Raw genomic sequence first — 66,705 nt, 5'->3', positions numbered from 1 at the left:
TACTGTTTTTCTGCCCAGAAATTAACGAAACAATTTTAAAAAATTTCAATTTAAAAAAAAAGTATTCAATGAAACTTTTTACTAAATTATGAAATTTTCCATTTCGCCAAAACTTCCATTTCATCCATAATTTTTCAATAACAACAAAAAGCATTCCTGATTTATTTTTGAAATAACAAAATAAACTTTAACAGTACATTTTAATGAATAGTACCTATATGTGAAAGTTTTTACGCTGTATGGGTACTATTTAATCTTGTTTTAAAATAACAACTAATAGTATCTAAAACATAATTTTCACAATGAATGAATATTGGTGAAATTATTACAATATAGTCTTAAACTGATTTATACTTAAGATTTGTACATATTTCAATTAAAAATTTGAATTATAATAATTTTTCTAAAAAGATTAATTTATTAAAAGTTAAAATAATATTATTTTCTTTAAACAATTTTATAAAACGCAAAAATTTAATCCTATTCTACGACCACGCGGCATCTACATATAAAAATATCTAAAGTTGCATTTATTGCCCCACTCTTTCATATTTTAGAAGCAAACCGCTCCTTAGTGGTACCACGTGCAACACGTGCGTTCCACTCGTCCCACTTTTCTTTATCTATGTCACATCTTTTGCTATGCTCAAAAATAACAGTGAAAAATTCTTCTATAAGCGTCTATATTCTTTGCTATGGTGCTAATAGCCCACTGAATAGATACTTATCTTTGTTAAACAACCTAAATGTAAATGTATTTATTATGTCCCTCAATAAATATATAAATATTAGTAGAAGAGTTACTGGTACCATAGAGTTTGGAAACTTAACTGTGTAAAATACTTCATGTTTTTATTGTAACTAGGTAATACTTTACATATTTTTTTATTTTTGTTATGTTATTTTTCCATCTTTATTGTTTGTGCTGGATTTTAGAATCATAGAACTAACTGTTGGGTTTATAGGTTTTAAAATGTCATTACATCTTTAATTATATATATATATATATATATATATATATATATATATATATATATATATATATATATATATATATATATATATATATATATATATATATATATATATATATGTGTACATGCATGTGTTTGTGTACATAATATATTTTTATTTCACATTATTTAATTTTATTATCTTAAAATACTGTGTACTTAACCACTAAGTTGTAACACTTAATCGGCTTGTCCCGTATATTAGCCTGCATCCACATAGACAGCGGTAAGGTGTTCAGAGTTATGAATAAATAAATTTGAATGTGTTGACAGGGATCTTTCCTATTCTGTTGATGACAGGGATGGGATGTCTGATCTTAAGATGACATACTGGTGAAAAAATCTGTTGATTGTAATTGTGTTTGTCATTTCAGGCATAAAAACATTATTATCCTCTGTTGTTTGGAGTTTATACTGAGCAAATAAAGTTACTATATCAGGTTTTAGCAAAGCTTACATTCTGGGTGAAAACTTTAAGCATACCTTAGAAATAAATTATTTACCTTATCCATTGTTCTTTTTTTTTGTTCGTTTTTTCTATTTGCTATCATTCGGTTATTCCTCATTCTTGGGTTTTCTTTTTGCAAGAAGCAATATTTTGCTAATCTAATCAAAATCATAATTTTGTTGATAACCAGAATATTTTTCTGGAACTCATATTATGATTCTGATTATAAGAATAAAAGTATTATCATATAAATATATAACATATAGTATGAGTATAAATGTATATAAACTTCTTTCTAGAACTAAATCATTTAATTGTTCTGTTTCCAACTTAGCAGGGTCCTTGAGTTCTCTCTTTCTGTGAGTAGAACGCCAGACTGTAAGAGTTTTCACTGACCACTGATAGTGTGTGTTATTGCATTAGGATGAAAGTACTACAAAAAACTCAGAATGTCTGATGGCTGTCTGTTACTTATTAGGCTTTAATTTGACATTAGAATTACAAAAAAAATATTTAAATACTGACAAGTTCCTGTCACAACATTTAGAACACTAAATTATACTACATTCACCCGTCCCTATTTTTGAACAAAATATTGCAACTATTTTGGTTTATTTTTAGCTCCAGCTGATTTACAGCTAGAATGAAAATCTGAATTTTCCAATCTTGGTTCATCATTATCATCAGGTTTTTGAACAGGTAAATTTTCTGTCTCATCTGGTATTTATTTAGTAGTGGAATTCTCTAGTGTGTTATTTGGACCTTCATCATTATCTTGATTCAATAATATAACAATTCAACAGTAAACTTCTTATATAGTGCAGAGCACATGGTAAAGCAGTTTTCCATTAAGTGAATTCTAAATTTTTGGTTTTCTATGCTAGATTCACCAATTTCCATATAACTCATTGTATTTTTCGACTTAACCATTTTCTTCATGATTATATGGTGTTGTTCTACTTGAATATATTCCTTTAGAGTGTAGATAATTAATAAATTCTTGTGAAGTAAAGCTAGTTCTCCTTGTTAGATTTGATATATACCGTCATTCTATATAAACCAAATAGTGATTTAATCTGTAATTGGTTAGAATTGCTTTTCTACCAGATAATGTCTGCATTTTTTTAAATACTTCAACTCATTTGCTTTTTTTTCAATTGCATAATGTTTTTATTCAGAATCTGTGAGGGTATGTGTGAAAAAAGCAATTGGTTTTCCAGATTGATTGCTTCGCTTATGTAATCGTAGATTAATTTTTTAAAAGCATGTACTTATCTTTACCTTCTAGGGATTTATCTTTAGATTCATTGCTTTCTAAAAATTCTTGAATGTTATATACTTACTAATGTTTGAATTCTTTGGTGGAAGTTTGACAGTTTGGACCAGCCTCTAGTTTATCTGGTCTAAAGTACTTCCCCATTGTAAATTTATGCGAATAAAATTGTAGTAAAATGTCTTTTGCAGAATTAGGCTTTTATTCACATAAAACTTGATAAGAATGCCAAAACAATTTAAATACTGACCCGTTCTTGTCACAACATTAAGAAAACTAAATTATACTACACATGGCTTGTATTATTAATATTTCTTGTAACACATATAACATTTCTTGTAACATTTTTATAAATAAAGATTTTATTCTATATTTTATTCTGTAATTTTTTTAACCACTTTGGCATTTTAATGTAATGGAAAATAAATATAGTCCCAACATAACAAGAAAACCCAAAAAGTATACGAAAAATATTTATTATCGTATAGGATAAGGATTTTTCTTGTTATTTTAGGATTATATCGATTTTCCTTTACTTTAAAATGAGTTCACAATCCTAGGTAATATTACTAAACTTTTGAATTTAGCGCCATGTATATATAGTTATGCGCCCGATCACTAGGTGATGCGCCAATCATTGTTTTATTCCTTAACACGGAAGTTTCAATGCTAGGTGGTAGTGTGCTATGGTCTAGAGTGTCTGGACAAAACACTCATTATTTTTAGGGAGAATTATTATTATTAAAAGTTAAAAGGTAAGTATTAATATCCAATAGAAGTTTTAAAATTATAAACCAATTTTAAAATACATGAAATATTTTTTTTTTAGGCGAGGCTGTTATGACTTTTTGAGAGGCCACCAGATTTGGAGAGTTTTAAGCCGCATTTGACTGTCCATATTTTATTTCGAAAAGAGATAATTGTTTTGGGCTAAGATCAGCCCAGGAGGAGGGTACTTTGAACTGGGAACGAAACTCTAAACATTCTGAAAACTAAATACAGCAAGATCACTATTATCTTCCATTGTAAACATTGTATGTCCAACACTTATTTCATCTTCCAAAATAAATTCTATAGTCAAATAAATGGTGTTCAATGAGCTCTTCATTATCTCCAGTAATTGCCAATATCTTTATTGGAGACTTCGAGATCCGAGCACTATCCACATCAATGCTCAAACCCAGATGCTGGCTACGATATGTTGATGATACATTCGTCATTTGGCCTCATGGCAAGTATCCTTTGGTGTATTTTTAAACCCATCTGAATGGTATACATCCTAGTATCCAGTTCACGATGGAGGTGAAAACTGATTCATCCCTACCGTTTTTAGACGTTGTCATAAGGAAAAAACAATCTAAACATTTTCATTACTCCTGTTTATCAAAAACCCAACCATACCAATCTTTACTTGCATGCAAACTCTCATCATTCACCTTTACAAATTAATTCATAATCATTAATGATTCGGGTGCTCAAACCGATGAGCACGCTAGTTTAAAACAAGTCCTCATCCAAAACGATTACTGCGACAATCACATTAATGGGAAAATTCACAGACATCAATTTCCCACTCACACTCAATCTCAACACAAAGACTCAGACCCTCATCGAAATCTTTTCTTTCCTTACATCAAGGGTGTCACTGATAAAATCGACAAAATTCTTAAATCAAGAAACCAACAGAAATGAAGACAATATTTACCCCTCCCCCACCTCACATACACACACAACAACTTTCATCTCTTGTCTCCGATCAATCAAAAACAACATTTCAAATGAACAACACGGGGTTTACGAAATTCCTTGTACAGACTGCCCTTACAACGACCTTAGACCGAACAAATCGTAGAAATCAAAATGAGATTTATGAACATTCCATTTCTGTTTGCAATTCCATTCCAGCTCTAGGTCAACACCATCTTCATACAGGTCACAAAATTGATTTTGCTCCAGAACCATAGCCCCATCCGCGTATATAAATCAAGAATTATCCGAGAAGCCATAGAAATTGAAAAAAGCCCAAATTGTCTAAATAAAAGAGAAGCCGTCATACGGTCACCTTCGACTTGGAGGCCTCTCATAAAGAAAATATCGTCCGCTCCACCCATCGATCAAAATCCTACTGCCAGAAATGTTCGAGCCAACCCGCGAGCCAATTCCCATGGTAACCCCCACGCCAACCTCCACCTAAACCACGTCACCATCGGCGGTATAAACGAACCGACCGATGTTCCCAGTAGCAGTATTGCATTGGTTAGTAGTTAGTGATCAGTGTAGTAGTGTCTGGAGGCTCGGGAGACTACGACCATAGAATCCCTGAAGAAGACATCAAAGAGGATATCGAAAACTCGGCGCAATGATAATCGACGGGGTTCAACCCAAGAGACTGTTGAGTTTAATATTAATTCTTGTAATGGTATTAATCTTAGCTCTAGGTTTAATTGTATTAACCGTGGAAATTGGAAAAAGTAAAGTGCCACAATTAGCAAATAAATTTTTTAATCCATTGTTGATATGATACCTGTACGAAAAGAAACAACGAAGCGGTGTTGTTATGGAATATGTAAAAGTAATACACGCTCTACATCATTTAAAGACAATACATATCTTCTTCTTCTCTTCTACGGCACTACAGCCCAAAATGAGCCTTGGCCTCCTTTATTTTTTGCCTTCACCCTTGTCTGTCTGTGGCTGCTCTTCTCCATACACGGACTCCTAAAAGTGCTTGTGCGTCGCTGCTTACTGTGTCTTCCCAGCGCTTTCTTGGCTTTCCAACTGGTCTCTTTCCCTGCATTCTGGCGTTCAGTGCTCGTTTTGGTAGCCTATCCTCTCCCATTCGTATCACATGTCCGGCCCATTGCAATCTTTGTATTCTAATGAAGTCTGACAGGGGTGTTTCCTTATACAGTTGATAGAGCTCGTTGTTATATCGAAAAAGACAATACATATATTATTTTATAAATTTTCTAAAGCCTTTATTTCTTTATAAGCAATGTTATTTCTTTATTAAATAAGAAATATTTATTTAATAAATATTTCAATATAAATTTATAAACGTATATACATACGTATATACATATATATAAACGTTATATACATACATATTATACATCATTGTCAAATCTGTCTGTCTGTTGTCTGTAACGAAAAACATGGCGGCTGATGAAAAGTCCTATTTTTGATTTTGAAAAACAATCATTCGTTTTTGAAACACTGATGTCAATTCCATTGATTAGAAATTACTTGAAATAAAAAATGTTTAAATATTTTACTTATTAGGCAATCCAGACCACGTGACCTCTGGTTGGCAAACAAAGGTTATTTTTGTGATTTTCCTAATAACTATACGTTATTTATCCTGTATGAATATTATTCGCTTCATTTTTGGAATTTTTATTGTATGTAGTTCAATAATATGCTTAAACCAAATGCTAAGGAAATTATTATTAGAAGCACCAGATGTTGGACAAAAACAAGTAAAATAATATTTGTTTATTGTTGCTTTTCAAACAATGAATAAAACATATCTAAAACTAAACTAAAAAACTAACACTAAAATCTAAATCTAAAACTAACACTAAAAAACATTAACAAAAACAAGTAGATAAAGTTACGGACAGTTTTGTTGGTTTTGTGTGCCAACCAAATACAATGTTTAACAGGTCAATGGATTGCCTAATTTCCTAAATTTATTTTATATGTCAAAAGCAAAACGATTACTGCGACTGCAAAATATAGGTTGACGGCAGCCTAATAGAAGAAATCGATTATTTATAACTATCTTCATTCTATTTCAGTTTTCATCATGGACGATGACATGTACGATATGGAGTTTTGAAGTCCATTGAATTAAATTGTTTTATTTGTATTACCTCCGACTATTGCGTGTAATTGATTGTTAATAATAATGGATTTTGGTCAGCTACTACATACAGCACAGAAAAATGAAAAATCAAAAGATCAGAGGGTAATGGAGACATTCTTAAAATCTAATTATTATTCTAGAATTTTTACCATATTTACTAGATTTTAAGTTTTATTTTAATGTTATGTTATTAGGTCAGGTACTATAGCACCAAATTTGAACCTCCCAAAAAAGAAAAGAAATCCGAGAGACAACTTTCTGATAATATAAAAAAATTTTTGGCCAAGAAGGAGGCTGAAGAAAAACAAAAAGCTGAGGAAGCCAGAAAAAAGCGAGATGAATTGCTTGCTCTTCGATCTCAGGTTAGTAACATAAATTATTAATTGTTTTAAATATCCTCGTTTCTATAAGATCTTAGTACTTGAATACTTTACAGACTTAAAAGTGTATTTACTATGACTTTCTATATTTTTTATATTATAAATGTAAGTTCCACAGCGTGATTAAGTACTTTTAGAGTGGGTATGCCCTTATTGGAAAGTGTAAAAAGAGTTATATTCAGAGAAAAGGTCATCCGTTAACTATTCAGTAGATGTCCTAGAAGTTATTTTCAAATGTAGTCTAATGTAGTTTTAGATTCAACAGTAGGTGAAAGTACTTCGTCTACATGATTTTTGTCTTTTATGATATTTTGAACTTTGATTTGGAAAAATATTCACCCAACTTGTTTTTATTCTTCTTATTTAGTTCTTATATAGTATTCTTATGTACTTTAAACTTATTATTAAATTATTGTTTCTTCATGGCATGTGAAATACCAGAGGAGCTTGTATTAGCCTCTAAAAGTTTGCATTTTGGTGTGGCTTCTTTTGATTACAGCATCATCTAATGTGATGCTGTGATGATCAATCCAACACCTTTGAAAGAATAATAAGCTATTAACAAGATAAACAGTATCTGAACTGTAAATATAGAACAGATCACTACAGTAGATATAATAGGTCTATAACCTGAATATTCTCGGCAGAAATTTATCCTAAAATGTAGTTGTGTTAAATCAGAAGAGGTGTAGAAAGAAGCAGGACTAATAATAACAATAGAAAAATAATTTTGGAAAAGTAGAAAGTCTCAGATACCTAAGAAATGTATCACTGTTAAAAACAATCTAGGCCAAGAGATACTGTCCAAGATTATGCAAAAAACCACTGTGACAAGGACTCACGGACAAGGACTGTGACTGTTATATCATCTCTAAAAAGGATTTAAGCTGGGAGATACTGTCTAGGATTAATACAGGAGAACACTGTCACATTAGAGTACACTTCTGGTTATATAAATTTGGTACAATTCTTCTAATGGAAAATTATGTTTCTTAAGCTCTGTAAATTTATCTTTTAAAATATGTTAATGTTAAACTCCTTTACAGGTTATAATTTCTAGGCCATACTTATGATTGCAAAGAAAATATTACGTATTAAATAAAACTCAATGGAGAAATTAAAAACTTATTGCAGCTTTAATGGAAAAAGAGTAATTTAAATTTACAAGGAATTAAGTAGTACAAAATTTAAAAATATATGATGATTCAGATACCATTACGATTTAAAAAAAATCAGCTATTAACATAGAAAGATCAATGGAATCTTTACTGATTCATAAATCACACAAGATATACCACTTTATTTTACCAGTTATTCCACAAACTATTTGGTTTAAGAGTTTTAAAGCTCCACATAAATATATAACCACCATAAATTGACTACGCTTTGGACATGCATGCCACCTAAGTCATTTATTCAAAATAAATGAGATTGAAGACAATAACTGCAAACATTGCGTAAACTAGGTGATCTTGACCACATCTCAGAGCTGAAAGTATCTTTAGTAAAAAGATAAAAAAAGTATCTAAGATACTAAAAGTATCTTAGATACTTTTATTTAAGATACTTTTTGGTTCATTTAAAAGTTACTTTTACTTTAGATACTTCTTAAAAGTATCTAGTATCTTTTATCTTTAAAAGTATCTTTAGATACTAAAAGTATCTTAGATACAAAAAAGTATCTTAGATACAAAAAAGTATCTTAGATACTTACTCAGGACCTGAGAAATAGATACTTTTCATGATCCGACAAGCTTCGACCTGTCGCGCCGGCCGTAGCGGGAGAGACGATGTGTATTGTTCTTTGCATCCGGCCCGCAGCATTATCCGTTTATCTCGTTGGGTGTGACTCGTTGGAATTCCATGTTCGATGCTCTGAACCAGATTCTTAAGTCTAAAGAAAAACTGGAATCTCTATACGAAAAATTAAATTTTCCAAAACAAGATCGGCTCAGAGATACTGATCTAAATTATTTAGCAGAATTATGCCACATACTAAAACCGTTTGCTTTGGCACTTGACATTCTTCAAGGCGAACAAAATATGTACTACGGTTTCCTTCTACCATCAATCGTAAGCTTGTTTGTTAAAATTGAAAAGCTTAAAACCAATAAGTTTAAATATGTGGAACCTATTTTGAACGCTCTGCAGTATCTTTAAACTCCAGATTTGAAAAACTTCTTAAGTTGACTAACCAATCTGCAATAATTGCTGCAGTTACTAATCCTTTATTTAAAACACGTTGGCTTACTGCATTTCGAGGAATCAGGAATATCGAAAATGACATTAGTGAAATTAAGGATTTGGTAATTACAGAAGCTATAAAAATTATGAAGGAAAATGAGGAACAATTAAAACAATTTGATGTAAGTACAAATATCATTACTACTGTAATGAAAAGTAACAAAATGCAAAACGACTTCTTTGAATTTGATATTAACTCCGAACACTCCGATCTTCAAACGCAAAACGAAAACACTGGCTATACTGATTTAGATTATAAACGACAAGCTGAGCTGCAACTATTACAATATTTGGCCGATTCTGAAACCAACATACAAATGTTAAAAAAATATAATATTATAGAACAATTATTTAAAAAGTTCAATATGCCATTACCTTCTTCTGCAGCTGTTGAAAGAATGTTTTCTTTTGCAACTTTTATTAATTCACCCCTACGTCATGCCTTGTCTGATCATACTTTTGAAAATTTAGTTTTACTAAAAGCTAGTGGTTATACTAACCAGTTATTAGCTACCAAAATGTTACTATTTTTTTTATCCTATCCTATTGTGTTTAAAAATTTAATTATGTTGAATGTTCTGTTTTTAATGCATAATGCATCTTATGCTGTTTTTAACACACGAATTTATGTTTATTTTATATTGTTTTGAAAATTTAATGTTGGATTTTTGTTTTCACTACATAGTTATTAGTTTGTAATAACTTAACGTCATTTATTTCTTATCTACCCCAAAGCCCAAAGTATACCATTTCAAAGTACCTGCTGGCTTAAACTAAAATTGTATGATAATTTAAAGGGTTAAAATGATGTTTTTAAAACAAAAGTATCGACAATCTACTGTAGAGTAGTAGAGTACCGAGTACCTTTATATTATACCCTAAAAGTATCTTAGTTACTACAAAAGTATCTAAGTATCTTAGATACTCAAAAGTATCTTAGATACTTGAATGTATCTAAGATATTTTTACTCTAAATACTTTTCCGGTATTTTGTATCTTTAGATACTTTCACAAAAAAGTATCTTAGATACTTAGTATCTTAAGATACTTTTTGCCTCAAGTATCTTAAAAGTATCTAGATACTTTTAAAAAGTATCTTTTACAGCTCTGCCACATCTTAAGTTTCCTAACAGCTTTTGAACTCTACAAAAATTTCATTAAATTTAATATGTATGCACCATTCAATATTCAGTCTCTGCTGGCTACAGGCTCACAACATATATACAATATCATTATAGATTTCTTGTCACATACATGCATGGTTCTATAAGATTTGTAAGCGAGAATGAAACTTTTTATGATTGTGTGGATTTCAAGTTTAGATTTGAATCCATTGTCCAGTTTTGTTTGTCTGCTAAAAATGTCTTGATATGCCCCTAGACGAGAAGTAAGTGACTCCGTATGTTTCCTTATAATATTTTATTCTATTAATTATCTGTTAATTTTGTATTAGGGATAGGATTGTGTATATGTCTGATTAGAGAATCTATTGCAACTGACTGAATGACTAATGTCTATGCCATTAAAAAATCTTTTTTCTCTGTTTCCCAGTACTTAACTCTTTTTCATCAAAGGTCCATAATTGTTTATGTGTTTTTGGAGAGTTACATTTCATTTTCATAACTTTTTATTATAAGTCTTCAAAATTCTATATTCAATTAATATTTGGACTTCTAGGTCCTATGGCAGCATTTTAATATTATTTTTAACAAGATAATTGCTTATGCTTACACAATGAGCAGTGTGTATTGAGCAATTATGCCGAAAAACAAAACTTTTATTAGAGAAGATTTCCCTAACTGATGACAACATTAAGTTGTCTAAAATGTTTAAATAGTTTCATTGAATCTATCTTTGAGTCTACAATACATTTTCAAATCACCTGTATAGATACTTAATTATCTAGACTTATCATTGGAACAAATATAATGTTTAATATCCCTATTTTGAGGCCAGCTAGAAGTACAACCATCTATCTCTGTGGTCCTTCGAGCCCTGATCATGGAGTGGTTGTAGTGAAGTATTTTGAGAATTTTATGTAACCTTATATTAATAAAAACTATAAAACAAAAATAGATTAACTTAAAATTTAAATAAAATGTTTATTCAATTGAAAATTGAAGCAGTTTTTGTAGTCTCAGTAGATATTCTGCCTACCATTGTTCATCTTATCGTCTCGCATCAGCATTCGGGCGCAGTCGCACAAAAGTCGTAAATTTCGTTGAGTGTGAGCAGATCCGCCTTAACAATATGATCCATTTTTGGGTAAGAAAAAATTACCCGGCTTGAAAAGTTATATTGTATCATTTAAAACATAATTTAAAGCAAATATTAATCTGCATTATTTATACTCAATACTGTTTACTTATTCATGTTAAAAATATAAAATTTACACACATCAAATATGTACAAAGCCTTAATTAAAATTAAAATTATGTTCTAAATATACCTGAATTATATAAAAGGAATTTTTTATCAATATATTTTTTTTTCAAATTTCTTTTCAGCAAGTTTCTGATAATTTGACGAAAAACATTAAAACATTTTATTGCCCAATACTGACCATATTGACACCTTTTCAAATGATTATGTTCTTCTCTAAGTTTATTTCAACTTTTGTTGGCCTGCATTATTGGACTGATATGCTCTTAAATAATCTGTTAATGTCTCATAATGTGCTGTTGTTATAACTGGCCTCCCAGTCCCCCTGTTTCTCTCTTATAAATGTGCCTATCTTCTAGAGTAGTGTTGCCCAAATGCAAGAACAAGACGAGACTTAGACAGTCTTGGTCTTGGTCTTGCGCCAATACACTTGGTCTTGGTCTTGGTCTTGGTATTGCCCTCCCGGTCTTGGTCTTGGTCTTGGTCTTGCAGCAAGAGTCTTGCAAGTCTTGCATTTAACCATTAAATAGCATATTGCTATGTATTAAACGTTACTTTAGATCTTAGAGCAACGTAACAGAGTAAGTACATTTTAAGTTTGAATTAACATAGCCATGATAAAGACTAACCAAATTAATAAATGTCTGTCTAAACAACTGACACCGGGTGGGGTTTGAAGCGACGATCTAAGCGATCCGTGCCTATGCTCTAACTAACTCAAATCTCTAACTATCTACCATGCCCCACGGAAGTCAATCTGTTTCTTAATAAATGTTTGCATTTACTAAGCTTACATGTGCTAAAACATGGTTAAAACAAAAAAAAAACAAATTAATGACATAAGCATGCCTGTGTTTGAGAGAACATTATCTGCCTAGAAAGGGATTGATGGACATGATGGGCAAAAAATCCACATACATGTATCAAGGGCACAGATTTTTTGGGTGGTAAGATAACAAACTATAATCCACTTATTAAAGCAAAATAAATGTTTTTACCAATCTTATCTCTACTTTTATGTAAAAAACTAACTTGAAAAAATAAAGAATATTTAAAAAAGCAATGGCAATGGAAGTTATTTTAAATTAAGGAGATCCTACTTAATAAATACATTAATTTACCAAAATAAAGTAGTAGGTACATGATATATGTAATTGGTAATAAGGTAATAACCATATTTTTTTATATGTCCACCTTTTCTAGAGGTTATTAAAAAGCTTGTGATATCTCCACCGAATTTTGGTTTTTCGGGAAGAAATATTTGTAATTCCTTTTTTTGAAAAGGTATTAGATGCTTCCTTAAATCTGACGTGTTTCTGTTGTACATTTTCATTTCATCGTTTCTATGTATGTACAATTTACACAAAGCAATTTGGGATGCATAAATTATGTTGAAAAACTCATCAAATTTGCTTTTAGGTCTTTTAGATCTATAACTCCAACGCTCACTACTCCGACTAGAACTATTTGAATCTTTGTCCTTCATTTATGTCAAATTGTAAACTTGTCACTCCGGGAACAACAAGGATTAGATGAAAAACAATTATTACATTAGACTCAATGGAAAGCTCAATGGAAAGCTCAATTGGGAATAAAGTTAAGTGATGGTGAAAAAGTAACTACTATACGACTAGTTACTTTGTATTCGTTACTATCCAATACCCTAAGTATCTAATAACGAACCGAGAATTATATATCGTTACTTCGTTATTCTAAATACTTCATTACTAATATTATCTGTTATTAATTTGTCTCGTTATTCTAAATACTTCATTACTAACATTATCTGTTATTAATTTGTCTCGGTACTTTTGAATATTAGCCACGCTTTTTCAGCAAAGTTTGTTTAACCGAATGATCTCATCGCACACTCAGCAGAAACAATTAGTCTTGGGCCGATAAGATTTGTTTATTTAGATTCCTCCTGACTAAATTGAATTATTAAGTGGGTGTCCGTAACAATTATATTTTTTATTAGCTAGGGTAAAATATTTTAAATATTTTATTTTTACATTGTAATTATGACCTCTGACCACGTGTCAAATGTGTTTTTTAATGAATATTTTGATTCGGTATGTATGTCTATGGTATTGTTCATGATGCGCATAAGTTCAATTTTTCAAATTTTTATTACATATTTTTTTGCGTCTCATAGAGTCTTTAAGCATATATCCGAACTACTATACTCGCTAAAACCACACTCAGTCCTAACTGCAAGACGCAAGAGTCTCGCAGGCTTAGTCTTGTTCTTGCTTAAATCTTGCACGGTGAGTCTTGGTCTTGGTCTTGCTAAAATTAGGCGGTCTTGGTCTTGGTCTTGGTCTTGCAAAAACGCAAGAACAAGACCAAGACTGCAAGACCAAGACCGATTTTGGGCAACACTATTCTAGAGATGTTGGCGACCACATTGACCCATCTTATTCTATTCACAGGGGCTCGAAATAGATCAGTTGACATTAAATCAGTCCACTTCCTAAGATTGGCCAGCCAGGATATATGTCTAAGTCCAGGGCCTCTCTTACCCTCAATCTTGCCTTGTAGAATCAACTGTAGAAGTCAGCATTTATCATTATGCATGATGTGGCCGAAGTAAGCCAATTTTCTGTTTTTTATGGTGTTAATAATTTCTTCTTTTCTTAGCCTCTAAAGAATAGTTATGTTACTTGTGTGGTGTATATATGAAACCCTCAACATATGTCGGTAGCACCACATTTCAAATGCCTCTAATCGTTTTATGGCATCTTCTGTAAGGTTCCAGCTTTCTATTCCATAGAGGAGGACACTAAAGACGTAACATCTAAGAATTCTTATGCGTATATTGATACTTAACGATAAGCTGCAGAGCATCTTCCTAGGGATATTGAAAGAGCTTCTGTCTTTTTCAATACGAGTTATATTTAGTAGCTCTGATCCTTAAGTATCCTTAATATTGCAGCCCAAATAGCATATTTTTTCCACTCTTTCTAACTGCGTATCGCCCATTGTAATTTGGCCGTTTATGTTGGTGTTCTTACTAATGATCATTATTTTTGTCTTGCAATTTAGTTTTAGGTCGTATTTGTTAATGCTTCTACAACGTTATCAATCATCCTTTGAAGCCCCTGCACACTATCTACCAGCAACACTGTATCATCTGTATATCTAATATTGTTTATAAGTTGACCATTTACAGCAATCCCATCTTCTGATTCGTCCAAGGCCTCTCTAAAGATGTTTTCAGAGTATATGTTAAATAATGCCGGTGACAATATTATCCTGTGCCTCCTTTTATGACTGTGAAGATCTGGGACAGTTCATTTTCTAATCATACTGTTGCTTTTTGTTGGAGATATAAGTTTGAGATCAGTCTTATATCCTTACCGTCGAGTCCTGATGTTTTTAGGGTATTGATTAGTTTTCCAAGTGGGACTTTATCAAATGCCTTCTCAAAATTAATGAAACATGCTTACACATCGCAGTTGACATCCCTGGTTCTCTGTATTAGAACTTACAAACTAAAAAGTGCTTCCCTCGTTCAGAGTCCTGCTCTGAATCCAATTTGAACTTCACTCAGGTGTTCTTCTAATTTGCTGTATATGCGCGAGTGAATGATAGTAAGGAGTACTTTAGGTACACAGTTTCTGTCCACAGTTTAATTCCCTAATAGACCAACCATATGCTATTTTAATGATATTTCCTAGCATCGTAACAATTTGTTTGACAAACTTTAGGGTGGCAGTGAATAAAATTAAGATTGCTATGATGATAAATAACGTTCTGAAAGGACATGGTGCATGAAGAAGAAGAAACTTGACAAATCTGACTGGATATGATTTTTAGCAATCAAGTTGGTTTTACATTAGGAAAAAGTGTGTCCGTTGTATATGTTGTGCAGTGTACCTTTTATATTAACTTCTAAATTGAAGAGTTAATATAACTATCCATCTTTAGAATAACTGCCACCAGTGACTGCAAAACATTAAATTGGGAAAGTAAATACAGTAATACTCTACTGCATAAAATATATTGCACATACATGTTACACAAGCTTGGTGAAGTGGGCTTACAGAAGGAAGAAGAGTTCTTGAAAGAAGGTAGTTACATGATATGTAGCTTGAAAAAAACAAACAACTTTCAATTTTTATTTTTCAAACTTCCTGTAGGTGTACTAGTGTAAGAAGTGCATCATTAAAAAAATATTAAAGGTGCTTTTATATATTTCTGTCATAAGATGAGTCATTTCTGTTTAAAAGTTTAAACTTTAAAATCAGTGTCTAATCTAATTACATATAAGGTAAAAGGACTGGAATAATAGGAAATTTACTCCCATCATATTCATTTGTCACAATTTTCACTTTTGATTTACCATTTCATATACTATTTCTTTTTCAATACCCATAAAAAACGCCTTGGGGTAATAAATCCTCAGATTAATAAATACCAATTAAAACCTTTGTACCTTTATTTCTATATTTTTCCATTATTTGCCTTGTAATAAAAATTGTGTCTGTGGCAAATCCAAACTGATTTTTTGATGTTTGTATTTCATACCCTTCTATCAATTATTTCCGTTAGATATCTCTATAATTTTGTGGTCCTATAAATCTGTATTATGTTGAATAGTACATTTGTTTTTATTCAGAGGCATCATTTTTGTAACGATATTAAATCAATATCTTACTATTTATATTATACAATTTATACTAATTAAAGACAAATTGTTTATAGGACAAGAAGGCAACCAAACGTGTGAATGTAATGCTTAAAAGGACCAAATCTGCCAATCAATCTGTTATTGAAGATGCCATTGACAATGATAACACTGCTGTCACCCTTGCTGGCCCCATGCAACCTGATGAAGATGATTATGGTTACGTGTCTCAAGAGGCAGCACAGTATTATACTAAAATGATGGAAAAGTATAGTAAAATGCCAGAAAAACCTCCCAAATTTGACATGTCCAAGAAAAGTGTTAGTACTAATTTAGGAAGTACTAAAGATAGAGTGAAAGCTGCCTTAGACAGAGAAAGGGAGGAAGCCTTATTGCCACACAAAAGGAAAAGAAAGCATAAGGTAATTATGTGTATTATTATGTATACAGTGGAAATAATTTAAGGTATGTATATGTTTTCAATGGGAAGAACTGAGAGAACCATATTTAAAACGATAGAGCTATATATATATATATATATATATATATATATATATATATATATATTTATATATATATATATATATATATATATATATATATATATATATATATTGATATGATTGGTGTTTAAAGAAAATAATTTATAAGTTATATACTAGATAATTTTAGATATAACAAGTATTTGGTTATTTTAAGAAGTTATATACTAGAGAATTTAATACAAATATATTTATGTGAGGGCATTTTTAAGAAATTAGCATATAAAAAGTATTTTTTTAGTAATTATGATGTAGATATATTTAAGTGAGCCATGTGACTAGGCAACCAGATATACATACTCTGAAGTGACGTTTAAGAATAATTACGAATATAAAGTGGGGTTATAATGATAATATGTTGTTTAAAATGTGTAATTTATTAAATTAAAATGTTTAATTTATATAAGTTACTGATTTAAATGTATACTCTGATCTGAAAAGCCTAAATGCCAACAAAATTCTCGATAGATAAGTATGGAATTCTCTAGATCACCGGAGATGGCCTTGTTTGCGAAATGGTTTGTTCCAGAAAATTCAGACATGTATTTAATAGAACAAATGGAACATGATTTCTTACCAAATGGTTCTGGAACATCCAAAAAGATATAAATACCTGGTGATTTGGATTCAAAGTCAGTCAGAAAGTTTAAGTCAAGCAGTTAGAAAGTTTAAGTCAAGCAGTCAGAAAGTTTAAGTCAGTCAGTCAGAAAGTCAGTCAGAAAGTTTAGTAAGAAATATGAAAGTTAGTTGGAGTCAGTCAATCAGTTACAAATAGTCCAATTGTTTAATATAGTGAGTTAAATGAAGATTAAAAATTATGCATATATTTTAATGCACATTTATAATTATACACAAATAATTATTGAAGATTATAAAAGTATATTAGAAGAATATTGGATGGATATTGGAAGGAATTAAAATTATATTATGATTGGAGATTAGTATAAATCAACTTATAATAATTGGATATTGGTATATTGAAAAGAAGAATAAATATAAATGCTGTTTGCTGGTTTGCTTGGTGGATTATAAATGCTGGTGAAGAAAAATATCTTAAATTGGTGGAAGCTGATAATTGGAAAAAGTAATTTCACAAAAACAGGGATAACCGAAGCTGAGAAGAAGACATTTGAGTGGTGATTATAATCTATATAGTGGAAAACAGTTCATTTAGGCATTCAGTGACAGAAAGGTACAAAATTTTGTTAATATAATTTAGTTAGTGTCATAACAATTTCAATTTTGAAGATATTATGTTTAAATTTTACATTGTCTATAGAATTTAATTAGTTTCATAAGAATTTCAATTTAAAGATAGTTTATTTTAAATTTACATTGGCTAGGTTAGATATATATGTGTGTTTCATAATAGATATAATAAAGATGATTTAAAAAAGTACTTACAAACTAATTCTTTGAGAACCGCGATAAAAAATACTCATTGCTCATCATTCAAACAAACAATACATCATAACAATATATATATATATATATATATATATATATATATATATATGTGTGTGTGTGTGTGTGTGTGTGTGTGTGTGTGTGTGTGTGTGTGTGTGTGAAACGAAGACAAATAAACATATACAGACAAATATAATATATACTCGGTTCGCTATTCCCAGTCCGAACTGTCTAGTGAATTTGGTAATTATTTTTTTGCGAAGTTAGTTACTTTTTGACAGCCTAAAAGTGGCTGGAAATTACTATACAACCAAGCACACGTACTCATAGCCAATATCAATAGTAAGCAAACTAAATAGTAAATAAAATAGAACTTTGCGAATTACCGACAATTAATATTTATTTATCTGCACCATGTAATAAATAGTTATGTTAAATTATATCAACTAAAATATATTTTTTAAATATATACTACCCAAAATTTGATGGGTTTTGTATACACTTCCACTATTTAGAATAATTCTTCTTTTTTTAAAGAAAGAAGTCTGCAATAGTAGGATACTTTTAATGTAGCTATTAATACTGAGAAGTAGGAATTGTTGTGTTGTAGGTTTCCGACAATGAATCTGTCAAAATATGCCCGAGCTAAGCGAATGGAGTATACAAACAAATTTGTTAAAAGGAAAAAACTTAATTGTAGTTCTTAATTGTAGAAATTGGTTATATTTGTAGTTTTAACCAATATTTCTGACAGTCACTTTTAAAGATAAACTTGGGATGAAGACACAATGCTATAAAAAGTGTCTGTTACCAAGCGGTTCCTGTAATTGTTTTTAAAATTTACTTTTGAAAATTGTCTTTCACAACTTGCATTTGAATGAGATAAAGTCACTCAAATTAACAAATAGAAAATTACCGTCAAAATATTTTATTTGACCCACTTTAAAATAGAATTTATCCAGATTTTTCGAATTCTATTGGAATATCCTGGTATTGTTGAAGTTTCCTCCATTCTTCGTCGATCTTCTGGATCGTTTGTAGGTCTTTATGATTAAAAATTTATCACCTTTTTTCTGTTACCGTTTTCAACGAATAGTTTTCACTACAAACCTATATTCATTGTACATTTTTATTAAAAAAATATAAGATGTAATTTACAAATTACGAGTACATTCATTTCAATCCTGAAGACATCAACCAAGATAGTCAAGATATCTACAAAGTGTGTACGGACATAACAGTAGGTTTGCTAGTTTACGAGATACAGTCCGAAAACCTTTTCTCCTTATTTTTCCAAGATGGGGCCGGAGGACCAGGACTTAAACTTAAGTTTATACTTACCCTCCCGCTAAGCATGAAAAATGCGACATGTCGATGGGCTATAAATATTAATTACTAATTAAGATTACTAAAGAAACTTAATAGCATAATATGATAATATGATAATTTAATCAGTTTTATATTTCAGGTGATGTTTGCGTTTAAATATCATTTTACATAAGATGCAAAGTTATCTACCATGTAATTCCCATTAAGATATTAAATAATACCAGATCATTTAATTTTTAATCATCAACAAAAATGTAATATATGATGGCAAGTATGAATTGGATAGTAATACGATCTGCACAGATATCGCCGACGTAGTACATATTTCTTTGTCGATAACAGTTTTTAGATAACATGAATCATTTTTCAATGATATTTATGTGGATGGAACCTTATTCATAATATGTTTTTGTAATGGCATAACTTTGATTATTTAGTAAACCTACATTACACATCACAAGAAATTAATTTTTTTTTAATTAAACTTGTTGAGCAGCTCTGATTGACACAATAGGGCAGTAAAATCTTATACATAAAGATGTTGTAATAGATATCTTCTCTTACTTGGTTCACTAGTAATAAAGTTATCAAATTTAAATGAGACGATTTCTCTTTACTTTACATGTTATTAATGTTGACAAATTTTGTAATATCTTGAGGATCAATTGTTTCAACATTAGTTTATCTTACATATCGTGGGACATTGTAAGTAAGCAATAGCCCTTTATACACTGTGATCATTTCGCTGTGCAAATTTGTGATAACTACTTTATCGCTTTGGAAAAAATTATTTAATTCCACAAATTTTGGTAAAACCCATTCCAAAAGTATTTAGAAAAAGTTCCCATTTCAATAATTCACCCACTAGTTTTAATTTTATTTTACTTAGGTTGCGTTAAGATTTTGAAATTTAACGCCCCAGAAATATTTATTTTCATTTCAACGCGTGTATGTGTTACACGAGATACTAGTGATAAAAATTGAAAGCATTAACTGAAATTATTGTATACTTTACTATTATGGTATACATACTGTCGTGCGTTGCAGACAACGATAAAATTATCATATAAAACGATAATTATCATACACCTGGCAACGCAGGATGTTATTTTAAACGATGATAAATTCGATCGTAAACACTCAGGTATTAATTGACAGACTAGGAGTAGGATTTCTAAACAATTAGAAATTCTAAACCAAATAAAATTCTTCTCCACTCTCATGGCGTTGAGTTCATTTGCTGATATGTTTTGGCTAAGTTCGATTATATTTTGTCTAAGTTGCTCCAAGTTTGGCTCGCTCATGCCTGAATTCGAGCGAGCTGAAAAATCTAGGGGAGCTAAATCGAGTGACAGAGGGGACCATTTTATTGCACTTTGTGTACTAATCACACGTTCAGGAAAAATTGAAGCTAAATATTCTCTAACGACATGTGCATTATGAGAAGCAAGCCGTCTTGTTGAAACCAAATGTTTAAGTTGATTTGAAGATGTTAAAGTGCAGGTTATTTTTACATCAATACTTAATAAAACAGAATTATTTAAACATATTCGATTAAAGGAATAGCTGTGGCTACATACCAGATAATTAATTATTTTAAATTTTTCGTTATTGAAACTCTTAAAATAGCTCTGAAAAAAAAAGCTCACCAGCAGACCCAGTAGTAACACTAAACAAATGTTGCCAGCTTAGTTCCACAACAGAACAAACTTCATACCGATTGCGTTCCATTTCACAACCTAAATGCCCCGCCCCAAAACACAATTTCACTCAGCGCGGTTTTCAAATTTTAACACGGGGCTGTTTGTATGATTTAAGGACATCATTTGCAAATAGATATTTTGATTAAAATATTATTTATTTTAAATTAATTATTATTTTAAAGTTATTTTAAAAATATAATGGTGATGTCTAAAGATGCTTATCAGTTTACCAGTTAAGTACTTAAATAAATGTTAATTTACTAATTAAAACTTTTATTCTTTTGAAGGAGAAAAAGGAGGATGCTGATGAAGAAGGAGTTAGTTATGATGCTCCAGATAGATCTGTTGATGAAACAAAAAGTTCTTCAGAAAAATCTGATAAAGAGAAGATGCCACCACCTAAGCCAAAACCCAAACCAGCTCCTCCTCTAATGAACTTTGCAGGTATTTATAACCTATTTTAGATTGTGTAAGGTCAAATACGCTATTGAACATTGATCTAATGCGTATTATCTATGGAACAATATGAATTTGTGTTTTTATGTTGGAGTCACTTAAAATAATAATACAATTCATTTGTGTTTCTCTAACCTATTTTAGATTGTGTAAGATCAAATACGCTGTTGAACATTGATCTAATGCGTATTATTTATATAACAGTCTCTTATTTGGAGATCCTTAAAATAAGAATGCAATTCATTAATGTTTCTGTAAATTTACAGTTAAACTAAGTGCTATTATTTATAACCCTTCTATATTCTGCTTGTTTCTTGCTTTTCTGATATCAATAATTCATATTTATGACTTATCACAATCAAGGTAACACTCTTCATCAATACACTTGGAGTCACCAAAAGAACTATAGTTTTTGCCAAAATAGTTCACTTGGAAAGCATACATATTGTTCACTTCTATTCTTGTCAATAACACAGGCCGACAAAATTAGACCAATATTCGGACCCAGAGATCATAATATACTTTTCATAATATTTTTTTGTGGTTTCAGTTTGTTTCTGAGATATCCTAGCAAAAATAGCGGCTTTTGGCCGTTTTTGAGGTTATATAGAATCGTAATATAACTTTTCTCTAAGAAACTGTTATAACCATTTTAAAGTGTAAGTCTCAATATTTTAAATGGCGTTAAGATTACTTTTTCCGCTTGGATATTGCATTTTAAAATTTCGTAGTTTTAAAAAATATACAAACCATAAATGATTATAGTATAACGGAATATCTAAATTCGAAAATCCCAAACTTATAAAACCTTATTCCAACAACCTCAAACCTGACAACGTAAATCAAATAACCTCAAATCCAATAAGCTCAAACCTACGCACCCCAAACCCAACCAACCCTAGAAAATATCCCTTTCAGCCCACAATATCAGATCCTCAGATTCGTATTCAGCGCACCAAAAACCTTCGGAAAAGTATACTCTGTTTTCTTAGTCCCAGCTTTGTCGGCCTGTTTAATCAATTTTGACTTTTTGCTGTCCTTAATTAGTCACAGATTAACTCATCACATCAAATTCATCCAATCACCAATGGTAGTATGTTAAACACATCAAAATTGTCTAAGAAACACCATTATTATTCCACTTTTTTCAATAAAAACTTAAAAACGTTTTTGTTAATATATACCATTCGATTTGAAAACTTGTTCTCTACAAATCAAGGTATGCCATGTAAATTGATCTGTTAATTTCACTGTTTTATTAAGGTAAAAGTGACACCGCCTCAAGTTCGCACGATTAATTGCTTCAAATTTTATAGATAGCCTGTATTTACTTTAAAATTTTACTAAAACAATATTATTAAATGTAAAGAGTTATGGAGCGTCGGCATTTAACACATGTTCAAGTGGTACGTGATAATTCAGGTTGGTCTTTAACAAGTTAATGTTGCGTGTCATTTTGACGTGTCTCGGAGCGTGATTTCTCGATTGTGGCGTCGATATGAACACTTTGGTAATGTTGCTGAAAGACATGGTGGTCGTCAACTAGAAACTACTCGATAGAATCGGTATGTGGTAGGATTAGCTTGTCGAAATGTGCATATAACTGCACGTGAACTCAATGGGGCCTTACAAAATACACACACATTACTGTATGTGATCAAAATTTGAGGAATAGATTACATGAAACTTTGCAAGCCAGACATCCATTGAGGGTTCCCATGTTACGTCATGGAAATCGTGGACTCAGATAAATGTGGACGCAAGAAAATAATATGCTTACAAGAATAGAGTTCTGTATTATTCGCAGATAAAGCTAGGTTTTGTCTCTAAACTGATTAAAGAATAGAGAGTGTACAGAACCTGGTCACTAAGAGATACAGAGGCGTGTATAGGGTGTTCGTCCATATAGTGGTCTACAAGTTATGTGTGCTGGAATAATTTTTCATAATCCAATTCTTCCCGTTTGTGTAGAAGGCACTTTGAATTAATCTCAATAAATTGATCGTATCTTAGAACCTGTTCATCATCATCATCATCCAGCCTTCATTTATCACGTCCACTGCTGGACATAGGCCTCCCCTAAACTCTTCCATTCTTTGAGATTTAGTGCTCTTTGTTGTTAATTCGTCGTCAGCCCAACGTGTAGGTGGTCTTCTTCTACTACGTTTGTCTGGTCTTGGCCTCCAATTTGTGATTTTACTTGTCCATCGTGAGTCAGAACTTGTTACATGCTGGATAATGCAAGGCTACATACTGCAGCAACAGTAAGAGATTGGTTTCATAATGAGGAACTTCATATCACACTTTTATCGTAGCCAAGACAATTACCAGATCTTAATCCCATCCATCATTTATGGGATATGCTTTAGACACAGATTATTCACAGGAAACACAGATTATTAATCACATCTTTTGTTAGATTTTTATGTTAAAAATTTCCATTAAATTAGTGCATTTCTTAACTTTTCTTCGATTATTTTATCATAAAGAAATCATAGTACACTAAAATTAAGCTGAATTGATTGCTAGCCAATCAGGCATTATAACGGTATGTCACTTTTTAAAATCGAATAAAAACTGATGTATATAGAAGAAAAAACTGTTCCTTAGACATTTTTGATGTATTTATATTAAAGGCCTATTGAGAAATTTAATTTGCCACCTGAACAGCTGTCGTATTTTAGTTATAAATTTGGTTAAAATTAAGAATTAACTGTTTGTTTATAAATTTATTTATTGTTTTTTTTTATAGATATACTTAAAATAGCAGCTCAAAAACAGCATGAACCAGTAATAATAGAGAAAAAAGAAAAAGAAGAAGAAAGGCTTTTCACTAAAAAACAAAGGAAAGAAATGGAACGTGAAAGAGAATCTCAGATGAGAAGGGAAGAAAGACGTCGCCAAGAAATTATGTATAGTAAATTAGCGAAAGCAAGGCAAAAGGAAGAAAGAGAAAAATTAGGCAAATCAGATGCGAGTGCCAAAGTTGCAGAAAAACAAAAGTCACAGAAGAATGATGAATCGAGTGAAAGTAGTAAACCTTCTAGTAGTAAAAATAGAGATTCTGATAAAACTGAGGGTAAACCAAGTGGTAGAGAGAAACCAGACAAACCAAAACCAAAAAGTTTGTTGAGTGCTTTTAAAAGTAGACCTAAAGACGACGAAAATCCGTTCCAGGAGGAAAGCAGACCTGGCAGAAAATATTTACCAGGTAAGTCAAAATATACATTGAGAGAAAGATATTTTTACGATAATGATAATTTCACCTGTCACATATTAAAAATATTTAGCATTAAAACTAAATCCAGAAAACGTCAGTGTGTACAGATAAATACAAAGTTACCAAAAAACTGAAGGTTAATTAATCATCATTACCACAGTAAATCTGTGAAAAAATCATCGATTTCAAGTAAAAATCTTATACAGGTGTTTTAAGGTTCTAAAAGGTGAGAGGGCTTTGACATAATGGGATAAACCCTATTCATTTTACAAATTCCCAATTGTCAATAGAAGCACGTGAAAGCCAAACAGGGTCGTACTGGTATCATATGATTTTTAAAAATATTTACTTTTGAAACTGTTAGTGTAAGAATTTCTTGAAATTTTATCATTATATCACAATTAAACTAAACTCTAAAAAATAACACGACCAGTAAATAACTTAACAATAACTAATAACATAACTATAACACAATATAATAACTTAAAAATCAACACGATATGAATTTAAAATGCTGGCAAGTTTGGATCTGTAACATGAGAATCTGTCTGGCTTAAGGTAATAAATTATATTTAATAGTCTCTTGACGAATGAGACGGCGAATATCAACACGTGCTCATATTTACTGATGGGAATTTGCTAAATGAATGTACTTTAGGTGGAATAATTTGAAGGAATATGAGGGATAGCTGATGACAAATCCTTGACGACGTACGACTAATTTTGCTTTGTTTTTTTAAACAATTTTATTTTGCCCTTCTTTGTAATGACTGCGGGAACTGAAATGCTTATTTCCAATATTCCTCCACATGTTGTACTAATTGTTGACAATGCTTGTTATCACAACGTGCAAGCTGAAAAATGTCCTAATATAAGTTCAACGAAAAATGTAATGAAAGAGTGGCTAAGTCAACGGAATCTGCCTTTTTCAGAAGTTAAGTTAAAAGTCGATTTTTACAGCATTGTACAAAGTCATAAACCTAGATTTAAGGTGTATCAAATTGACAGAATACTGAGTACTAGTGGTCATTCACTTCACTAAATTAAAATAAAATAAACTTTTGAGGAAGACTCTACCGTTACCACGACGTCGAGCGTCTACCTGTGCCCACTCTTTCTCTCCGAATACTTTCTCTGTCTGTTCTCTTCGTCGACGGCTAAGATTTTGAAACTTTTTCCTACATTTGACAAACAATACTGTCACTTAAAATTTTATTTTTAGGCTCTAATTATCCATTTAGCTCTAGTATTATCTAATATTTACTTTCCCCATTTAACCATTTTTTCTAATTCGGACACCTATATTGAAAATGTTTTTATTCACTTGTACTCGTTTTACCGTCTATATTATTAGATTTTATTTTGTTTCTAATAATTTATAAAGTTTCTGATAAAAAAATTCGAAATATAAAATTTTGCCATATTTCAAACAAATATACCACAAATTATTTGATTATTGTGTGTATGTAATATGAAGTATATATTTTTAATAAATCTATTACGTTTAGGGGATATGCGGTACAAACCTGATCAAGATACAAAAACACCAACACCTAAAAAGGAGCCAGAACCAGAGAAGAAAGTTTCATTCAAAATTCCTTCTAATAATAATATAAACAAAAAGCCACCTCCTAGTATCAATTCCAATACACAAATTAAAAAGACGCCACCTAGCGATCCAAAACCTTCGAGAGAGCCTTTGGCTGCTAAAGGAAGTATGCCTCAAAAGAAACTATCGGTAGAGCCCAAATCGAAGAAATTTCCACCAGAGGATGTTAGACGAAAATTACCTCCGAAACTACCCCCAAAACAATTTCCACCGCCTGACGTCAGGAGAAGTGGTAGTTCTAAAATGGTTGTCAACAAAGGTAAGTGTCTAAATTTTACTTCGAAAGAAATTAATTCTGTCTATGTAGTCGTCATACTGGGTGTTTTATTAATCTATAAATATTTTACCTGCACAGTTCTGATGTCAAAATATCACGATATAATCCAATTTACTTAAAGAAAATATTGTTCCTTTATGAGATACATCCATTTAAAAAAAGATATTGCTCCTTTATGAGGTACATTCATTTAAAAAAACTAGGACAGATTAGAATGCAAAAAATGCATATTTTCAAAAAAAAAATTTCTTTTTTTAGGAAGAATATTGGACGACGACGACGAAGACGAATATGATTCAGAAATGGACGATTTCATCGATGACGACGATGCAGGAGACGATATATCTTCGTACATCTCTGAAATTTTCGGCTACGATAGAAAAAGATATAGAGACGTTGATGATGATGTCGACGATATGGAAACTTCATTTGCACAACAGATGAAAGAAGAAGTTATCAGTACCAAAATAGGTAAGGTTTCAATAATTCTGTTATGTTATGGTACGGGTTCATAGGAGGCTTCGTCAGCGAAAACCGAACGCATCCGACTTCGATTCAAATATTCGTACGGAACTTACCCTAAACTTAATACAAGTGCAAAAAAACTTTTTCTTGTTTATATGAAATATTAAAAGAGCTAAGAGCTTCCAAATACTGTTCAAATCATATTCTATATATTGCCATTTAAGAAAAATATCGATGTCATATGACAAACAAATGAATTCTCTTATAATGTGGGAATCTAGAAAAATACATTAACTTGTTCGAACGTTTTCCATTATAGTTGAAGGCTACCAAAATTTTAGGAGAAGTCTATAAGGCCCATTGAACAATAAATTGCACTTTTGAAATAGCGCGACAGAATCACTTTCAAATGACGTTGTTTGGACTTCAATTTACACGCCAATTAGCCCAAAATTGTCTGAACGGCAACATTATACAAGTTTATTCAACAAGAAGTTCATAACTAGCGCAAATATATAGTCCAACCTTCATGGTTTCTTCTAATCCCTTCAGACGTATTACTTGTCATATGATCCTATTTCAAATAATTTTACAAATTAGACCCCCCGCCATTTTGAACGAAGTACAAATTCCTTAGATAAGTTATACAAAACATTGTTGGGGTGGTGGCGCATGCTTCGTTTCTATAGTGCTCTATATATGCTGTACATACTTTTAATATTAAAATTTTTATTTAGGTATTATGGAGGATCTCGAGGAAGAAAAGAAAGAAGAAGAAGCAAAGCGAAGAAAAATCTTAATGAAAAAGAAAATGAAAGCCTCATGATTTTTAATGTTCGTATTAGATTTTGTACATTTTATAGCACAGTAATCTGGTATTTAATTTATTGATGTTGGGATGATATAAATGACATTTTCACTTTATAAATATTTTGTGAGGTCTTAGTAACTAAATGGTCAGAATATTTATCTTAGGTTTGATCTCTATGGCGTGATTTAATGACAAACTTTTCATACTCACATTTATCAATAAAGATGACCATTTTTTATCCACTGTCAATTTTTGACAAAATTTTCTATATATGTATGTACTTTATTACTGCTTCAACAAACTTTATTGCTTAAATTTTCGCTGTAGTATAAAAAGTTACTTCTGATCCTGTAACATGTAGAACTGCATCGCAGCGAAATAGGAAGTTGTACTTTTAAAAACCCGTTTTTATTCAGAATTACTGGTTCTACATAAAAAAAAAGTTAGGTTATTCTCAACTTAGTAAATTTTTGGTTCTCCTAATTTCGGATACCATATCTTTTATATAAAATTTCTTGTAGTTAATTCAAACTTCTAAGCAGAAGTCGCATACATAGGTTTTATTCTTATCACTATTGACACATTGCTCATGACACCATCGAAAATACTTTATCTACTCCTCATTATGTGTGTCTTGGGAATATAATCCAGTAACAAACAAACATTCTTTATGCACTTCGTCATTGCTTTTATGTTCATTGGAACCAGCTTATTTGAATTCCGGTTATAGCAATATCCCGGTTTAAAGCATAGAAATTGGAGGTCACGAAATATTTATTACAGCTTAATAGAATATTTTTCAGATAAGCAAATAACTTTTTATGTTTAATTTCATAAAAATTTAAATGGTATCTGGTTTATCAGGGTCTGTCAGCTAATAAATACTTTATTACTTTGTTATGACCACCAAGTCGATATTTCCCCGAAACATCATAAAGCACTTTTTCATTTTCTCTAAAAATTTGTATTGCCCACCCATTTCTATTTCGTTGCCTCTTAATATGTACATTTTTAGAATTGAAGTTAATTTTACTTAATTTAGAATTCACCCAGATACCTACCTGTTTGCAAGTGAATCACTTGCAATCATCAATCAAAAGAATGGATCTTAAAAGAAAAAGTTAATGTAATTGAATACGCAAAACAATCCAAGTGCAGTAAAATCGAAAGTGCTAGAAAGGTTGGGATTTCACAAGCTCAGGTGAGCAAACTTTTAAAAATTCAAGACAGTTTCATCAACGATTGGCGAGCTCATTTAAAATTAACCCAAAAACAAACACGCAGTGGGAAAGATTCAGGCGTCGAACAAGCATTAGCCGAGTGGTTTACTGAGAATTGAATCTGAAATGTACCTATGAGCGGTCCAGTTTTAAAAGAAAAATCTGAAGAAATAGCAGAAAATTTGGGTAATGCGAATTTCAAGGCAACTTGGATGGTTCTATAGATGGAAAAAACGTTCACAAGTTACCTTCAAAAAAAAATGTTGGAGAAGCAAAAGATGCCGACGTATTTGCCGCAAATGCATGGATAACGGACGTCTTTCCTCCATAAATAAAAATTATGAAAAAAAATATATAAACCAGCGTGCGTGTACTATTGTAACGAAACTGCGCTTTATTACTGAGCTACTCCAGACGGCACATTTTGTTTCGCTGGGGACAGAGCTTTAGACGGAAAAGGAAAGATTTCTTTTCTCTTTCTCTTTCCCTTTAAAGGAAATATTGTCGATTATGTGCTAATCCGATCTTGTTCTTCTTCAAGTGTCATCTTCGCGGCGGAGGTCGGCAATCATCATAGCCATTCGGATTTTTGAGACGGCTGCTCTGAAAGGTTCATTTGATGTACATCCGTACCACTCTCTCAGGTTGCGCAGCCATGACATTCTACGCCTCCCTATGCTTCTCTTTCCTTGGATCTTTCCCTGCATAATCAGTTGGAGCAAGGTGTACTTCTCTCCACGTATAATATGTCCGAGATATTCCAATTTTCTTGTTTTAATTATATTTAAAATTTTTAATTATTTATTCATCTTTCTCAGAACCTCTTTGTTTGTAATGTGTTCTGTCCACGATATTTTCAGAATTCTTCTATACACCCACAGCTTGAATGATTCCAATTGTTTCATTGATGTCGCATTCAAGGTCCAAGATTCCATTCCATAAACAAAGTCAAAAAAACATAGCACCTCGCCAACCTAACTCTTAGTTCCAATTTTAAATTCCTTGTATATAGTACTCTTCTCATTTTGTTGACATTTGCTCTAGCATTTTCTATTCTGATTTTGATCTCCTGAATGTAATCATTTGTGGAGTTAATCATTGTTCCCAGATATGCATATTTGTCCACTTGTTCGACGTTGGTTCCGTTTATTAGAAGATTCTCGTTATTTCTTTGAGTTTTCGATATTCTCATAAATTTCGTCTTCCCTGACGTTCATTGTTAGACCTTACTCTCTTCCATACACCGCTATTGTGGTTACCAGTCTCTGAAGATCTTCAATATTTTCGGCTAAGATCACAGAGTCGTTCGCATATCTAATGTTGTTAATGGGAACTCAATTTACCTTTATTCCCGCTGTTTCACCCTCAAGAGCTTTTTTCAGGATTTCTTCGGAGTAGGCATTAAAAAGAATTGGCGACAATAGGCATCCCTGTCTCACTCCACGTCTAATTCCAATTTCTTCTGACAGCTGTTCGTTAACATGTACTTTGAACTTTGTACTTTGATATGATCCTGAGGTCGTTGTAGTCAATCTTCTTTGATTTCAGGACGTTCATTAATTGTTTATGCGTACTTTATTGAATGTTTTATTATAGTCAATAAAACATGCATATATATCTTGATAGACGTCCATGCATCTGTACTGTATCAGTATATTAAGTGAAAAAAGTGCTTCACGCGTTCCTAGGACTTTGCGAAAACCAAATTGTGTATCATTAACGCCTATGTCCAGTTTGTGATATATACTCCATTCCACGAATATACGACTGTTTTAAATTCGCTTTAAGGTATCGATTTAAATGGTCCAATGTGCTGAATTGTACAATAGTAAATTCTCCCCATTTTTAAAATACTGTTATGACGAATATAAACCTTAGATTTAAATATGAAGTTATGATATAAATATAGAGTTAATAGTTTATAGAACAGTAATTCAGATTTTGAAGTACATAATTACTATCATTGAGTTTAGTATTGTAAACAAGTTGGTTTTTGAATTAAGTTATTTAAACGAAGTGTAACAATACTTAAGTGATCAAATAGTGTAATTTATTTAGTCGAATATTCGACTAAGTATAGTATATTCGATTTAAGTATTTAAAAAAAAAAACAAAAAAACGTATATAAATTTTCGTTACTTTTTACTATCTGTAACGACTTGTTACTTTAACTATCAATAGCCGGTATGTTATACCCGTTACTTTCGGAACTTTTAAGAGTACATCCCCTCAAAGCAAACAAATATTTAAAACTAACAAAGTGAAATATTAAATCCTTTTTCTGGTTTCTGAACCATCGTTCTGCCAATTTCTTTTCATTTATATTAAAAATAGTATATTTCCTTTTTATTACAGTTATAGTACCTAATAAAGTAATAAAATAGTGTAATATCAAAGAAACCCGGCATGCCTCTTTGGTGTTTACATTTCACGGAAAGCTTACCCAAATGTCTGTCATTATATTTATTTATAGTAGTGTTTGTGTAAAAATTTTTGATATTTTCGGATTAAATTTCACAATAAATTTTGCGTCTATCGGAACATCTATTAAGTGAAATAATTTTAGTTTAGATGTCATACTAGTAGATCCTTTTTATTGGAATAATGATTAGACCAATTTACCTTCATACTTCTACTTGCACAGTAAAATATTCATTGTCGAAGTAATCCAAAACAGTCGTATATTCGTGAAATAACCTATATTCGGTTTTGGATGACTTTTACTAGTAACTTTAGCACATAAGACATCAAGCTAATGGTGCGGTAATCGCTGCATTCTCTTGCGCTGTTCTTTTTGAGGAGACAAATAAAAATCGACGTTAACCACTCTTTGGATAATACGCCTGAACTATAAATTTGGTTCAAGAGTGTCACTAAAACATCAATGTGCTTCTCATTTAGAATTTTTAGGATTTCTATAGGAAGCATGTCAGGTCCAGGGCTGATCTGCCCATCTTTGTACTTTCTCGTCCGTCTGTGTTATAGTAGTCCCGTGTCTATCCCCAAGTGCATCAGTGGGATTTTGTTTTCTTAGTAATGCCAGTTCTTTAAGTTACTTGTGTAGGTTAAACAGATCATATTTATTTTGAAGGTCTTCGATCTCTTTGCATTTATCTTCAGAGTATTTTTCTTTTGCCTGCTTTATCGTCTTCCTGATCTCGTGGTTTATCTCTCTATATTTATTGTTGTCTTTGTTTTTGAATTGTCTCCGTTGTTCCATCATATTGAGTATCTCGTCTTTCATACATTCTTCCTATTATGGCTAATCCGATGAAAGCCATAAATTGCCACTTTTTGTTATTAGAAAGGCGTTTAAAAAGTGTAAGGTGTTTTAAATCCGTAAAATCGTTGCCCGTAAAATATATTTTTAATAAAAATACTTGATAACAATCCTGTTTAAGAAATGGCTTATTGACAAGAAAATGACAAAAAAAAAATAGAAAAGTTCTGTTATTTGTTGATAACTGCTCTGCCCATAAACCTGACGTGGGGCTTAATAATATAACAATCCTTTTCTTGTCCGCTAATACAACTTCACTAAGAAATACATCCGCAATTTCCAGTATTTCTGGAATTCTTTGTAGAGTTGCTTTAGATTGCGATTCCATCCCGGTATGTATTCTTCCGTATATCCACGTGGTAGATGTTATTTGGCAGTTGCTATAATAGCATTGGTAAGTCTGTGGTAATTAGAATTATTAGGTGGAATCCATCTATCAATTCTGTCCAGTTGATCAGTGAACTTAATCTAGTTAGCATTTTTGAAGTTCCATGTTGGTATAGGAATGGAGTGAATATTTGGCATTGTGTAATATATCTCGAGAATTACGGGGCGATGCTGTATGGTAAGTTATTTATAACTTGTCTTGATATTGGAATGGGACTATTAAAGGCGTCCTCAGTGACAAATCATAAATCCGAATTGGTTTCGGTATTCCAAACTGCTAATTTAAGGGTATTCTTCTCTTTGGCATCAAATATTAGACCAAGTTATATACTTCCATCCAGCTGTGTAGTTATCCGTTGTCTACCAGTAATTGCATTACTACTAGGCTACAACTACCTTATTCCTATTATACCTTATTCACCTATTAAAGATAATTTTAGATCGCTCTCCTTTTTTTTGTCGTTGACAAAAATTGCATGTTTTAAGTATAATTTATCTGAAATCTGACTTAGTAGATGACATGAATATAAATAAATATCTGTTCCGAATTACAGATCTGTTTCAAATTACACATACGTTTGTAGATCTACCAAACTACTATCCGAAATTAGGAGACTTTTCTAATAAATAATGAAACCTATTGTTCAAAATTGAATAGGCTGTTAATTGTAGGAAAATGAACATAATTTTATTTAGAAAGAAAACAAAATTAAAAAGTTAGTTTCAATGCAATGAACGTCAAATAATTCAAACGTTTAAATTTTCTACGTATGTTTGGTAAATCTTACTAATAGTTATGATTATTCAGACATCTCAGGAGTTATATTATTTTCACACATTAATTTTCTGATATTATTGTATATTATTGTTATTGTATAATTTTTTTTCTCTCTTGGTTAATAAAAAAACTTCGTAATACATTCCTTACCAATTTATATATCAATAGTAGCAACATAATTCCATAATGACCAATACATGGCTCAATCACTCACCATATCAATGCATTACATATCATTTTTTTTTAATCTGTAAGTATTAATAGAATATTTTTAATTTTTACTGAATAAGAATATGTATCTTAACTATCATAGTTAACCGCCTCGGTAGCGCAGTTGAAAAAGCAACTCCTTATCGAGCCTTCGCTCGGTTGGTCGCGGGTTCGAATTCATCTGAACATGAATTTTTCTTATAAATAAAAATAAATTTTCATGTCCAGTCATTCTGATGTAATACGCGAATCTTTGTAAAGGCAGTCAAGCCGACTTTACATAGTAACAAGGCGTTTATTCAATATACATAACAAACAGGTTAAGGAAACATAAAAAAGAGGTTAAGCCCAAAAGACCTCGACAGATAATGCTGCAAGGAGCTGCTACATAGCCTTGTGATCCTATGTAACTGCTATCATTATTAAGTTGGAACTATATTTCTAAGGAGTGTAATTTAAACTCTTTTCCTTATTACCAATATTTAGATCAGATCGGTATTTCCAAAATAGGATTTTGTTAAAATTTAGCAAATTATTGTGCTTAGCATGTTAGTATCTATTTAGAGGCTACTCTGAGTTTTGTTACCTAATTGGTAATACTTTTTTGTAGACGTATGCTCTGTTCCCAGTATATATACATACTCACCAGGCTCCCTAAAATAAAAGTTCCATTTCCTCCGGAAAAGCTTCTTCACTTCGCTGGTAACTAACTTCCTGATAAGTATTGCGACATCCTTGAAACACCCCGTCTCAAATATAGCAGATAAAAACTGCACGCCAAAAACGCTAATTCAGAGCCGTTCCTAATAAGGCTGGTAACAGCAGAGGTACCTTCTCCCTCATTGTTCTCCTTTTCTACATTACCACTATCAAAGTCCCCGCTCTGCAGCAGCATAACACCCAAAAACTACTCACTCGCAACTGACGTTGCTCACCCCCTCAAGAGCTCCCGCAAAAAGGGAACAGCCCCTCCTTGAAGAAGCGCAAGCTTAAGCAAGGTCCTAACGTTCAGATTGATTGATTGATTGTACCCTGATCCACGCAAGACGTGTCCCAAATAAGAAACCTTGACATGTTTTACAACACTCAACAGTTCTAGACCTACTCCAGCCCGACGCAACACCTTCTCATTGGTAACTCTCTCCATCCACGAAATTTTAAATAGTGTTTCCGAAATTCACATTTCATATAATTCAATTCTATTTATTGATTTTACTTTTATTGGCCATGTCTCTGCGCCATATAATAATAATATCCACACATACCACTTTACCACCCGAAGTCTAAGATTTAAGGGCCTTTCTTACTGAATGAGGTATTTATTGAATTTAGCAAAAACTGCCGTACCCATACCTACTCTTATTTTAATCACACTTGCTTGATAGAGTGGATCCATGATTGTTAAAGTTCTCAACTCTTTTAATTTGTTGATCGTTTTTGAGAAGGTGTGCTGTCTGCTGGAATAGGTGTTTCGTTCGCGTAACGTATTATGTTAATTATGACCCCGTTTAGTTTAATTCCATGATATATATTATTTTCTAGAGCAATTTGTAATACTTTTTCAACATATATGTTAAAAAGCATTGGTGACAATATACAGCCCTGTCTAACACCTTTTATACATGTTTCGTGGATCATGATTTGTTAATTTTAACATCGGCCTTCTAAAGGTTACAATAGAGCGATCAATAATCCGAATGTCGTTTTGACACCTGTGTCATGTACAATGGGCATAAGAAGACTATGGCCTATATTATCGAAAGCCTTTTGCTAGTCGATAAAACAAATGAATACCTTATTTATCTTATCGTAGCACTTTTGTAGCAGGAACTGCATGTAAAATCGTGCCTCTGTGGTACCTAACCCTTAAAACCAAAATGCGATTTTCCACTAACCTCTTCACATTTTTTATACATATTACCTGATGGATAATTTTAAGAAATGCTTTAAGGACGTGATGTGCCCGCAGTCATACATTTTGTTGAAAAGTTCACATTTTTTATCGACCAGCTTCAAGACTTAAGCATTTGTTGTGGCCAGGTGTTTTGCCATTTTGAAGATGTGTAATGATAGTCACTTCTAATTTAAGTATGGGTCTTGTAAGAATTGTGCTTATACTGTCACTGCAGTTGGCAAATACGTCTTGAGTGTCGATTATAATTCTGTTACCGTCACTAGTTGAACTGATATTTTTTGTTCTAAACGTCCATGTGATTTCTTTTAATTGTTTGTGAAAATTCTGCGAGTTATGCAACTCATGCCATTCTTCTGCTTCTTCACACTTATCAACCAACTTGTCAACTTACAAAAGTTATCCATTTTAAATTCTTAGGATGCTGGATAAACGACACACCAAATCCTGATGAAAAAATTAAAACTCGTATTCAAATAGCAGTGGGCTTATTTATGAAGATTATGTGTTACTTGCTGTAAGCAATCGAGAAAAATATAGGCAAATTGTCATGTAGGCTACTAATGCCTAAATTTGGGCACGATACTTGAAGAAGAAGATAGTTTTTTTTAAACACTGACAGCTATTTTTAAAATTTTGTAGTACAATTTCTGTTGATGGTAAAATGTCATTATTGTCAATAATGTTGTAAATGTTGCCATACATTTAACTATGAAAATTTGATGTCTTTTAAGTTTATTTATATAACTTGTTTATTAAATACACGCACGTATTACACATATTAAATACTGCTAATTGATATTTACATAAAGAATTTCATTTCGCTGATATAAAATGTATTAGAAAACTTAATATTTAGACTTTGTTTTAATTGTCTAAATTAAAAGTAGTTTTACACCAGCAAATGTTTATATTTTACTTAGGACTTTTTGACCAGACCCTCAAAAATATAAAGTGAAAATGTTAAAAATGACCTTTTTAAATTGATTTTATTGTTTGCATATTACAAAGTGTTATTTGAGAAGAAGCAAGCAACATAACAATTGTGTTCCAAACTATAATTACCATAAAATTAAGGACTTTTTAGAAGGTATACATTAATTTTATTACATTCTGGGAAAACATTATATTTATGGAGTTATCCATTATAATTTTGTGATAGGTCGTATTGTGAAATATTTATAAATATATATTATATATTGTTAAAATATATTTCTTCAGAAAGTTTTAAAATTTCAGTACCTGCATAATATACTTTCCATGATAATTCCATGTTCCATGATAATACCAATCTTGTTTTAGACTGGGTAGGTCTACAATAGACCACTTACGTTCAACCTATTTGAAGATTTTAAGTTAGTCAATGACAACTTACTATAATAGACTTATCTTATAAGATATGATCTGCATGAAGCACCTTATGAAGATGGGCATTCATGACTTCTTGTGCATAATACGCGGTTATCTATAAAACGAATTACATAAATTTTTTTGTGAAAGATATATGTGTTGCAAAATATTTTAACAATTGCTACGCATTTTTGGGACAAACAGTGATATCTATGTTTTACCATCCAAAGTAGGTAACCCTTGCACATACACTAAGAAATGTGGTTTAGCCTTTGTCTCTTCGAGTTAGTCTTTGATTTAGCACTGCCTCATGAGCCTCGATATAGGCGAAACGTGTAGTGTGACGGAAGAAGGGACGTTTAGAGGGAAAATACGGCATTTATGACTTCTGATGCATAATACGCTGCCCTCTTTTTTCAGGGAATAGTCAAAAAACCGAAGCGTTCGCAACAACAGAATGTTGTGTAACTGTGATCACATTATATACGTAAATACAAATACAGGGTGTTTCAAAAAGGTATGTCATAAATTAAATCACGCATTCCGGGGACAAAAATAAATTGATTGATTCCAACTTACCTTAGTACAAAAGTGTACACAAAAAAGTTACAGACCTATGAAGTGTCAAAATAAAAATTGTTTTTTTGCATTATCTCCTAAACTACTTGACATTTTGTAATAAAAATGGACACGTTACTTTCTTGTTCTGAAAGCATTTTACATACAAAAGAACCAACAAAATCTAAGCGCACAGAAAAATTTTAAGGGGGGTGTGCAGCCCTAAATCCCCCCAAACTTTTGATTACGTTCAAATCAAATGAATGTTGTGGCATCATTAGTTTAACACATTATTTTTAAAACTTTTTTGCCTCTTATCACTTTTTTCAAAAAACAGTTTTTATTGAGCTTTTTTTCATTTCTGTTAAAGTCCTTCTGCCAGATTAAGCTCTTCCAAACATCGAGAATTCGCGACTTTTTAACAGAATTAGCACATTCCAGATTAAAAATTTGAATTCTAAAACCGTCTCTTTTTTCGTTTGCTGAGGTCGCTATTAGTAATTTATTAGGGTGCAGTCCCTCAGTCAAATGGTTCCTGTTTTATGCGTAGAAAACTCGCCTTTTGCCTGTTCCAAACACCAAATAGTAGAGAATCCCTGAGACCCATAAGCATAAGTCGGCTCATATACTAAATAATTTAAAATGTAACCTATTTTCTAAATACTTTTTGCAATATGTATTAAAAGTACATTCATTCAAAGTAAGTTCATTTACATTCATTTTTTAATGAAACATGTAGTTTAGTCTAACTGCCATCTATTAGGTATCTGCTAAAGCTATACATAAATCAAAAAGATAATAATTTAAACCTCCATGTTATAGGCCGACAAATGTTCTAATAAGAATAATGAGAATATGTAATAATTAAGTACAAGAATAATGATTGTAGTTCATTAGTAGATGATCGTAATGGGAGCAGTTTTTTTGTAAACCAATTAATTAGGTCGCAATTAAATATTTTTAGGCATGACGGTAGGCGACACAAAAATGCTAAATTACTTATTTTTTAGATAAACACTAATGTGATAGATGTGCAATCGTTTGTAGATTATTATAAAACTATTTAGTTTTTTGTACGTTTAAATAATTAACGACAAAACAATTAAATTATTCTAATCATGGCGCCATCTGACAGCAGAGTGTACCATATTGATTATTTCTCAAGACAGAATTCATTTGTCAAATGAATAATCATTAGTAGATTACTGTAATATCAATTAAATGGTCTTAGGTTCAGAATAAACAAATTACTTATTTTTTAAATAAAAACTAATTTAATAGATAGGAATCCGTTTGTAGCTTATTATATAACGAATTAGTTGTTTGTAGGGTTAAATAAATAAATTACTTATTTTTAAAATACAAAATTAATGTAATAGATAGAAAATCGTTCGTAGGTTATTATAAAATAAAACTTTTTAAGAGTGGCGCCATCAGACAAAGAAGTGCCAAACAAATTATTTCTTCAGGGAGAATTCTCCGGTTCCTTGAAGTATGCCGCAAGCGACTTGGACAATACGCGTCTAGAGAGCGTTAGCGTATCGCTTCTCTCCTTATCTAAACTACCTTTGTAGATGCTGACGTTTGTTTTTCTTTTCTTTTTGCTTCAATTATTTTTCATTATTATACCTTTAAGAATTTCTCATCTTTATGATATTTTACGTTTATTTAATATATGTACAAACATGTATTACTAGATTAAAACAAGTAAATCAGATTCTGAAGAACATTATGTTCATTTCTTTGAAGTGCCACCTACTATGGAGTGTTCAAATTTAAAACAAATTCAAAGGCATGGATAATAAATACTGCTGTAAAAATACTAAATTAAAGTGACATAAAAAATTAATAAATAAGTATTATTAGTTATACAATCCAAATTAACAATGTTCCCTTAATTAAATAGGGTTTAAAATCATTTATCTATTTGTGTCAAAAAGCTAAATTTATTTTACATAATTTATCTTTTTATTCATAGAGGACAGAAGTATGAGCTCATATATTTTACAGTCATTGAAAAGAAAAAAAATGATTCTTTTTATCTTTCAGTCAACCAGAAACATTTAAATTTTATTAAATGCTGTAATTTTATTTTAATAAAAATAATAATTAAAATTTTTGAATTTTTTAATTCTCTTCCTGTTTCTAATATATGGATGATTAATGATTCAGAAGTCAAGCCAGGTTCTCTTTAAAAATGATTTATGAGATGTAACACATATAAAATGGTCAAATGTTTCATTTGTCCATACCACATAAGTCACTACTTTAGATTTTGTTTGATAGATAGTGGTATCTGTTCTGCCGCCAAAATAATTTTCCAATATTTCCAGTAGTCAGATTAAGTAAGTCATTATATTGACTTGCTTGAAAAGACCTGTAGTGCATTTGGATAATTAATAGTTCACAGCTCCATTAATTGTATTAATTTAAAGAAAAAAATGTCTGCAGTTGATGAAAATTCATCAGATTGTGATTTCTATTCTCATAGTGGTTCATATTCTTTCTATTAGTTAGATAACCATATTTTGATAGGACATTTTTTACGTGCAATTCTACTTGTATTCAGTATTGTCGTAGCAATATATTTTTCGAAATATACAGGATAACAAGTTAATTAATATGTGCCTATAATGACGAGATTTCGTTTCAAAATGTTCCAGATTTTTTTACCAATTTTAAGCTGAACCATACTACATTATATTTACATTTTTTCTGGGGAATTAACAAAAAGTTCCAGCTTAAACTGCTAAAATACTTTTCTTCGGCCTTAATACAAGAATTAAAAAAAAAATATTTAACAAATGATTATTTGATGGAAAAATACAAGATGGAAACAAAACTTCAATAATCATAGGGGAATATGCGTCATATCCTTTGTGGTAGGTTGTATGGGAAAATCATTAAAGCAAGGATGGAGAAACAGCTGCGTACTTCAAACAACAGAGAGGTTTTCGTCTGGGACGCTCATGTACTGATGATTTATTTTTTATAAAACAGCCCATAAAAAAAACAATAGCATTTAGCACTGAATTGCATAATGCATTTGTAGACCTCCGAAAGATCTATGATAATGCCTCAGCCAACAACCTGTGGAAAGCAATGGAAAAGCAAAAACTAGATACCACCTACATGCCGTAAAAAGATAATGAATGAAAAAAAAGATAATGAATGTAAAATAAAACTCAGACAAAACTACTCTGACAGGAGTTAAACAAGGATGCTCCCTGTTACCAACCTTATTTATTCTTTATATAGATAAAACGCTAAATCCCTGGAACAAGAAATATGGACAGATGGGACTAAAAATTGACAAAAACAATATCCATATCCTTTTTTTTACCGATGAATAAATAATTTTAGCAGAATATAAAAACGACATCGTCTACAAGATAAAACAGCTAGTAGAAGAATTTAGAAGTTAGGGGTTAGAAATAAATTATGATAAAACGCAATACATGGTCATTGGAAACACACAGCGAAGACCTGGAGGTAAATAACAACTCAATAAAACAAACAAATAAATATAAACACTCGGAGATAACTTAATAAATACTACAAGATCAAATAAAACTGATATAATAAATAAAATAAAGGAACGAACGACTGTAACACAAATCTTTGAGGCAATAGTAGAAATCTGCTCACTTTATGGCTCAGATACGTAAGTGACAAATAAAAGAACGGAAAATAATAAATCCAATGGAAATGATGATTTGAAGAAGAACCACTAATAGACAAAGTGAGAAATTAACGAATTAGAGAATGTAAAGGAGACACTAAATGACGCGATAGAAAAATGAAAAAGGGAAAAATGAAAGTGTAACAGACAAATAAAAACAGCAATGGAAAAATAAAAAAAACCTCACTGACGAAATATATATAATAAGAAGAAATATTGATTGGGATATGGCTAAACAGCAGAGTATAAAATATAAAGCCACATGCTGTATACAGCCGTAGATAAGTAAGTAGGGGAGAGAGTTGCCATTATTGTAAATACCATTTAACATATTTCGAACTGAACGATTAGTTACGATAATAAATATCATGGCCTATAAAACTGTTAATATATTATGACTAATTCTGTTTTTGTTGTAGTAATTTCGGCGTTTGTCTATCAGAAGCCTCTAGACCCGAATTATGATGAATCATCCATCTCGAGGGTTCCAAGCAGTTGAAAAACTAGTTTTAGCCGTTGACCGCCTTCTAGTTTATTCGATGGCGTTACCGTTATTATTGTCAACACCACCAACAATGTTCGAGTAAATTCATGTCTGCTATAAGGAATTCCGAAACTAACGGAGTTTTATATAAAAAGAGAAATTTTGTTGGGAAGAGAACAGTTAATTTTGAAGATTCGCGCTCGCGATTTAATTGCAACGTTCGTATAGATAAATTATGTTATCTTTAAATATTATTTCTACGCGTATATAATAAAATATGTCTAGTGGCTGTAATGCCAGTGTACTCGGCAAAGTGATTCTAAAAAAGAACACACCTACCGCCTAAATATTTCGTGTTGGTATCATGTGACCTCACGGGCTATGACTCGGATGACGTGCAACGGTGAGTAAATTAGATGAAGTATAGAGGTATCAGTGTATAGTAGAGTAAATTTTAGTGTGAATACCATTAATCATGTTTTATTTAATACAATTTATTTTCCAATATCAGAAATTACTCAGTTTGAACGTACATAATATTTTTATTTACATTCAAAGCAAGAAAAAGTTTGGGTTCCAGGTTGGATTCCTGTACAAAGTTCAAACTCCATGGACGGTATTTGGTGCATTGGATCATGCCTTTAATTCTTTTTTCGTCTCAAACTAATTAGAACCACTCATCGATACACATCTCTATAACAACGTCAGATTGATTTGAGCTTGAAGCAGCATTTAGAAGAACAGGCTTTGTAGGATTTTCACATTTCTTCTTTGCTGCAAGTTTTTCTTGGCAGCTTCTTTGTTCCTTTTAAAATAGTTTTACCTTCTCGTTTTATTTTTGGAGCACGTATAAGTTTCTTGGACGATTTTGGTTTAACCTTCCCCAATTTCATTTTTATTTGTTTTATCTGTTCCTGCGCTGACTGTAGCTGTAGCTAATTTTAATTAATTTTTATAGGGACTTCCCGTCAAAACCATTGCCTTTTGTGCTGTTCCTTTCTTGGATTTTGGATGAGGCTTCAGGATCGGGGAACTTGAATAAATTGAAATGTTAAGTTTTGGACTTACTTCACGAGTTTTTTTAGTAGGCCTAGTGGGTGTAGTAGTCGTAGCTAAACTCTCTTTAGGACTAGGCAGTTCAGGCCAGATTATTTTGTACTCTACATTATATCCTGTTGTAGACCTAAGTGGTTCCTTGTTTGTCCCATTAGGCGGTTTATTTTCACCATCTTCCCCAGTTTCACTGCCTTTATGGTCATTTAAATTTTCAGCCGCACACAAGTCATAATCTTTGAAGACCATGCAATCAGTAGGCCATACTCCACTAGCTCGGAAACCATTCACTGCAATTTCAATGCTTGCTGCTCTCCCATAGGCTTCAGAAATCAAGCCAGCAACGTGAAGTTATGTAACACATAATCCGGGGTTGGAACGAAGCCATTTTTCAATTGATTAAGTGTAGTAGCCTTTGAAAGACTTAAAGAATGATCTATTCAAAGGCTGCACGCGATGGGTCGTATGCCCAGGCAATTGCAGCATTATTAGACCGTGCTGTCTAGCACGTAAAATTGCTTCAAGATTATTGGAGTGACTTGTTTGCCTATCCAGAACCAAAAGAACTTTTTTTTCTACTGTTGGGTTTACAGAATCAATAAAATGCTGGAACCATCTTACAAAGAGATCACTAGTCATGTAGCCTGATTCTGATATCTCAAATCATCCCTCAAATCATTGTTCATTCGCATACGCTTAAACTTAAGCATAGGTGGAACGTAAATTTCTGAAGCACTCGCACTGCAAACAACTGTCGTGCTGACTTCACGTTCTCCACTGGACACTGATCCAACTTGCCTTTTACCTTTTTGTGCGAGAACCTTTTGGCATTTGTTTTGCACAGTGCTGACACCCATTTTGTCAACGTTAAATATGCGAGTTTCATCAATATTATTCTCATCAATAATTTTTTCCAGAAGGTCGAAAAGACGTAAACATTCCTTTTATTGAATCCTTTTGCGCTCATCACGGATGTTGCTTGAGGTTCTCTCAGTGAGATTGTGCCCCTATGACGAGCTTTGAACGCATAAAACCACTTCTTTCCTGCCATTTGGAATTATTTATTAAAAATATGTGTTATTTGATTTCTATCAACGATTTGAAATGCAAGCCGTCGAACATTATTGATCGTGAGGCTAAAGGTAAGGTAGGCTTAGGGACTCCGCAGGATTCATTTAATCCCATGTCTCCATTACGAAATGTTTCAAGAGCCCGGCTCTTGTCGTCCATATTCCAGGTCCCATATTTTCCATTTTTCCTGGGCATCTAAAACACACAAGAACGGTGTGTGTTATTTATTTTTTTATTTTTTTTTAAGTAAGTAGGTCTTACATACCCAATGGTATCTAAAATTGTACCCGTACATTATAGGCAACTCGGCGTGGTACAATATGGTAAACTCACACTTTATGTAAATAAACTACGATTCATAACCTAAAAATGGTCCAGCAAAAGGAAACAATTAAGTTTTATACACCTAAATATATGCTTTTCTTGTATTTATGAATAAAAATGGTTTGCACATACCTTTACAGATGCTGTAACCTTACGTATGGATCTAGAAAACTATACCGAAACACCATGAAATACAAAAAATTCGATAAAACAAAACCGTCAAATGTGAACGTTGTAAAACTTCAGCACTCAACTCTAAGTAGTAACTAGTTCCACTAAATGAGATACGTGCGCTCTGACTTCCTCATAAAGGAAAAATACAGCGATGGTACAATTTCAGCTACTTTCTCCTAAGTAACCAAATTTTTCTTAAACACGTTTATTTTGACCGTTGTTTATTTTCCGAGGTAAAAATCAAATCATAAAATAAAAAATACCACAATACAAAAGTTTCAGAACAATTCTTCTTCTTATGCCGTCCCGATTAACGGAGATTGGCGACCACATTTTTAAAAACTTCTCTGTCTTTTGCAACGTAGAATAATTCGTCTACAGTCATGTTTTTCCAGTCTCGAATATTTCGCAGCCATGACTTCCTCTTTCTACCTATTCATGCATGATGACCTGCAGAAGACTATATTTATTATTTCTCAGTATGTGTCCAAGGTATGCAGTCTTGCGTACTTTTATTGTCCTCAACAATTTTTTGTCTCAACCCATCCTTCTCAGTACTTCCTCATTGGTGACCCTGGCAGTCCATGGAATTCTCAACATTCTCCGGTATATCCAAACTTCAAAGGGTTCAAGCTTCTTAACTATTTGCACTTTTAATGTCCATGTTTCTACCCCGTATAATAGTTGCGACCAGACGTAACATTCAACAAACCTCAGTCTCAGCGCAGTATTCAGATTTTTGTCACAGAACAATTGCTTGAATTTTAAGAACGCTGCCCTTGCCATTTCTATTCGTACCATGATCTCTTGGTCTGGATCTAATTCTGTGTTGATGTAAGCTCCCAGATATTTATATTTTGTCACTCTCTCTATTTGCTGTCCACCAAGAGTTAGTTGTTCATTATTTATTGGACTCCTTGATACTATCATAAATTTGGTCTTATCTGTGTTGAAGTCCCATTTGAATGCATTTACTATTTATTGCATCTAGTAAAGTTTGTAGTTCTTCTATACTCTCAGCCATAATTACCGTGTCATCTGCAAATCTCGTGGTGTTTATGATTTCTCCACCAATTCTTATTCCCTCTTTTCTTTCCCATAAGGCTTTTCTGAATATGACCTGTGAGTACACGTTAAAAAGCTTCGGAGACAAGACGCATCCTTGCCTAACCCCTCTCGCAATCGGTATATTATTTATTTCTATATCGTTCACCTTTACTACTGCTTTCTGGTTCCAGTATATAGTCTTAATAAACTCAATGTCTTTTTTGTCTAAACTGATGTTTTTTAATTCATCTATTAACTTCATATGCTGCACTCGGTCAAAGGCCTTCCTAAAGTCAATGAAGCATACATATGCACTCTTGTTATATTCCCGACATTTCTGCAAGAGTACCGTCAACGCAAATAATGCCTCTCTTGTACCCATGCCTCCTCTGAAGCCAAACTGAGTTTCATCTATCTGCTCCTCACATTTCTTATAAATTCGGTTTTGAACAATTTTCAAGAGAATCTTTAAAGGGTGGCACATTAGGCTTATCAATCTATAGTCGTTACATGATTTGGGATTGTTGTTTTATGGTAGAGGTAAAAATATCGATTTAAGCTATTCTTCCGGGATGTTGCCCTCTACATATATGTGGTTGAGAATTCGGGTGAGTCTCTTTATATTACCGTCATCTAAGGCTTTTAACAGTTCAACTGGAATTTGATCAGGACCCGGTACTTTTCCTTGTTTTGCATTCTGTATGTCATTCTTTACATCTGAGGGTAAAATTTGTAGGTATTGTTCTTCTTCAGAACAATATCATATTATAATTATGAGAAACTTTACAGAAAAATTTCTACAAGAACCTTCATTCCGGTTCATTACAACTATCTATTTTTCTTTCGGATACCAGATAGTCTAGTCTGGGTATAATCTGTTTTTCCTAGTTAAAGCATACTCACTGATATCACAGCTTTTTCCTCGAGCAATTGCGACTAGATATAACGGCTGATTCAGAAGAATAATCCGAAGAAGATGAATCATACAAGAATAGACAAGACAACATTCAGAGGAATATGGAAGTTTTGTAATTATAAATGTAAGAATTTCTCTTTTAGAATACAGAACGGGAAGCAATCAGCAAACACAAAACAGATACCATAAAGTAACGAAAACAAGTTTACGGAATGGTTTCTTGGAAACGTTCCTATAGATATGTAGATTCGCGACCTGGTTTGTTACAGACAAAACTTCTTATCACAGCAGGATTCTCCTACCATGCCTGTTCAAAGAATGTTTATGGATATGCTCCAGTACCTCCTCAGAGTAAGAATTATCAGATTCCTAAATGCATTCACCACAGCGATGTAAAAATTACCCACAAAATGAGTACCCAAAATATTCAACCGTCCTCGAAGAAGCCATTGAAAATCTTTTCACTCCGAGATTTGGCAATACATAAGGAAAACCAGAAAAAGTTTTTTGACTGATCCTAGACCATGTTCTTCTACTGAAAATCTAGCTTCTTCCACCGCAAAGTTAGCTTAATCCAAAAAGAGGTAGCAGGAACCTTATTCTGAAACATTCCAGTTAAAACATCAATTGAGTTGTTACTGCAAAATTCCAGACATCGTTGACTAATATAATTAGCAGAAAAAACTGTTTTTAAACGCGCAAGAACTCATAAAAAACTGCAGGAAAGTTACATGAGCAGCTTTAGGGTTATTCTTATTAACAATTTCATAAGCTATAACTAATTCGTTCGTAGGTACGTTTTTGAATGTATCATGTAACATTATGTAACATTATTGAATGTGTAGCTTATGTAATATATTTTTTAAAATACATCCTCAATTTTTAAAAGATTTCTACAAGAGAGTACGAATTTATTAAATACATATATTCTTATGTTACATTGTAGATAATCATACATGTGGTTAAAAAATTTGCGTGTTTATTATTTTCATTATTGTAAAGGTTTTTGTAACAAAACTTCCGATTTCCGAACCACTAAACCGCAGTACGGACCGAAGTACCGCCATAAGTGAATCAAGAAGCGTAAGCAGGTGTAAGAGAGATTTTCAGCCCCAGGTGAGTATATCGGCGGCGGCAACTACAACCGCTAATTTTCGAGTAGGTGAAAATAACAGAGAGATTACCATATCTATCATTCCGATCTGAGAGATTACAAAGGGCCAGATTATAGGTACACCAAGAAACTAAAAGTCAACACTGTGCGATGGCTCCTGGACGGGTTATTTATTGTCTTGTGGTGTCTGTGTTAATTTTTCAGTTATGAAGTTTTAATCGTTGGAAATGTTATATGAGTCGTTGTTGTGTTGGTTTTTTTATTTTGACATTTTATCGACAGGTGTACTGATACTATCAGACAATGGTAGACTATTTTAAATTAAATTTTTAGGAATAGGTAATTTACTTCATTTAAAAGTGACTAAAATAATAGTACTAAATTATAGTTGCTTTTTTGTGGACAGAGAAACAAGTGTAGAAATTACAAAGGAAGAAATACTGTATACACTAAAGAACACCAGAAACGGAAAAAGCCCAGGACCAGATCAACTGCCTATTGATATCCTTAAAATAATACAAAATGAGTACATTGATGTCCTCTTAAAGCTTTTTAATAAAATTTGTCAATCGGGTGACATACCCAACGAATGGTTGACCTCAACATTCATTTGTCTCCCAAAAAAGAAAAATCCTAGAGAATGCACCGACCACCGTACCATAAGCCTGATTTCTCACACACTTAAATTGTTTTTAAATATCATCTACAAACGCATTTACAAAACACTTGATATGGATATTGAAGAAACTCAATTTGGATTCCGTAATGGCGTAGGTACCCGTGAAGCTCTATTTGCATTCAACGTACTAATCCAGAGATGCTTGGATGTGAACCAAGATATGTACGTCTGTTTCATAGACTACAACAAAGCTTTCGACAAAGTCCGCCACAAAGAGCTAATGGACATCCTCAAAGCAAAACAACTACAAAACAATTCGAATTATAACAAATCTATATTATAAACAACAGGCACACGTACGCATTAATGAATACACATCAGAAGAGTTCGAAGTTAAAAGAGGAGTGCGACAGGGGTGTGTATTGTCACCACTACTATTCAATGCATACTCTGAAGAAATTATGAAAAGAGCTCTTGAAGGAGAAACAGCAGGAATCAAAGTCAATGGAACACCAATTAACAACATTAGATATGCGGACGATACTATCATAATAACAGACAACCTCCAAGACCTCCAAAAACTAATGAACAAGATAGTTGAGTATGGAGAAGAATATGGATTATCAATAAACACCAAGAAAACCAAATTTATGATGATATCAAAAACCCAAAATAATGGTGAAATCCTGACAATTAACGGTAGTGCTTTAGAACAAGTTAAAAACTACCACTATCTTGGCACAATAATTAATCACACAAACGATTACTCCAAAGAAAATCAAAGTTTGAATAGAGAAAGCACGTACAAACTTCAATAAAATGAGAAAGGTACTTTGTGCAAGAGAACTAAAATTGGACTTGAGAGTTAGGCTGGCAAGGTGTTATATTTTCTCGACTCTGCTTTATGGGATAGAAGCATGGACACTTAACGCGTCGACTGCTAAAAAGTTGGAAGCATTTGAAATGTGGGTGTATAGAAGAATCCTAAAGATATCATCATTAGCTAATCTAAGCTAATCTTGTAATAGACAATACAACGATTGAGCGTGTGTCCTGTTATAAATATCTAGGTGCTTGGATCACAGACGATACTGATCAGACAAAAGAGATTAGATGTAGAATAGAAATCGCTAGATCAGTCTTTAATAGAATGCGCAAACTCTTTTGCAATCGTGATATCAATATAAAGTTACGAATATGAATGCTGCGGTGTTATGTCTTCTCTACCCTGTTGTATGGAGTAGAGGCTTGGACACTAAAACAGTTGACCACAAAAAACATCGAAGCTTTCGAGATGTGGTGCTATAGGCGCATTCTCAGAATATCATTGATGGACCGCGTCACTAACACGCAAGTACTCCAAACTTTAGACAAAAGATGCGAAATTCTAAATGAGATAAAAGCTAGAAAGATGGAATACTTGGGGCACATTGTGAGAGGTGAAAAGTACGAACTTTTAAGAAATATCATGCAGGGCAAAATTAAGGGCAAAAGAAGTGTGGGAAGAAGAAAAATATCGTGGCTTCGTAATCTACGTGAATGGTTCGGGTGTAGTTCGATTGAACTTTTTAGGCGCGCTGCTAACAAAGTCGCAGTGGCCATGATGATTTCCAATCTCCGCTAGGAGTGGCACGAGAAGAAGAAGAAAGATATCATGGACCGAGCATGTAAAAAACAACGAAGTCATGAGAAGAATCAACAAAAGAATGGAAGTATTAGAAACCATCAAGACACGAAAGCTGCAATACCTGGGGCATGTTATGCGTAATGAGAGATACAACCTACTTTAATTGGTTATACAAGGGAAAATCCAGGGCAAGAGATGTGTAGGAAGACGAAGAATCTCATGGTTGCGTAACTTGAGGGAATGGTACGGATGCACATCAATTGACTATTCAGAGCAGCAGCATCTAAGATCAGAATAGCCGTGATGATTGCCAACCTCCGTCGCGGAGATGGCACGTGAAGAAGAAGATAGTTGCTTGACAAATATTCAATTGTATCATTTTCCCTATTTTTCTCATTTTATTTTACACTTTTACTGATTAAAATTTTTTTGACATTTTGTTTATTATTTATGTAACTTTTATTTAGTGTTTGATTAATTTATACTGTACTTAACGGCTAAGGTCCAGTGCCCACGGCGCAACTGTTTTAAAATTACGGCCTGAAACTTAAACCGATTGAGCTTCCAACTGTTTTGTAATTTCGGCAGCGTAATCGCACGCCGATTCGTTAACGAGGCGATTTGACTGAAATTGATTTCCAATCATTCTAAAACCGATTTTGTTTGACTTTCCTCCTGTAGTTGCAGTTGCGTTGAAATTTTTTGTAGCACGTTGTTATAAATATTTTTTTTATTTGGTAAACATTTTGGCTAGCCCTCTACTTGCAACTTTTAGTCGCAGCGACAAAAAAATTGCTGTCGTAGAAAATCTATAGGGAGCCTCCACTGCGATTTATAAATCGCTGAATTATATTGGTAAAAGTATTATCGGTATTAGATTCATCTGTTAACAAATAAAAGATTTTTTAAAGGACAGTTTTACGTATTATTTAAAGATTTATGTAAGCACACGTCAAAAAGTAGTTTTGGTGAATCAACTTCTCAATCAATAGTACTCCAAATGTCCCCAATATTTCTAGCAGATTCCTCGTTGTATGACATAAATATTGTTGAAGACACACCAGGCTGAGCTGGCTTCAGAATCGCGACTAAATAATCATAAGTGGATGCATGTCTATCCTTGTCCGTATTATTCATCGTGGTAGGGCGACTATTGCATCGCGGTAAAAACAAGACAGGTTGCGGTTTTTTTATCACTGTGATTATTTAGTCGCAAATCGATTGAATTTAATTTAAAACAATGTGTTCAATATTTGCGGCTAAACAATTGCGCGGCTACGAATCGCAAGTGGAGAGCTAGCCTAAGCTAGCTTCTGAATCACAACTAAAGAATAGTAGTAGATGCAGGTCTTTGCTTGTCCGTATGATTTATTGTGGTAGGGCGACTATCGTATAGCGGTAAAAATAAGACAGGTTGCGTTTTCTTAATCGCTGTGAATATTTAGTCACAAGTGGATTGATTTTGCGACCAAATAATCGCTCTTAATACAGCTGAAGGAGGATATCTATATATCCAATAAGCGGCAAAGAGCTATATAGCTAGCGGCATTATGCAAGAACAAGATACAAACAGAAGTAAAATCCAACTCTATATAAAAAAAAATCGAAATTAGCGGGGCAGTTACAATAAATGATCTAAATTACCGCCAAGTTGATCTGCTTAACTCAAAGGTTGGTACACAAATGAATGAATGTTGGTACTTTGCGAAGTAGGTATGAGAGCTTAAATTTTCTCTAAAGACTGGATTTTTTTGGCTCATGCGAGATTAGCTCTAATTATACTTTAGGATTGAGGACCGATTGGACTGAAAGGGACTTCCTCGTTGTTTTTTTTATTAAACTTGATTTTCGGAGGTTTTAAAAAGCGAGAAAATTATATGCCAATAGAAAGCGTACTATAACTCGTTTAAGGACTTGTTAGCCATGGACGTAGCTAAAATAAATTTCCGAGGGCAAACATTTGGAAGAATTTGCGGGATAATTGAACATGCTTCAAAGTTGTTTTAATAGCTCGCGATTCAAGCTGTCAATCCCAACTACTTCAATATGTACAAAAAGACGTTTATGCTAAACGCAATCAAATTCGTTTTTAACGGTTATAGATCAGATTTACATGTTTTTTCGGAACTCGAAATATTTCTGTGAAAGGATGTGCACGCAGGATAAAGAGTTTCGAATTTCAGTCCGTTGTAGAATCCAAACTGTTCATCACTAATTTCTACTTGCACAGCGAGTATATAAGATTCAGTAGAATTCGTAAAAGAGTTTTTTATTGGTTTTGGATTGCTTGATCCATTTAGCCACGATTTATAATAAATACTGTTTTCTAAATTATTAAATATAAGAATATTATATACATATGCGGACATATACACACTTATGCACGCACATGCATATATAGGTATTATTAAATAGAAATAAAAAAAAAATAAAAAAAGGTAGTGAAAACAATAAAATTAGCTGTATTTATACTTTTCATCCAGGGCCCTAACTAACCCAAAAAAAAATCCAAATAAGGAATAGGAAAATAATAATAATTACTAATACTAGATATATATATATATATATATATATATATATATATATATATATATATATATTTAGGGATTCTACAGTATTCACTGCCTTCCCTCGCTTAACCGTTTCCATCTCTCTCTGTTGTTCCATTCTCCATCGTTTAGTCCTCTCTTACTCATGGCGTCGTCTACTTCGTTCCTCCAGGATTTTCGGGGTCGTCCTCTTTTCCTCCTTCCTATGGGGCTCCATTCGGTTATTCTTTTTATCCATCTGCTGTCGCTAGCTCTTCTTACATGTCCATACCACTTTAGTCTTTTTTGTTCTATATATGTTAGTATGTCTGTTTCTATTGATGTTCTTTGCTTTATTTCGTCATTACTTCTCCTATCCATTCTTGTTACTCTGCAGCATCTTCGCAGGCATTCCATCTCTGTTGCTATTATCTTACTGCTGTTTTTCTTGTTTATGATCCAATTTTCGGCCCCATATGTCATAATACTTCGCACTAATGTTTTATAAATCTGCGTTTTTGTCTTCATATTTAGGTGTCTATCCCACCATACTGAGTTAAGTTGTCGGATTGCTGTTCTTGTTTGTCCTAATCTTTGTGTAATTTCTTCCTCTGTTGTTGCCTTTTTCGTGATTATGAACCCCAGGTATTTGAATTTATCCTTTCCTTTGATTGTTACGTTGTCATCAATCTGTAGATCTTCTATGTCTTCTTCACTTGTAGATAGGTACTCTGTTTTCGCGAGGTTAATATCTAGGCCAGCCTTGGTATATTCTTCTTGTAGTTTCTTCATCATGTAGCTGAGGTCGTCTTGGTCTTGTGCAATCACTACTTGATCGTCTGCAAAACTTAACGTATATAGGTATTCGTTCCGTACCGGTACTCACATGCCTTCGCATTTTCTTTTCCATGTAGTCAAGGCTTTCTCTAAGTATATTTTGAATAGGGTTGGAGATGTGGAACAACCCTGCAGGAGCCCTTTTGTTGTGGTGAAGTCTCCTATGATTCTTGTTCCCATTTTAATGGACACTTTATTTTCTTTATACAGAGCTTTTGTAGCTTCTATGAGTTCCTAATAAATATTAAGGTGTTAATCTTTTTTTTCAGAGCTATAAGACATAAACCCGGTGCAACACCTTGGAGATTTAGGCCCACTGTGTGAATGTTTTTTTTTCTTTTTTCTTTAATTATTTTTTTAATACTGTTTTTTTTTTTTATTTATTTGATTTATTATAGAAGGGTTTTCAACAACATTTAGATGAACTCGTTTTGGTAGCGTTATGAAGAGGCTGGACTCTATATGGCTATAGATACAGTACTTTAAGTTTTGGATTAGATATTGCACACTACATAAAGCACTAAAATCGACAACATTGCCTTGCACGAGGCAATTGTAATTCTTCGATCCCCTCCGACACCTAGACAGAAAACGAGAAAACTATTTAGTAACACACAACAACGCATGGGATATACATCCTTGTCTATCAATTTTTGTTTTCATTATGTATACCCGGTTCATTTCTTATGGCATAAATGTAAACCATTTTTTGTAGCTGAATTAAAAATAAAAGCGCATGTTTTTAAAAAGATAAAACAAAACATACTTCTTTATGTCCTATAGAAATGATTTAAATATTTGACCTTTTACGCCTGAACAGTATCCAAATATGTCTTAAAAATTTCTGCGGACAGATGAAAGAGTTTCTCCTGTAACAGAATTGTTACATTTTTCTTCTCTTATTTGGTTTTTTAATTCATCCAAATTTTGGGCTCTAGCCTCAGGACGATCGTAGATGAGCTGAGATCGTAGGCTTTTAAATGTCCACAAAAAAAGAAGGTCATGGATGTAAGATCTGGAGATCGCGCAGGCCACTTAATATCGCCTGTTCCACTGCTAACTCGATTTGGGAAAGTATTGTTTAAGTACTCTCTAATTATTCGAACGATGTGAACCGAACAGCTGTCTTGATGAAACCAAACATTCTCCAGATTTACATCCAGGAAGATTGAGAATAGCGGGAAGAACATGATTCTGTAACAAATCGAGGTATTCTCTACTATTCAAGTGGTCCTCAATAAAAAATGGACCTATTATGTGGTCTTTTAAAATGGCAGTCCAGACGTTAACTTTTTGAGGACATTGAGTTCGGTAAACAATACTTCTGTGCTGGTTTTCTTGCTTCCAATACCTCGTAATATAATATGGATTGTCTATAAGGAATTGGTCTCGTCTCAAAAAAATACAGAAAATAAATCTACACAGTGTTGTCCAGAATTACCACCTTAAAACCGTTTTATTATTTGAACCTTTTTCTGCGGGCGTATAAACAGACATGTTGTTTACAAAAATAAAATAAAAATCTACGCTGTTATTGCTTTAAACAACCACATGTAAAATTACGGCAATCCCACAAAGTAAAAGAAAAATACATATAAGTAATACTTAAATATTATTAAAATATATATTGAACATAGTGAAAAAATACAAAAAAAATAATTTTAAACTTAACTATCGTCTACATTTAAATCGTTATCCCTATCATCGTCATCGTTTAAATCTATAACTACTCTATTTATAATGTTTTGGAACTATAAGTATGTTTCTTCTAGTTTTTTGACATGCTCTATACATTTTTTTCAATTATCTGCTGTAATATTATTACATTCGGTCTTAACTAAATCTACAACAGTCGAAAATGATTTAGGAAAGTTATTATTTTTCCTCGCATTACTTTTTAATTAAGACCACAACAATTCTATTGGATTCAGTATACAATAGTAAGGAGGTAATCTTAATACTTTATGGCCATAATTCTCAGCTAGCCTGCCGATAACATAATTTTTTTCACAGTTAACTAATTTTAATAGTTCTAAAAGTTGTTTTCTTGTGTAAGAACCCATGAAATATATTTCATGTTTTAATAAAAATTCTTGAATTTCAGCTTTGTTTGAATTAGTGTGGAATTTTACTCTTTAGTCTACAATGATACGGAGTATTATCCAAAATAATAACGCTCTTTCTTTTTAATTTAGGTAGTAATTGCTACTCAAAACACTTTTCAAACAAAGTACTGTCCATATCTTAATGATAATCTAAGCGACAATCACTTACACTCTTAGCAGAGAGTAATAAAGCATCTTCTGTCTATGGAGCAATTTTTACTATCATCGGTCCAACTACGATTTTTTAACTATATCGTGGGTGTCGAACCAAGTTTCATCCAAATAATACTAGTTCTTCCCTTTACTCCTAAAAGACATAAGACTCTCCAAATAATCGAACCTCCACTTTATTAAACGGCTGGATTCCATAATTGCCTGCCGTTTATTCACTGTTTTAAACATAAAACCATTAGATTTTAAAAACCTCCAAAAAGTAGTTTTATGACACTCGAGGATTATTTCTTTGTTTCTTAATTCACTCAAAAGTTTATTTAAAGTTGGTAAGTTATTCACTGAATACATATGATATATTATTTCCCGTACAGCTGATGATGAAAATTCGGTAATACTCGATGGGCACCAGAATCCTTTCTTTTTTTTTCGCAACACTGGACCGTCTTTTATAAGCTCGTACAAAGTGGATCGTGGCACTTGTGTCAAAAAAACCGTCTTTTTGATCGCTTCTGATTTAACCATCGTCGAAAGAAGACCTCAGAAAAAATATGTAATTTTACTTTTTAAGAAATTCTGCTCGGAATTCGGTGTTTTTTATGAATTAATTAATCGCTAAATATGATTAACCTTCCTAATACTGGGTGGGGCGAATTCTCGCAACAGGTCTAACATTTTTAATGATATCTGTTTTTAAGTTTAATCAATCGCTTTGACGGTTTAGGACATTGGTAGTTGATGTATTAAGAGCATAAAGAAGTAGTAAAACCCAAAATACCGCGAACAAAAAATTAAATATTCTCGTCGGATTTCGCGGAAATGTATGTGGGGCGAGAATTAGACGAAAGTTTTGGAAAATGGTTACTAGTGACTGTACTAATTACTTGCCATGATGTGCAGTCGCAATCTTTACATATTAGCAGTTGATTGTAATGTGTTTCCTTTATTTTTGAAATTCTATTCTTGCTATTACACAGTGAGAACTTTTATAATTCTCCTATTAGCATATTTTTGTCTAGATTCTTCGAAGCATCTTCTAGTTGAGATTGTCTCTCTAAGAATTTGTAAAGTGCAATTAGCCTTAAGTACGGCTGATATCTGATATCTGATAACTGCTAAAATTACCTGTTTATTTGGTGAGTTTCTGAATGTGACTGTCTTTTGTCTTTGATTTTTAATTTGTTGAACTGATACTAAACAAAGTATACAGATAATAAAGACTTAAAAAAAATGGTAAGATTATTAAGATACATAGAATCCTTGCTCTTAAAAGTGAACCAAACTACTGGGGCGAGAAGTCGCCCCACCTGGTACTGGTACGTTTTAAAATTCACCCGGTATTAGGAAGGTTAACTAAAGAGTATTTTTAATGAGTACTTAACGTTGTAAACGTTAAGCACGATTTGCTTTGCATCGTGTGTGAGATGAATACAACCAGAACGTTTTTCAGGTTCAGACTCATCTTTACTTCCTTAAATAGTGGCAGGGATGTACAGGACACCGTCACTAATCATTTCTATATCACTCATATTTATAGTTATTACATTGACTTCTGTTCTAAATGAACGACAAAAGAAAAATGAAGTTCTTTTCAAATAAACGTTCTTCTCACAGAATCCCATTTAGTGATAATTTGATATTAAGTAAACATTAGAACATTCTATCCTTTTACCTGAATAAAATTCCAAGAAATTTTCTAATCTCTTATAAACACTGGCTTTACGTACCTAAATATTACGTACCAAGTACAAATGCAATTATCTGATTAAATTTAAACAGGTACCCAAAATTATGCTTAAAATTTTATTTACCAATGGTTAACAACTCAAAACTAAAAAATACGTACTTGGGTACACCTACTTTGTATCATTTAGTAAAGTACCTTTAAACTTTGGATATAATTTAAAATTGAACCTATTGTAACGAAAGACTAAGGGTGACTATTCGTTACAGCATTAAGGGAGTACAGTCATTTTGTGCTTGATATCGGCCCAGTCTCTTTATCCGGGGAATTCCATCCGAATTATCTTGCAAGGGATAGTACCGCATAATATGATAATATTATTATCTATGGTTACCATTATCTCCCACTGGACCCATTTGGGGACAGCAAACAAAATTTCACTGCAGCGCCTTCTATTGAGAAATAGCAAGAGTTCACTACGACAGTATGTTATTTTACATTGTTTTCTTCTTAACTTCCAGCGCTGATGTTTCTCAGTTCGATCAACTCAACAGCAGATACAACTTTGTAAGCAAAGTCACGCCTTTGCCTGGAAGAGCGGTACATGCTTATACTAAAAGACACGTAAAATTAAAATTTTATTTGTAAGCAGTGTTTATTATACCGGAACGTGTAGTTGTGAGTGTAAGCTATTGTGTTTTCAACAAATTTTATCGAGTTTGCTGAAATTGTGTATTACATAAGTTAGGTAAGTTAGGTATCCTCGTTTGGGGACACTGGGCGGAAACCGTCTATATAAAATACATGTTATTATTTTTGCAATACAATTTTTTTATTTCAGTTTGTTATGGAACCAGAACATTTAGCACCAATATCTCCGAAAAGCTTTTATGAAAGGAAGTATCGTCATTTAGATGCTGCTTTACAAGATGTTGCTACAGCAAATATTGAACATGAAGTAGACGTTGTTATTATACCGCCCGATGCTGACCCACAGACCGATGAGAAGGACATTGACGAAAATGATTTAGAAGGTGTCGAAAATATATTTCCTACAGACGTAGTTGGTGAAATCGAGTTGTAGCATATAAAGAGCAGTGATGAAGAAGAAAGTGAAGACGAAGACAGCTTACCACTGTCTGAAAGGTTAAACAACTTGAAATCAAAAAGGACCAAAAAAGAATAAGTCAAAAATTGACTAAAAATTTTGTTTACACTAGTATGCCAGCAACTTCCGGTTGGGCTGACTGTTATGAAATTCTAAACAATGAACTGAAAAACTGTAGTCCAGTTGAAGTATTTGAAAAGTTGTTCGATGATGAAATTCCACAGGATATTGTTATGCCTTTGACACTTATTGTGCTACTGAAGGAAATCCTTAAGTTTACGATTTACCCTTAGGATCTCGGGTAATTCTTGATCTTCTCAAAATTATTGTTGTGCCCTCTGACCATGTAATTTTTTTTGTCAATTATTTTAGTAGCCATGGTTTACTAAAAATACTGAGACAACAAGGTTATCGTGCCACTGGTATGATAAGAGAAAATCGAACTAAAAAATGTCCGATGACCAAAATGCAAATATTCAAAAAGAAAGAGAGAATATTCATTTGAACACTATTATGATAGTGAGTCAGCGCTTCTTTTTATTAGGTGGCAAGACAATAACACTGTCTTAATTGTTACTAACTATGACAAACTGCAACCTATTAGTACGGTCAAGCGCTGGTCATCAGTAGCCAAACAGAAAGTAGATGTGCAACAACCACACATTTTCAGTATGTATAATAAATGCAGGTGGAGTTGATTTACACGACCAGGCAGTAAGCAACTACAGGATTTCTGTTAGAGGTAAAAAATGGTGGTGGGTGCTGTTTACATCTGATGATCAACATAACTGTTGTCAATTCCTGGAGACTGTTTCAATTAGCAAATTATGATCCAATCTTATTGTTAGAGTTTGAATGAATTATAGTACGCTCTTATTTAGCTTGCAATGAAAAATCGACAAAACCGGAAAACCGACCTGCTGCGCAATTACCACCAACTATACGACGTCATGAGGGCGGTCATTTTCCAAAAAAAATAGATCAACAGCAACGGTGTACGCAGTGTCACAAAAAAGCAAGGTGCAGTTGCTCAAAATGCACAGTGGCCCTTTGCATTGAACGGGACTGTTTCAGAGTTTATCATTCCTAATATGTTTATTGGAAAAATCTCTTGTTTATTTTGCAGTAGGTACTGATTGATTTTTGTTTAGTTTTAATCATTATTGTATTTTACTTTGTACTTAAAAATAATAAATAACGTAATGTAAAACTTTAACTTTTTTTGGTAAGTTATTAAGTATGACTTACATTTAATTTTTTGCTTATAATAATACCCTTATTAAGATTCAGTAAAATTTTTAAAATTTTTTTTTAAAAAATGTCTTGGGTTTTAAAAGTAAAGTCTTAATGCATTTACAATAATCAATGACAGGTGGTTTAATTTTTTGCCAAGCTACGTTACGTAGCTCTAATCCATCTATTTGTTTAATTTGTTTGAATTTTTATAAAAAAATAATAATAGTTTATTTATGCATAAATAGCTAAGGGGTCCTGTCAACGTCCGATATATATTTCTAATATAATCATGACATAATCGTGATTTAAAATAATAACGACGTTAAACGATTTGCCCCTTACGTCTATTCACAAAAAATGCTATAAACACAAAATACAATGGAAAAAGAAACAATTTCAGACAATTTACCTGCCTTTTACATGAGATATTGACGCGTTTGAAAGCACATAAGTTACCGTGAGAAGAGATCTTCGACCCTTTGAAGACCCAGCTTCGTGATCGCGTGCATTGCTTAAAAAGTTTCTTCTCAATTTTCAAGTGACCTGTATCTTCAGGCATATTATTTTTATTTTGGTTTTTATTTTTAACCGCACTTTTTTCGTTATGTTAGGTAAATGAGCCTTTAGTGTAACGCCAATAACAATTGATTGTATGTGTGAAGGGTGAATGTTTTTTGGAGGTTTACTTTCACTCTGTAGGCTAAACTTAACAATTGGCTTGTTGTTAAAAAGTATGTCAATTAATTGGATTAATTTTAAAATTTCTTAAATGATATTGTAAATTACCATAATGTTGAAATACATTGTTAAAAAGGAAGCTACTGCTTATAAAATTGTAGTATGATTACGAAACATCGATCATGAAAGCCTATACTTCTTGATAAGTTTACTGACTGTCAGCAAACTATCACACACTACTAGCTAAAGTAAATCTGCTGTTGCCTTAACTTCAACTATTTTTAAGTTAACTTAACTTGATCCGGTAGTAATAAATGTTCATAAAATCTTATCAACATTGGAATCTTAAAACACTTTATGGCATGCATTATTACATAAGAAATGGTAGTATATATTAATTAACCCTGTTATTAAAACAATAACGACCGTTATGCCAGCCACGTATCGAGGATATCAATCTCCTTTATATGCTGTACACCCTCCACCTGCTGAACCATATTTTTTATTCGCGTTTCTTTTTTTCCATTCGTCATTGTTGCCAGGAAGCGTAAAATTTGGGACAGGTTAATAAAATTGTTCTGTTTGTAGATGGTTTATCAAACATTATAAGTGTTGAACATTTAGTTTAGATTATAATTTTAAATATTGTATTTATATGGGATTAAACCACAATTGATTGTAATACAAATTTCATTTTACGTTTGTTTTTGACGTTTCGATTTCCACTCCGAAAATTGTTTTCAAAAAAGATTATTTTATTTTAAAAATAAGGTGTTACTTTAACCTGTAGACGATTATCAATTGGCGCTTTGTTTTACCAATTTGACAGGTGACTTACTTGGCCTCGATCTCGAAGGTAAATAGCTGTGTTTAAAGTTAAAAATTCTGAAAGTGGTGTTGTATCCTCGGGTTAATATCAAATTCTGATTGTTGTGGGTTAATCATAATAATATATAAATACTATATTTGATATAAATATGATACGAAAAAAATAGTTTCAGAACCTCGTTACAGTTTTAAATACTGTCATTTAATTTTTGAAGTAATATTTTTTCCAGTTAAAATTTTAATATATATACAACACAAAAAAAAAATAAAAAATTATAAACACTAAGCACGTGGTGTTCGTGTGTATTAAGGTATAAAAAATGCTTATTAAAAGCTTAAAATTTTTATTTTAAAGAAGATCTTTTCGGAATTGAATCATTCCATCATCAGTTTAATAAAAAGTTGTTAAAAAACATTGTATGGCCACATAAAAATATTGAAAGAACATCCGTATTAAAAAACAATCCTCATGGTATTTATGAAGGTAAATGCAATAGACTGTTAACTTGTTGATTAATAAAAACTGAAAATTGGGGCATCTTACATGACCCCCTGTAGCTGGTGAGGTTTTATCGACTTACATTACCTCTGATCTGTGCTGGAGTCTTGGGCTAACTCATCACTCGCACTCAGTTAGCCCAAGATTCCAGCACAGATCAGAGGTAATGTAAGTCGATAAAACCTCACCAGCTACAGGGGGTCATGTAAGATGCCCCCATTTTCAGTTTTTATTAATCAACAAGTTATCAGTCTATTGCATTTACCTTTATAAATACCATGAGGATTGTTTTTTAATACGGATGTCCTTCCAATGTTTTTATGTGGCCATACAATGTTTTTTAACAACTTTTTATTAAACTGACGATGGAATGATTCAATTCCGAAAAGATCTTTAAAATAAAAATTTTAAGCTTTTAATAAGCATTTTTTATACCTTAATACAAACGAACACCACGTGCTTTGTATTCAACAGGTATACTAGCCACTCCTGGATATCTCCACTTCATGGTTTGTTCCAGTTTCACTTTTAATTATAAACACTAAGTTGTTTAAAATATTTGATAATTTCCAACAGCTAATTAATTGATGAAACGATCGATATTTCCTGCTATAGAATATAATAAACTTCATAAAATAAGACAACAAGAATAATACAATACAGCAGAAACAATAATACCGAAAAACATCGAAAATTTATTCTCGTTAATCGGATAAGTTTTTCTGGTATACCAAACTCACGCATTGATTGATATAGTACTGTTCTCTTCACACTGTCGTATGCGCCTTTGAAGTCGACAAATAGGTGATGGGTTTCAATGTTAAATTCCAATGTTTTCTCGACGATCTGTCTTATTAAATAAATCTGGTCAATTGTTGATTTTTCTGGAGTAAATCTGGACCGGTATTTTCAAAATATGCCAACTGTGTAAACTTGTAGCCTTTCGTAGAGAATATTTGCTAGTATTTTGTAAACAGTTGTTAGCAGGGATATACCTTTGTAGTTGTCACACTGGAGCTGGTCACCTTTTTTATGTAACGGGCATATCACGCCTTCAGACCATTTACAGGGCATGGTCTCATTTTGCCAGACAAGAAATAAAAGTTTATACAGTGCTTGTAGCAGGGCATCGCCACGATTCTTGTAGAGCTCACTACAAATTTAACAAGTTCCTGGTGCTTTATTATTTTTAAGCTTGTTAATGGCTTTGGCAACCTGTTCAGTGGTAGGTGGTCTTTCATCGGTTCAAGAATGAGGTCGTATCACTTAGGATATTTCCTTCTCCATCCTTACAGCTCCCTATTCTTGGCTTAAACTCTTTACTCTTTTTACTATTTTGTTTACATATATAACAATAGATTTATATTCATATAATATATGATAATTAGAGCCAAAGGATGAAATTCCTGCTCAATTGAGTGAATGTGATATATTGGGAAAATCAATAGCTAGAGTCGGAGAGTATTTATTTGTCCACCATTTCTTTGTTAGACTTTCAACAGAGAGACAAGATATTTTTTATAACAAGCTGTTTTGATTATTAAACAGACATTTAAGAATAAATTTTTCTGCCAAAAACAGACCTCTTAAATGTAAAGGTAGCTAATTACATTTTACCAAAAGGTCTGTACCCAAGAAAGAAAGTACGACAACCAAATGTAAGAAAAAAGAGTGGATGACCGAGGAAATTCTAGAGTTGATAAATGAAAGGAGAAAAAACAAAACCATCAATACGATCCGCTATAAACAGCTTCAAAACCAAATAAGAAAAAAAATTAGGGAGGCTAAAGAAACCTACTTCTCTGAAAAATGTAAAGAAATAGAAGAACAGCAAAACAGATATGACAACTTTAATCTACATACAAAAAGTCAAAGAACTAGCCGGAGTAGGAAGTAGAAGAACCGCGAATATATTGCTCGACAACAATGGAAATATTATATTGGAGACAGAACAAAAACTATGACGATGGAAAGAGTACATCGAGGAATTATTTCATGACCAGAGAGAAGCTAACACATCTGTAGATAGCCAAACGGGAGATGTAGGCCCAGAGATAACCAAATCAGAGGTTAGTCAGGCATTAAACTCAACGAAAACCAATAAATCTGCTGGTCCAAATGAATTACCAAGCGAGCTATTAAAGTTGGTCAACGAGAAAAACCTGGACATAATAGTAGAACTGTTCAACGCTATCTATACTACGGGAATCATCCCTAGAGAAATGTTGACATCAGCATTTGTGTGTTTGCCAAAGAAAGTGAATGCCAAAGAGTGCAGTGACTATCGAACCATAAGCTTAATGTCACATATCTTGAAAATTCTGTTGAAAATTTTCCACGCCAGAATTCACTCTAAACTGGAACTGCATATTAGTGACAAACAATATGGGTTCCGCAATGGTATGGGTACCAGAGAGCCACTATTCTCCTTCAACGTGCTGAGGCAGAGATGTTTGGATGTTAACCGTCCTCTTTACGTCTGTTTTATAGACTACAATAAAGCGTTTGATAAAGTAAAACATGACCGACTCATGGAAATTCTAAAAATAAAAACCTAGATGAAAAAGATTTAAGGCTAATAACAAACCTTTATTACAATCAGCGAGAAATAGTACGAATTAAAAAAGAGACATCTGAAGAAACGAAAATAAAGAGAGGTGTCAGGCAAGGCTGCATACTATCACCTGTATTATTTAACGCTTATTTTGAAGAGGTAATTCGAGAAACTCTGGAAGATGAAACAGTCGGCATAAGAGTAAATGGAGTCTTAGTTAACAACATCAGATATGCAGATGATACAGTAATAATAGCCGATAGTTTACAAGACCTGGAAAGACTGATAAGTAAAATAGTAATGTGTAGTAGGGAGTACGGACTCTCGCTCAATATCAAAAAGATGAAGTTTATGAAAATTTGTAAAAACAACCATAATGGTAACGAAATAGATAGTAGAGGGACAGAAAATCGAAAGAGTAAAAAAGTACACTTACCTAGGAACACTTATAACAGAAAATAATGACTACACTGCAGAAATCAAAGTCAGAATCGAAAAAGCACGTTCTAATTTTATGAAAATGAAGAAGGTCCTATGTGGCAAAGATTTAACATTAGCTTACATTAAAGTACGCCCAACAAAATGTTACGTATACAGTGTACTATGCTATGGAGTCGAATCATGGACGTTAAATCTAGACACAATGAGACGACTTAACGCCTTTGAAATGTAAATGTGGACCTATAGAAGAATTATGAGGGTTTCCTGGGTAGATAGAGTTACGAACAATGAAGTACTGAAAAGAATAGGTAAAGAGAAGGAAGTTGAACTTACAATTAAAGAAAGAAAGCTACAGTATCTCGGACATGTGATGCGGGGCGAGAAGTATGGCATCCTGCGACTCATAATGCAAGTAAAGATAGATGACAGAACAAGCATCAGAAGAAGACGAATTTCATGGCTTAAGAACCTGAGAGAATGGTTTGGATGCAGCTCAAAACAACTATTTAGAGCTACTGCCTCAAAAAATTAAAATATCTCTGATGATTGCCAACCTCCGTAGCGGAGATGGCACTGTCCACTTATGTGTTGTTGGGTGATGTGGCGTGGCCCATGATTTGGCGTGCCCTGAAGTTGGATGTAGTTTCGATGCTTTGACGGATCTCTTGGTATATGTGGCGTCGAAGTTTATTCCTCCATCGCCGATAACGATCGGTGTAGATGTAGCAGATTCCATCCGACGATGATAGTAGCGGATGAGAAAGCTCTAGTATTACTGGAATGAATATTTTCCCCCTTTTTTCATTTCCTTTTCAAGATTTCATTTTTCATATTCCTTTTTTTCTTATTTATATTTTCGGTTTCAGATGATACTTCTTGACTCTATTTTTGGCTCTATTTTTTGACTCTCTATTTTGGCTCTCATTTTGGCTATATATTATAGCTCTTTTTTTGGCTCTTTTTGCACTTAATACAAATAATTGGTAAGTGTTAATTTATTGGTAGGGAAACCTAGCATTCATAGCTGAAATCCCGAAGATAAATGAAGGTTCTTCTTCTAAGGGTGCCTATCTTCTAGTAATGTTGGCGAGCGCATTGACCCATCTTATTTTATTCACAGTATCTCGAAATAAATTAGTTGACGTTAGATCAGTGCTGATCGGACGGTGTCATCGCTGATGACACCGTTATAATGGCAGACACCCTGGAATCGCTACAAGAATTGGTAAATAGAATTAACGATTATTGCATTAGATACGGACTAAAAATAAATAAGAGAAAAACTAAATTTATGATTGTCTCAAAAACGCAACATGGAAATGAAAGATTAATGATAGAGCAAACCCAAATAGAAAAAGTAGAGACATATAAATATCTGGGAACCTGGGTTGATGACAAAAATGACCAAAGCAGAGAAATCAAAGTCCGAATTGAAACTGCAAGGCAAGCATTTGTGAAAATGAAGGCAATGCTTACCAACAGAGACCTTCAGTTGCATCTCAGATTGAATGCTCTAAGATGTTACATATTTTCTATCTTACTATACGGAATGGAAGCTTGGACATTGAAGAAACAACACATAAGAAAAATAGAAGCGTTCGAAATGTGGTGTTACAGAAGAATATTAAAAATTCAGTGGGTTCAAAGGATTACCAATGCTGAGGTACTACGACGTCTAAATAAGGAGTTAGAAATTATAAACAGCATAAAAAGAAGAAAACTAGAATATTTGGGTCACATAACCAGAGGAGAAAAATATGAGCTGCTGAGAATTATTATGCAAGGAAGGATCCAAGGAAGAAGAAGCATAGGAAGAAGACGCATCTCCTGGCTGAAGAACCTTAGAGAATGGTTTAACTGTAGTTCACTACAACTTTTCAGAGCAACAGCCTACAAAGTGACCATAGCCGTTATGATATCCAACCTCCGATAGGAGATGGAACTTTAAGAAGAAGAAGATCAGTGCATTACTTAAGATTGACCAGATAGGATACACCTCTGCATCCAACGCCTGTCTTGCCCTCAATCTTGCCTTGTAGAATCAACTGTAGAAGTCAGTACTTATTATTACCCATAATGTGACCGAAGTAATCCAATTTTTTGTTCTTTACGGTGTTTTAATTAATAAATTTATTTGCATTTTTTTAGACACTGCAGAATAGTTATGTTAGTT

At 32.5% G+C, this 66,705-nt stretch overlaps 1 protein-coding gene across 1 annotated transcript; it reads left to right on the top strand.

Moving 5' to 3' along the window:
* The first annotated feature begins 6,510 nt into the window (after positions 1-6,510).
* LOC140432107 (protein SPT2 homolog) lies at positions 6,511-37,068 on the top strand. Its single transcript, XM_072519948.1, has 8 exons — positions 6,511-6,704; positions 6,797-6,964; positions 16,316-16,660; positions 21,507-21,663; positions 24,428-24,886; positions 26,404-26,763; positions 27,040-27,252; positions 27,984-37,068. Exons 1-8 carry the CDS (start codon positions 6,645-6,647, stop codon positions 28,070-28,072), a joined length of 1,851 nt encoding a protein of 616 aa, XP_072376049.1. The 5' UTR covers positions 6,511-6,644; the 3' UTR covers positions 28,073-37,068.
* Positions 37,069-66,705: the final 29,637 nt, after the last annotated feature.

The sequence above is a fragment of the Diabrotica undecimpunctata genome, chromosome 1, assembly GCF_040954645.1.
Source record: "Diabrotica undecimpunctata isolate CICGRU chromosome 1, icDiaUnde3, whole genome shotgun sequence".
Classification (NCBI taxonomy): Eukaryota; Metazoa; Arthropoda; class Insecta; order Coleoptera; family Chrysomelidae; genus Diabrotica; species Diabrotica undecimpunctata.
This window is presented reverse-complemented; position numbering and strand designations above follow the sequence as displayed.

What these genes read in the sequence shown, in the direction of transcription:
- LOC140432107 (XM_072519948.1), top strand. Translation starts at nt 6,645, where the DNA reads ATGGATTTTGGTCAGCTACTACATACAGCACAGAAAAATGAAAAATCA. An exon ending in TAAAATGGTTGTCAACAAAG is followed by an intron (nt 26,764 to 27,039) that starts GTAAGTGTCTAA and finishes TTCTTTTTTTAG; the next exon opens with GAAGAATATTGGACGACGAC. An exon ending in AGTTATCAGTACCAAAATAG is followed by an intron (nt 27,253 to 27,983) that starts GTAAGGTTTCAA and finishes ATTTTTATTTAG; the next exon opens with GTATTATGGAGGATCTCGAG.